The sequence below is a fragment of the Saccopteryx bilineata genome, chromosome 4 (genome assembly GCF_036850765.1).
Source record: "Saccopteryx bilineata isolate mSacBil1 chromosome 4, mSacBil1_pri_phased_curated, whole genome shotgun sequence".
In the NCBI taxonomy this organism is placed as follows: Eukaryota; Metazoa; Chordata; class Mammalia; order Chiroptera; family Emballonuridae; genus Saccopteryx; species Saccopteryx bilineata.
The window spans coordinates 49921634-49983481 of record NC_089493.1 but is presented as its reverse complement, the minus strand read 5'-3'; the positions used below and the strand labels follow the sequence as shown (position 1 = coordinate 49983481).

Here is a 61848-nt window from a genome sequence, read left to right as displayed (position 1 = left end):
CAATTTTCATTGCAACACCTTAATTGTTCATTGATTGCTTTCTCATATGTGCCTTGACCAGGAGGTTAAAGCAGACCGAGTAACCCCTTGCTCAAGCCAGCGACATTGAGCTTAAGGTGGCAAGCCTTGCTCAAACCAGATGAGCCTGTGCTCCAGCTGGCGACCTTGGGGTTTTGAACCTGGGTCCTCCGTGTTCCAGGCTGACACTCTATTCACTGTGTCACTGCCTGGTCAGGCTGGGTTAAATATTCTTAAAGTAGAAATTGGATAATTATTTTTACAATTAAAATCAAACAGAAGTTAGAAAGCTAATTAGCAAATAATTCATCAATGAGAATGGAAATATTAACTTTAACTTTGATTTGTGTGTATGTTGCAGAAAATAAGCAAATGAAGATTAAAAACAAAATATTTTACCACATGTGAAAAATGTTATGAATAGAGACATTTCGAAATGGAGCCATAACATCAGTTCTAGAGGAACTACATACTTGTCTTGGTCCTTGTGCTTTCGGACTGGACCAAATGTTTGGACTGGGCTAAACCACAATTGTTTTATTGCTTTACAAACAATTGTGTGTGTGGAATCAGAAAAAAAGTGGACATCCTGATGACAAGGACTGATGATGATCCATCTTATATATAAATACAGAATCAGTTAACAATCAGGTATAGCCAAGAGTAGTTTAATTTTTCAGCAACAAAAGGATTTTATTTTCAGGTAATAAATTATTTTCTTTTGCTCAAGACAAAAACAAACAAACAAACAACCCCTTGCTTTTACTCTGTAATCGAGATATTTAAGTTTATTCCTATATTGCAATTCTTTGATTCCAAATAAATACTTGTTGCTTCTCATTTCAGCTTTTTCATTTGAGGTTGACATACGTTTTTAAGAGGAAGATTTTCTTCTTGATTAAATTTAAACGCAAAATAGAAATGAAAGCAATAGGATTGATATAACTTTTTTCAATAAAGAAAACAATTATTTTATTATGGTTAAAATAAATATATTTCAGCTTAATCCTTGACCCATACAAAAAACTGATGGTTTTACTTGCAAATCTTTCCCTACCATAATTTGAGTTTTCTTTTGTAAATAAACTGTCTGAACACTGTGCTAACTTGGCACCAACTTGAATGGCTCTAGTCACTGTGCAGGTCCCCTAGAAACTGAACCTCCCAAGGCCTTTCCCATTTAGAGACTTTCAGACTTTCAGGAGCACTGAATCAGCAGTGACTATTTTGAAGACAGATGACTCTAATTTAAATGAAATTTGAATAATGCTGTTGCAGTAATGAATGCCTATGCTTGTCCTTGGGAGATATTCCAGGAAAAGGAGCAGGTGTCTTCAGTTTGAATTCCACTTAGTTCACGCTTTAAGAAAGGTCAACCTATTATGGATAACATCCAAAAAGGAAATCCTGTAGAGTAGCTTTTATAGTGCTTGACTTAATACATATTATCCAGTTTGAAAACCTTACATTTTAGTTTTAGATTCACTTATTTCTATCTTTTTAATGAACTTAACGGGTTTCCATGAATAAAAGCTTGATTTATAATATTGAATCTATTGTGAATAAATGTTCAATTTACTATTGCTGATTAGCTGCAGGGGTCTTTGCAGTGGTCAAGTGATCATTTTTATAATTTTATTTAATATACTTACTATTGAAATTAGAAACGTGTTTATTGTTTATGTTTTATCAAACCACCAGAGTAAAATAAGCATACTCCATGCTCAAAAATACAAAATATAAGAAAGATCCCATACACACACACATATATATATATATTTACAAATAAAATGGAAAATTAGGCAATATGTAATAAAGTATAACTGTGATAATGATGAACAGTCTAAATAAAAATATAATAATTTTGGGTTTATGTGAAATTAGCATCCAGGTGTTCCTTACTAGATAGATAGATGTCCCAAAGAAAATAATTACAACACAGACTAAAATAAGTAAAAGGACAAAAACAGGACACAGATAAAAAAAAAATATGGTCATGGCAGTGTTAACTATAAGGCAGTCTATATAAGTAATGGAAAGACAATAACATGATAAAATACATGATAAAAATAATAATTGAATTTACTATTAAGTGATCATATACAAAAATATACATAGTAAACCTTTTCATAATTTAGGATATTTTATAGAAATATAATTGTATGAGATTTTCATTTTACAACAACCTGTCTCAAATCAAACTGAAATAGAAAAAGAAGTATTTATATTTTTCTATTTAATACTTGGATTCAATTAATAATTTACAAATTGAACTAATGGCTAAATTTTCTCAAATGACAAACCAATTTTATATGTTATACAATCATAAAGAACAAAAGTAATGAAAATTTATTTCCAAAAAATTTTAAAAGATATCTTAAATAATAACTAGTTCAAAAATATAAATAGTGATGGAGGGAGACTTGACTTGGGGTGGTGGACACACGGTGCAATGCACAGATGATGTGTTGTGGAGTTGTGTACCTGAAACTGCTGTGGTTTTATTGATCAGTGTCACCCGAATGGATTCAGAAAGAAAGAGAGAGAGGGACAGATAGGGACAGACACACTGGTAGGGAGAGAGATAAAGAGCATCAACTCATAGTTGCGGCACCTTAGTTGTTCGTTGACTGCTTTCTAATATTTGCCTTGATTGGGGGGCTCTAGCTGAGTCAGTGACCTATTGCTCAAGCCAGCAACCTGGGGCTCAAGCCAGCGACCATGGGGTCATGTCTATGATTCCATGCTAAAGCTAGTGATCTTGGGGTTTGGAACCTGGATACTCAATGTCTCAGGCCAATGCTCCATCTGCTGTGCCCCACCTGGTCAGACAAGTTTTATTTTATTTTATTTATTTTTAAAAAATTTTTTTTCTGAAGCTGGAAACGGGAAGAAACAGTCAGACAGACTCCCGCATGTGCCCGACCGGGATCCACCCGGCACGCCCACCAGAGGTGACGCTCTGCCCACCAGGGGACGATGCTCTGCCCCTCCGGGGCGTCGCTCCGCCGTGACCAGAGCCACTTCAGACAAGTTTTAATAAAACTTAATAAATAGAAATTGTTATTTGTTTTTAGGCTCTTAAAAGATAAATAATATCAGAAATAGAAATGAATATCTAGTTAAGAAATACAATATAGATATGAACTATTTATAAATTATTTATATGGTGAATATATAAAAAAATAAGAACTTAATTTTGGGAAGGGAGATATAAAACAATTATAAAATAAGAGGTGATTAAATTTGGAAATTGGTGATTAAATTTCATGGTATTGAAATGAATACATGTATTTGGAAAAAATCTAAGCAATGCTTTCTTAGAATTATTGATTTAAATTTCTGATTACATATTTTAAGATGGAAATGTACTTAAACACTTAGTATCTTCAGAGTGCATTAACGGAGGAATGTTTATAAGCTTTTCTAAATATATATTTAGTTAACTATAGATAAATAAACACTAACCTGCAGTAAAAAGTGTGTCCGGATTCATCAACACAGATTCTTCCATTAAGACAGAGGTCCAAATTCAGTTCAGGCTCAGCACCACTACCAATATTTATCTCACAACATGCAGTGCTGTATTCACTTGGGCAAATGCAGGTAAAGCCATGGTCTGGCTTCTGACAGAAGCTGTCATTCAGACACAAGATCAGTGTGCAGTCCTAAATTCAAAAATAGAGAATCAAATTAGCTTACCACTAATAATTTTATTACAATCTTATTATATTTAAACATTTTTAAGAAACCAATGTGCAAGCTTATCTGATATTCCATTCTTCTATGAACTAAAATAAGTTTCTAGTAATAAATGATATTTGCCTTTATCATAAAAAATTCTGTTAAATGTTTTATTGTTAAGTTTTGAGAAGAAAAAACTTTAATAAACTTTATTTAATCATATACCATTTATAAAGTTATAATCATCTAACTTATCGTGCCATTTGCCAGCCTCTCCTTATTTTTTTCCCACTCTTCAGTACCTGACAATCATCATTTTACCTCTGTTTCTGTGAGTTTTAACTTTTTTTTTTGTCTTAACATTCCACATATGAGTGATAACCTGCAGTACTGGTCTTTGTTTTGGCTTATTTTACTTAGCATAATGCCCCTCGGGTTTATCAATGTTGTCACAAATAGCAAGATTTCCTTTTTTTAAAAAATAAAACAAACTAAATAATATTTTATTTTTCATATGGACATAAAATGTTCTTTATCTAATCATCTGTCAATAAAGATTTGAGGTGGTCTCATATGTTGGCCATTGTGAATAATGCTGTAATAAACATATACTTTTAATTTCTTTAGGAGACACACATCTGTACTCTTTTTTTTTTTTTTTGTATTTTTCTGAAGCTGGAAATGGGGAAGACAGTCAGACAGACTCCTGCATGCGCCCGACCGGGATCCACCTGGCACACCCACCAGGGGCGATGTTCTGCCCACCAGGGAGCGATGCTTTGCCCCTCCAGGGCGTCGCTCTGTTGCGACCAGAGCCACTCTAACGCCTGGGGCAGAGGCCAAGGAGCCATCCTCAGCGCCCGGGCAAACTTTGCTCCAATGGAGCCTTGGCTGCGGGAGGGGAAGAGAGAGCCAGAGAGGAAGGAAAGGGGGAAGGGTGGAGAAGCAGATGGGCGCTTCTCCTGTGTGCCCTGGCCGGAAATTGAACCCAGGACTCCTGCATGTCAGGCCGACGCTCTACCACTGAGCCAACCAGCCAGGGCCAGCACTTGTTTTTTTTTGTTTTTTTTGTTTTTGTTTTTCATTTTAGAAAGGGGGGTGGAGAGAGAGAGAGAGGAGAGAGAGAAGGGGGGTGAGGAGTAGGATGCATCAACTCCCATATGTGCCTTGACCAGGCGAGCCCGGGGTTTCGAACCGGAGACCTCAGCATTTCCAGGTCGATGCTTTATCCACTGCACCACCACAGGTCAGGCCAGGCACCTGATCTTTTAAAAGTCACTTGGATCAGAAAGGGTTGGTAATTACTATTATTATTTGTAAACCAATCAAAATTATACCCTTTTTTTTGTCAGACTGGCAAAAAAAATTTTTTTGTGTGTGCTGCAGAATTTTAGTGATTAGTTTGTGCCATGAGATAAAAAAGGTTGAAAATCGCTGCCCTAATGAGGCTCATATGGAGAGAGCATTAGAAGGTGGGGCCAGGAGGCCAAGCGCTGGCCACTAACTTTCTCAAGAACTCCTTTTCCTGATCTAAATGAGGAAATTTACCTCGATAATCCCTGAAGACCATTGTGAATCACAGTCTTTGTGGCCTCTGTCAAACTGCAAGTATCTGACTGGTATTTTAACAGGTGCCTGTGCTGAACTAGAAAGCAATGTTGGATTTCAATTTGGTGGAAACTATCTAAACAGAATTGTGTTTTATAGACTGCTAAGAAGAACTGATCTTTTCCTCTTCTGTAATTTTCCCATCAGTGCTCTGTGGCTGTAGAGATGAGAGCAGGGTCTCAGCTGGGACCTGGATATCAGCATCATGCACAACCCAAGTGAGTACTGGGTAATTGGGGCTTTTCTGTGCATGTTTTCCCTCTAGTATTTCCACCACCACCCCTCCTCCCTACCACTGGGAGGACATAAGTGGTTTTTTGTTTACCCCTTGGCATCTCTGGGCAGACTGCAGAAGGCAGCCAGAGTGCTGAGGACCTCGTCAGTCTGGCTAAGGGCAATTAGAGCTGCAAGAACCGGAGGTGATGCAGGATTGGCTCGCTCCTGTTCATCTTTTGCCACTGCTCAAAGCTTTCAGAGGCCAAACCGAGATCCCTTATAATGAGGGGAGGCTAAAGGTTTTAGTCAGGATGGCTGCTCTTCCTGTAATTCACTCTTTCCTAACTTGCCTCTTCGTCTTGTTACAGCAATAAAATGTTCACTAAAGTAAAACAGTGGTGAAAGTGACGGTTGGGGAAGGAATCACACTTTTCCCTCTTCTATTAAGCACATACCCAACAGTTTGCCAAGTCTTTTTTCATATTAGTAAAACTCCTTCTTTTCAAATATCTATTTATATAAGTCCATGTGTCCATTTCTAACACATGTATTCCTTAGGCAATTTGTAAAATTATTGAAACAGGATAAAAAGATGGGAAGTCCTGTTTTCTTTTTAATTTAATACTAGGTAAGTATACCTTGTAGCTGTTACTTGCTTACCCAGATGGACTTGAACTTTTCCCATGATAAAACCAGGAATGCTCTAAGGCTAAGCCCTTCTAGAGATCAAATTGTTCCAAATGTGTTAATTGATTGCAAAATTTAGCACTAATTGCTGGCTTTTATGTTTTAGGCGCAAGAAGCCATGAACTGACAGTCTTGATAATGAAAGAAGGTTTTCATTGTGTTAAATTTCTCTAAAACCATGTCAGAAGGAGTCATCCTGTAGGAGTTCAGCTTCGTTACTATCACAGATCTCGGACATCACACCTGGCCTAGATCAGAGATTCCCCATGCTTCCAAAGATACCTAGGATCCAACAAATGCGTCATATTACATGCCTTGCCATATTTAATATTAATAGCAGAGAAAGACTCTCTTCTCATTGCCATATGAATTTTTTAATAATGCTATTTTTGTATATTTCTTGTATACTTATAAACTAATTCATGCAAGTGTTTGTCTTGGGTGATTAAGGAAGAATATATCTAGACCACACTTCATTTTTTATTGTGACTTTTCTAGCTCTTACCTGAATATTTAAGGTTTTATAAACAAAACAAATGCTGCTACTAATTAGCTGCAAAAATGCACTTTAGACATATTTGACAGTTCAAACTTTCAAAATAAAGATGTCATGACTGGCCAATACAAAAATCATTTTAGGAAGTTGTTTTAAATTTTGTACATACTCACTTTCTGATACTTAGATATGCCAAAAGAAATGAAATAAAAAGCACTAAAAATACAGTTGTATGACAGTCCTAACACACATGCCCAGCCCCTGGCATGTGCTATAGGTTTAGCTGGCACTCATGTAGGATGAAGAAGACTAGAAGTTTTCCTCACATTGGGGCAACCTGTTTTAGCACACAAAGAAATGGCTTGTAGAGGGGGTGTTTCCCCTGCCAAGAACCAGGAATCTTAACCCCAATTCACATGCATAACCCGATGATATGCATAGCCAATGGACAATCCTTAATACAGTGTTTGACCTGGAATCTCCCCCCTTTTTCTTGTGTGTGTGTGTGTATTTTTCTGAAGTTGGAAACGGGAGGCAGTCAGACTCCCGCATGCGCCCAACCAGGATCCACCCGGCACGCCCATCCGGGGCCTCGCTCTGTCACAACCAGAGCCATTCCAGCGCCTGAGGCAGAGGCCATAGAGCCATCCTCAGCGCCCAGGCCAACTTTGCTCCAATGGAGCCTTGGCTGCAGGAGGGGAAGAGAGAGACAGGAAGGAGAGGGGGAGGGGTGGAGAAGCAGATGGACACCTCTCCTGTGTGCCCTGGCCGGGAATCGAACCCGGGACTCCTGCACACCAGGCTGACACTCTACCACCCTTTCTTAATTCAATTGACTTAACTGGGTTTCAAGAGCAGTGCTCATAAATTTCCAGGTATGAAAAATTTAATTCTTGATACTATATGTAACTTAAATCCATATAAAAGTAAAGAGTGCCTGACCTGTGGTGGTGCAGTGGATAAAGTGTTGACTGGAAATTCTGAAATCACTGGTTCGAAACCCTGGGTTTGCCTGGTCAAGGTGCATATGGGAGTTGATGCTTCCTGCTCCTCTCTCCCTGCCCTTCTATCCTCTTACTTTCTCTATCCCCTGCCCCTCCTCTCTAAAATAAATAAATTAGAAAAGTGAAAAGTGACATCAGCATCATGGTGACATGATTCCTTTTTTCTCTTCTCTTTTACTTACAACTTTCTGGTCATTCGTAATGGAACAGAAAGGTCTCAGCACATTACACCAGGACATCCAAGAGATTTCTGCCTACATGTGTTTTAAAAAAGGAGGTGGGGCCCTGGCCGGTTGGCTCAGCGGTAGAGCGTCGGCCTAGCGTGCGGAGGACCCGGGTTCGATTCCCGGCCAGGGCACACAGGAGAAGCGCCCATTTGCTTCTCCACCCCTCCGCCGCGCTTTCCTCTCTGTCTCTCTCTTCCCCTCCCGCAGCCAAGGCTCCATTGGAGCAAAGATGGCCCGGGCGCTGGGCATGGCTCTGTGGCCTCTGCCTCAGGCGCTAGAGTGGCTCTGGTCGCAATATGGCGACGCCCAGGATGGGCAGAGCATCGCCCCCTGGTGGGCAGAGCACCACCCCTGGTGGGCGTGCCGGGTGGATCCCGGTCGGGCGCATGCGGGAGTCTGTCTGTCTCTCCCTGTTTCCAGCTTCAGAAAAATGAAAAAAAAAAAAAAGGAGGTGGGTAGGACTTCAGGGGGTTTGGATCCACAGAAGTCAGTGAGCTGCCCCACTCCCACTTGTGGTGATGGGGGTGGGGGGAGTGAAACTGGAGAATGCAGAACAGGTGGCCACATATGGGAAATGGAGCATTTGTGGGGGTCCAGCCAACCGAGAGTACCAGGCATGACATCAGATGGGATGGAGACTAGTTTGGAGGCAGAGGAGTAACTTAAGAAGTCAGTCCTCGCCAGGGTGGCACTGTGACAAGCTGGGCTTTCACCAGCAGTGACAACAGCTACCTCCCTTAAAGGAAGTGGAAAAAAATAGTGACTGACCATGGGCTTCAAGGGTTGCAGCTGGAGGTACCTATTTCTCTTCAGTAGCAGTACTTTCTGAGAAAGGGACCTCATGACCAGGTGGAAGGAGAGGAAAGGGAAGGTGGCAGACAAGGATAAAGAAGGGCATTGTCCTGGCCGGATGTCTTGGTTGGTTAGAGCTGTGATCCCCAACCCCTGGGCTGTGGGCCATTTGGTACCGGTCCACAGAGAAAGAATAAATAACTTACATTATTTCCGTTTTATTTATGTTTAAGTCTGAACGATGTTTTATTATTATTATTATTATTTTTTGTATTTTTCTGAAGCTGGAAACGGGGAGAGACAGACAGACTCCCGCATGCGCCCGACTGGGATCCACCCGGCACGCCCACCAGGGGGCGGCGCTCTGTGCTCTGTTGCGACCAGAGCCACTCTAGTGCTTGGGGCAGAGGCCAAGGAGCCATCCACAGCTCCCGGGCCATCTTTGCTCCAATGGAGCCTCACTGCAGGAGGGGAAGAGAGAGACAGAGAGGAAGGAGAGGGGGAGGGGTGGGGAAGCAGATGGGCGCTTCTGTGTACCCTGGCCTGGAATCGAACCCGGGACTTCTGCACGCCAGGCCGATGCCCTACCACTGAGCCAACTGGCCAGGGCTGATGTTTTATTTTTAAAAAATGACCAGATTCCCTCTGTTACATCTGTCTAAGACTCACTCTTGACGCTTGTCTCGGTCACGTGATACATTTATCCGTCCCACCCTAAAGGCCGGTCCATGAAAATATTTTCTGACATTAAACCGGTTCGTGGCCCAAAAAAGGTTGGGGACCACTAGGTTAGAGCATTGTCCTGAATGGAGAAGTTGCTGGTTCAATCTCCGGTCAAGACACATTGAGGAACAGATTGATGTTCCTGTCTCTCTCTCTCCCTCTCCCTCCCTCTTTCACTAAAATCAATAAATTTAAGGGGGGGGGAGGGTCATTGAAAGAACCATTGGGTTTCAGCGGGAGGTCTGTGCTGAGAAGACCCCCTTTAGAAGATCGCCCTACCTGGATGTGCTGCTGAGCCCACACATCCAGTCCTGTAACTGCACTAGATTTTTCTATACCAGCTTTTTTCTTTTTTTAACTCCTTCCCTAGTGCAGCCAGTCCCAGAGCCAACTCAGGAAAAGAGAAACCAAAAACTTGAACTATTGTGCCACCTTCTGGAAAATAAAAGGAAGATTCCTAATTGCCACCATTGCCACTCTGTTGAATTGTAACAAAGTGAACAACTAAGAAAGGTGTACTATTTCAAATGTGACAGGAGAGGCACATTTTGTCAAACTCTGAAAAATCGTGGTGATATGGTATTACAAAAATAAAAATAATCCTGACTTGTGGTAGCACCATGGATAAAGCGTCAATCTGGAATGCTGAGGTTGTCAGTTCAAAACCTTGGGCCAGGGTTAGTCAACCTTTTTATACCTACTGCCCACTTTTGTAACTCTGTTACTAGTAAAATTTTCTAACCACCCACCGGTTCCACAGTAATGGTGATTTATAAAGTAGGGAAGTAACTTTATAAAATTTATAAAGCAAAGTTACAGCAAGTTAAAGCATATGATAATAATTACTTACCAAATACTTTATGTTGGATTTTTGCTAAGTTTGGCAGAATAAATCTTTATAAAACAACTTAGTATAGTTAAATCTATCTTTTTTTGTTTTTGTTTTTTGTTTTTTTTTTGTATTTTTCTGAAGCTGGAAACGGGGAGGCAGTCAGACTCCTGCATGTGCCCAACCAGGATCCACCTGGCACGCCCACCAGGGGGCGATGCTCTGCCCATCTGGGGCGTCACTCTGCTGCAACCAGAACCATTCTAGCGCCTGAGGCAGAGGCCACAGAGCCATCCACAGCGCCCGGGTCAACTTTGCTCCAATGGAGCCTTGGCTGTGGGAGGGGAAGAGAGAGACAGAGAGGAAGGAAAGGGGGAGGGGTGGAGAAGCAGATGGACGCTTCTCCTATGTGCCCTGGCCGGGAATCGAACCCGGGACTCCCGCACGCCAGGCCGACGCTCTACCACTGAGCCAACCAGCCAGGGCCTCATGTGAAGTAAATCTAACTTTTTATTTATACTTTTGTTGCTCTGCTACCGCCCACCATGAAAGCTGGAACGCCCACTAGTGGGCGGTAGGGATCAGGTTGACTACCACTACCTTGGGCTTTCCCAGTTAGGACACATATAAGAAGCAACTATGAGCCCTGGCTAGTTGGCTCAGTGATAAAGCATGGTCCTGGCATGTGGATGTCCTGGGTTTGATTCCTATCAGGAGAAGCACCTATCTGCTTCTCAACCCCTCCCCCTCTCACTGCTCTCTCTCTCCCTTTCTCTCTCTTCCCCTCCTGAAGCTATGGCTCAATTGGAGCGAGTTGGCCCAAGCTGAGGATGGCTACATGGCCTCCACCTCAGGCTTTAAGAAGAGCTAGATTGCTGAGTCCCAGATGGGCAGAGCATCACCCCCTAGTGGGCTTGCCAAGTGGATCCTGGTCAGGGCACATGCGGGAATCTGTCTCTGCCTCCCCTCCTCTCAGTGAATTAAAATCAAAATAAAAAAAAAAGCAACTATGAGTTGATGCTTCCTGTTCCTCCCTACACCTTTCTCTTCCTCATCTTTCTAAAATCAATAAATAAAATATTTTTAAAAGATAAAATTTAAATAAAAGTATTAAATAAAAATAATTCTCCAACACCTGAACCTAAAGGAACAGAATATTGTAATCTAACTGATAAAGAATTTTAAATGGCTGAAAGGATTCAACCAGCTACCAGAAAACTCAGAAAAGCATCTCAGTGAACTTAGGAATAAAGTTATTGAACAGAAGGCATTCTGTACCTAAGGTTGAAGTTTTTAAAAAGAACCAGACAAATTCTGGAGCTGAAGGAATCAATAAATGAGATGCAGAATGTATTAGAAAGTTCAGGAAAAAGGGCAAATCAGATCAAAGAAAGAATTCTGACTTGGAGGATAGGAATTTAGAAATGAATCAGGAAAGGGGAGCAAAATAAGATTTTTAGAAAATGAAACCCTACAAGCACTGATAATGATGAGAAAAACAAATATTAGAATAACAGGAGGGAAAAGGGAGCAGAGAATATATTTAGAAAAATAATAGCTGAGAACTTCCCAAATCTGGGGAAGAAATGGGACATACAAGTCCAAGAAGCTAATGGAACACCTTATTTTCTCAGTGAAAAAAAAGACCTCTAAGATATTATAATGAAACTTAAAAATTAATGACAAAGAGCCTGGCCTGTGGTAGTAGAGTAGACAGAGCGTCAACCTGGAACGCTGAGGTCGTGGGTGCAAAACCCTGGCTTGCCATACAACAGCAGCAAAATACACATTCTCCAGTGCACACAGAATACTTTCCAGGATAAATCATGTGTTAGGGCACAAAACAAATTGCAGCAAATTTAAGATTGAAATCATACTAACTATCTTTTCTGACCACAATCGTATGAAACTAAAAATCAACAAAAGGAAAGCTGGAAAAATCTAAAAATATGTAGAAACTAAACACCACACTTCTAAATAACCAATAGGTCAAGAAGAAATCAAAGGGAAATAACTATCTCAAATAAAATGAAAATGGAAATACAGCCTGACCTGTGGTGGCGCAGTGGATAAAGCGTTGACCTGGAATGCTGAGGTTGCCAGTTCGAAACCCCGGGCTTGCCTGGTCAAGGCACAAACAGGAAGCAACTACTATGAGTTGATGCTTCCTGTTCCCCTCCTTCTCTCACTCACCCTTTCTCTAAAAATCAATAAATTAAAAAAAAAAAGAAAATGGAAATACAACATATCAAATCTTATGGAATGCAGTATAAGTAGTTCTGAGAGGAAAGTTTATAGTGATAAATACATATATTAAGAAATTTAAAAGATCTTTAATAAACAACCTAACTTTATGCCTCAAGGAATTAGAAAAAGAAGAACAAGTTAAGCCCAAATTTAACAGAATGAAAGAAATAATAAAAATCAGACTGGAAACAGAAGAAACAGAAACTAGAAAAAATAAAAAAAGGTCAATAAAACTAAAAGCGGGTGCTTCAAAAAGATTAACAAAACTGACAAGCCTTTAACCAGACTAAGAAAAAAAGAACTCGCCTGACCGGGTGGTGGCGCAGTGGATAGAGTGTTGGACTGGGATGCAGAGGATCCAGTTTCGAGACCCCGAGGTCGCCAACTTGAGTGCGGGCTCATCTGGTTTGAGCAGAGCTCACAAGCTTGGACCCAAGGTCGCTGGCTCAAGCAAGGGGTTGCTCGGTCTGCTGAAGGTCCACGGTCAAGGCACATATGAGAAAGCAATCAATGAACAAATAAGGTGTCACAACGCGCAACAAAAAACTAATGGTTGATGCTTTTTGTCTCTCCGTTCCTGTCTGTCTGTCCCTGTCTATCCCTCTCTCTGACTCTGTCTCTGTAAAAAAAAAAAAAAAAAAGAACTCGCCTGACCGGGCAGTGGTGCAGTGGATAGAGCGTCGGACTGGGATGCGGAAGATCCAGGTTCGAGACCCCGAGGTCGCCAGCTTGAATGAGGGCTCATCTAGTTTGAGCCAAAGTTCACCAGCTTGAACCCAAGGTCGCTGGCTTGAGCAAGCGGTTACTCAGCTGCTGAAGGCCCGCAGTCAAGGCACATATGATAGAGCAATCAATGAACAACTAAGGTGTTGCAACGAAAAACTGATGATTGATGCTTCTCATCTCTCCGTTCCTGTCTGTCTGTCCCTGTCTATCCCTCTCTCTGACTCTCTCTCTGTCTCTGTAAAAAAAGAAAAGAAAAAAAGAACTCAAAAATAGAAATGAAAAAGTAGTCATTATTACTGATACTACAGAAATACATAGGAACATAAGGTACTACTATGAACAATTAGATGCAAACAAATTAGATAACTTAGAACAAATGGATAAATTTCTAGGAGCATACAACATACCTAGAGTGAATCAGGAAGAAAATCTTGTCAAACCAATAATGAGCAAAGAGATCAAATCAGTAATGGAAACCTGCCAACACAGAATACCCAGACCAGATGGTCTCACTGGCAAATTTTTCCAAACATTTATAGAATTAACATATCTTTCTCAAACTCCTCCAAAAAATCAGGGAGAAGGGAGTACCCCCAAACTCATCCTACAAGGCCAGCATTACTCCACACCACAGCTAGATAAGGACACCACAAGAAAACTAGATAAGGACACCATAAGAAAACTATAGATCAATATCCCTGATGAGCCTGACTAGGCGGTGGCACAGTGGATAAAGGATCGAACTGGGATGTGGAGGACCCAGGTTCGAGACCCAAGGTCGCCTGCCCCCTTAAGCACGGGCTCATCTGGTTTGAGCAAAGCTCACCAGCTTGAAACCAGGGTCACTGGATTGAGCAAGGGGTCACTCGGTCTGCTGAAGGCCCATGGTCAAGGCACATATGAGAAATCAATCAATCAATGAACAACTAAGGAGCCGCAATGAAGAATTGATGTTTCTCATCTCTCTCCCTTCCTGTCTGTCTGTCCCTATCTGTCCCTCTCTCTGACTCTCTCTGTCTCTGCCACACACACACACAAAATTTTTTTTTAATCCCTGATGAACGTAGAAACAAAAATTCTCAACAAAGTATTAGCAACCAGAATTGAAGAACACATAAAAAGGATAATACACTGTGACCAACTGAGATTTATCCCTGGGATGCAAGCATGGTTCAACATACACAAATCCATAAATGCAATATAGTACATTAATAAATGAATGATTAAAAAAATACCATGGTTCCAACCAGCTTCCCAAAACTACTTGGCACATAAAGCCTACATATGACCAGTTTCTGTACAACAAAACAGAGAGAGACTGTGTGGAGAAGGCTGCGGAGCCACAGCCTTCTGTGCTCTCTGGGGACTGCAGGAACTCTCCAAGGCTGGAGGTACCAGTGAGTGCCATTGTTTATGTCCACCTCCACCTCCATTGGGTGGGCGGGGGCTTTAACAGGTTCTCTGATCAACCTGCAAAGATATTATACTGTATTTTGGAGAACATCTCCCAAACCCATTTTGCCCCTAAACAAAAGGAGTAAGCAAGATCAACAGGAGTTACTTTCTGTACATGGCCTCCCAACCTGCAGCTGCTCCAGCTTGATAGGCAGTGCCCTGGATGCTTTAGGCACCCCCTTGACTCCTATTGGCCTGCCAAATCCACCCAGCACACACCCTACACAGAGGCTGCTTCTTTATAAGGCCACTTTTCTAAGACTTGAAGGATAGTTATTTGGTCTAATACATAGAAACAAACAGAAAGTCAAACAAAATGAAAAGACAGGAGAATATCTCTCAAATGAAGAAACAAAAAAAATCCAAGATAAATGGGCCCTAAGGAAACAGAGATAAGATAATTTGTCTGATAAAAGAATTCAAGGAAACAATCATAAGGATGCTTACCAAACCTGAGGGTGAAATAGAGGAAGTTAGGGAAAACTTCAACAGTCTAAAAGTATAGTCAAGAACCAAGCAGGCCTGAAAAATAAAACAACTGAAATAAAAAATATATTAGAAGCTAAAACTAAAATAGTATTTTATGTCAACTGTAATTGAAAAACAAATTTAAAAAAGAATAATACGTTAGAAGGAATTAACAGCAGATTATCTATTGCAGAAGAACAGATCAGGAACCTGGGAGATAGACTAGTGGAATTCAACCAATCAGAACATCAAAGAGAAACAAAGAACTTAAAAGAATGAGGATAGTGTAAAGGGCCTTTGGAATAACATCAAGAACTCAAGACCCTGCCTGACCAGGCAGTGGTGCAGAGGATAGAGCATCGGACTGGGACGTGGAGGACCCATGTTCAAAACCTGAGGTCACTGGCATGAGCATGGGCTCATCTGGCTTGAGCACAGGCTCACCAGCTTGAGTGTGGGATCGCTGGCTTGAGCATGGGATCATGGACATGATCACTGGCTTGAGCCCAAAGGTCACTGACTTGAAGCTCAAGTTCGCTGCCTTGAGCAATGGAATACTCACTCTGCTGTAGCCCCAGGTCAAGGTATATATGAGAACTGAATCAATGAACAACTAAGGAGCTGCAACGAAGAACTGAAGCTCTCATCTCTCTCCCTTCCTGTTTGTCTGTCCCTCTCTCTGTCTCTGTCAGAAAATAAAAAATTAAATTAAATTAAAAAAGGAAGGCATTGCCTGACCTGTGGTGGCGCAGTGGATAAAGCGTCGACCTGGAAATGCTGAGGTCACCGGTTCAAAACCCTGGGCTTGCCTGGTCAAGGCACATATGGGAGTTGATGCTTCCAGCTCCTCCCCCCTTCTCTTGCTCTGTCTCTCCTCTCTCTCTCTCTCTCTCTCTGTCTCTCCCTCTCCTCTCTAAAATGAATAAATTAAAAAAAAAAAAAGGAAGCCATAGAAAAAGGTATTATGGTTTTAACGGAAGCATCAGCCTGCTCCACTCAGAGCAGCACACTTTGTGAGAACCAATGGAAAGGAGCCTGAGCTGCTGGAACCCATTCCCTGTGAATTAATAGCATGATAAGTGTAAAGAAATAAGAATAAAAATTAAAAAATAACCTCTATGCAGATGATGTTAGCTAAATTTATTGTGATCATTTCACTATATATACAAATCATTATGTTGTACACATTAAACCAATGTAATGTTGTATGTCAATTATACCTCAGTTTAAAATTGTTTTAAGTACTCGCAATATGGGCCCTGGCTGGTTGACTCAGCGGTAGAGCATCAGCCTGGCGTGTGAAAGTCCCAGGTTCAATTCCCCGCCAGGGCACACAGGAGAAGCGCCCATCTGCTTCTCCACCCTTCCCCCTCTCCTTTCTCTTTATCTCTCTCTTCTCCTCCCACAGCCAAGGCTCCACTGGAGCAAAGTTAGCCCGGGTGCTGAAGATGACCCCATGGCCTCCACCTCAGGTGCTAGAATGGTTCTGGTTGCAATGGAGCAACACCCCAGATGGGCAGAGCATCACCCCCTGGTGGGCATGCCGGGTGGATCCCAGTCGGGCACATGCTGGAGTCTGTCTCTCTGCCTCCCCGATTCTCACTTTAGAAAAAAGAAAAAAAGTCCCAGGCTCGATTCCTGATCAGGGCACACAAGATAGGTGACCAACTGCTTCTTCACCCCTCCCCCCACTCTTGCTCTCTCGCGAGCGCTCTCTCCCTCTCTCTCTCTTTCCTCCTCCTGCAGCCATGGCTCCAATGGTTCGAGCAAAGTTGGCCTGCAAGGATAGCTCCATGGCCTCGCCTCGGCGCTAAAGTAGCTCGGTTGCTTGCTTTGTGGAGCAACAGAGCTGGGGCCCAGCTGGGCAGAGCATCACCCAGTAGGGGGGTTGCCGGGCGGATGGGGGGGGTGCGTGGGGGAGTCTGTCTCTGCCTCTATGCCTCTCACTTAACAAAAAAATAAAAACACTCTCAACATGAACCCAACAGTGGCTTTATTAGCGTCACGAGACAAAAAATGCAATACAGCACCTAGCCAGGCAGCAGTCGCAGCAAGAGGTCTTTGCAACATCTTTAGTGCTCTCTCAAGGCACTTTCACCCAATCATCAGGTGCCTCAATTAGAAAAACTGAAGTTGAAGTGCAGTCTGACCAGTGAATAGAGCAGGGGTCGGGAACCCTTTTGGCTGAGAGAGCCATGAATGCCACATCTTTTAAAATGTAATTCTGTAAGAGCCATACAACAACCCGTCTATGTTACGCATTATTCAATAAAAATTTGGTGTTGTCCCAGAGGACAGCTGTGATTGGCTCCAGCCACCCACAACCATGAACTTGAGCAGTAGGAAATGAATGGATTGTAATACATGAGAATGTTTTATATTTTTAACATTATTTTTTTAAAATTAAAGATTTGTCTGCGAGCCAGATGCAGCCATCAAAAGAGCCACATCTGTCTCGCGCGAGCCATAGGTTCCCGACTCCTGGAATAGAGCGATGACCTAGGACAGTCCCAGGTCAGAAACCCCCAAGGTCGCCAGCTTGAGCAAGGGGTCACTGGCTTGGATTAACCCCCACCCCTCCGCATCAAGGCAGGTATGAGAAGCAATCAATGACCAACTGAAGTGCCACAACTATGAATTGATGCTTCTCATCTCTCTCCGTTTCTTTCTCTCTTTTACTCTCTCGCACGTGCCCTTAAAGAAAAGTTCCCTTACATTTCTAATATATAGTTTATATATTGGGGGGGGGAGAGGGGAACAAAATATACTAATAATGCCCAAACCCATTCCTCTGCACACACAAGCAGGAGGCACTCAAATTAGGATTCCAGATTCCTAATCCAGGCTCCACCGAACGTGTCATCTTGGACTAGTTACTGGATCCACACCTTAGTTTAGCCATCTATAAAATGGAGATAACAGTACTTACCTCTTATGTTGTGCGAAGATTAAGTGAAACCTTGTAGCATGCGACTCAGAGCTTGGGACAATGTAGGCGCTCAAATGCTACTGCTATCCTCAGGCTGCAAGTTTAGCCATCTCCTCTTATATTCACTTATTTTATCTGAGGCGCTGTGCAAAGCACGGGGAACTAAAAGCAGTAAAGTAGCTCCTGCCTCCAGGTTTGAGGGACGGGAGAAACGACGTCATTAAATGGTTGTCTTTAAGTATCACAGGAACTACCTTGTATAGGTTGACGTCCATTTACCATGTGACTTTCTCCTAAAAATACTTTACTCTTCACCAGGGCTGAACTTTGACTCAATTAGCACTTATAAGTGCCTAACAACTGTTTTCTGTTTTATTGCATTTATTGAGGTGACACTGGTTAACAAAATTATACAGGTTTCAGTTGCACAATTCTACAACACAGCACCTGCACACTGTATTGTGGGGGTTCACCATTCTACGTAGCAACTCTTTTAACTCCAGTCACGTCTTGTGCGCAGGCGCCTCCAGTGAAGGTCGTCGCAGCGGCTGTCGCCCGCCTCTTCCGCCAGGAGCGGGTGCGGATTGGTCCTCCTGTTCCATATAAAATCCTGCGCGCAGGCGCATCAGCCCCTTTCCCCAGCTGCCGCTAAGGTGCTCGGTTCTTCCGAGGAAGCTAAGGCCGCGTTGGGGTGAGGTCTTCACTTCATCCGGCGACTAGCACCGATCCGGCAGCGCTCGCCCAGCACTCGCCCACACCATGGCCTCTGTCTCGGAGTTAGCCTGCATCTACTCGGCCCTCATCCTGCACGACGATGAGGTGACGGTGACGGTGAGTGCGGACCCTGGCTGGCAGCGGGGACGGCTTGCGGGCAGCACATTTCCCCGTCCCCCCGGGCATTTGGGTTTGGCCCTTCTGGCCTAACCGGGGCCATGGACACCACCGAAGCGGCTTCCGGCAGTTCAGGTAGGCCCACGTGTGAGTGGGCCAGGGGCCTCGGCCACGTGCCGGCTCCGGAAAGGACCGGATAACGTTTTGCTGCCCGCGTTCTGGCTTTGAGAAACACGGACATCCTAGTCCACATCTCGTTATAAAGGACACGGTCTATTTTGTGTAATTTGGTTCTCTTAGTAGGCCCTGTGTGGCCAGGCTGCATAGTGTTTAGGAGAGCACTTGAACTCTGCTCCACCTCCCAGCTTTTACTCATAACTTAAAATAGCATGGCTTGGGCAAGACCCAGCCCGTGAAATGGTACCAATGAACTCACCATCTTGCAAGGTGCCTGACACCGTGAGCAGTTGGCATTTCTCTTGCTCGTGGCAGCCGAAGAGTGTGAGAAATGGTCGTTTTAAATAAACATACAGAAGATACAGATAAAATATTGCAACTGGATAAACATGGTTTTGTACACACGTTTTGCTTGATTTACTTTAAAGTTGTGGTATTTTGAAGACGTTTAAGAAAGCCAGTTTAGTCTCTGATGGATTGTCATTTGATTTGTTTTAGGAGGACAAGATCAATGCCCTCATTAAAGCAGCTGGTGTAAATGTTGAACCTTTCTGGCCAGGCTTGTTTGCAAAGGTAAGGTGGTGGTGGCAAAGTGGTTTGGAGAAGTATATTTGGGAAGACCTACTGACTACTAAGGTGTTCACGCCCACATCCAAAAGTACCAGAAGGCCCAATAGGCCAGTGGACCAATTCTGTCTCTAGGAGCTAATTAAGGTTTTAGTTTCGTCTCTGTGTCATGCCTTTCCTGATCTCAGACTGATTCCTCTTCTGTTCTGAAACCATGGTAAAAGAATTAACCGGGTCATTCCTTTTTTAAAAGGATCACCCAGGAGATAACTCCATGTTATTCCAAGCAAATCCTTCTGGTATGATAGTATGCTTTAATGGGAATTTGGTGTGGTGGCCTTTTATTGACCATTTACTGTGTTGGGTTACAAGAAACAGGATTCCTACCCAAGGAACTTACTGAATGTCTGGCAAGTGCAGTTCATAGATGCTAACTATTCACTTTGTGCTCTCTGCAAAGAGCTTTGAAAGATTGAAAACATTGTACCTATATATCTTAAAAATTCCCTTGTGGAAAAAGTCCTAGGATTACTTAACAGTCTGAAAAATTGAACTCACTGTTAAAAGGAGATGTAGAACTGGAAAGAATCCTGGCTTAAGGAAGCTTGAGATTTTTAAAACAAGTTAAGCTGGTATTTGGGGGCCAGTTTTCTCATCTTTAAAAGGAATTCAGCTAGTTATGCCTTACTACTTAAATACAGCAATGCAAGTAGGAAATTTAAAGCCTGAGCTTTTTGTGATTGCTTACAGACTGACACTGGCAGACTCTAGCAAAGAAGGAAAAATATATGGGGAGCTCAAAAGTAAGTTTACAGTTGTGAGTACACAAAATACAGAATTCTTGGTGTTATTGATGTCTTATTTTCCATATGCACAACTGTAAACCTACATTTGCCCACCCTGTATATATAGTGATGGGGATGGATCACTGTTATTTCAAAAGGGTGGTACTTTTTCTTTTCTGGCTGAGCATTGTAACAAAAGGACAGAACTGAGTATTTGCTTGTGTTTCAGGCTCTGGCCAATGTCAACATTGGGAGCCTCATCTGCAGTGTAGGAGCTGGTGGATCTGCCCCAGCAGCTAGTGCTGCCCCAGCAGGAGGTTCCGCCCCTTCCACCACTGCTGCCCCAGGTAGGAAACTTTATTTGTATTGGAGGGAGGAGTGGAAATTAAAAATTATTATAGTCAAAATTGCCACTAATTTACTAAGTAGATGCTGTATAGAAATCCTGAAACTAGAAACAAGTTTGGGGTATTTTTGACCATGGGAGTTAAAGTGCTTACAGCTCTTTGGAGTTTTAAAATAAAGGTGTATAATTGACCTTTTTTTTTTTTTTTTTTTTTTTTTATTTTTGTTTAAGCTGAGGAAAAGAAAGTGGAAGCAAAGACGGAAGATTCTGAGGAGTCTGATGATGACATGGGCTTTGGTCTTTTTGACTAAACTTCTTTTGTAACATTCAATAAAAAGCTGAACTCTGCTTCTGATAGTCTTGCTGTTTGGGGATGTGCTATGTAGAGATGATCTCAATTCTGTAATTGCTGGCTTTTAACGTTTTCTGCTGTGACAAGCTGGACACTACTAAGAATAATACATCTACACCTACTACTGCAGCGTTGTAAATTGCATGTGGGTAGGTAGGAGAAAGAGTCAAGGCAGATACCTTGTCCAGATTGCCTCTGTTACTTTCATGATTACAGGGTTTGTCCCCTAGACATGAATAACAGTCCCAGGCAGAGGTGATGCTATTCCAGACCTCAGGTTTAGAAAGCACCTTTGCTAATTCCCAAGCACAGTCCTAGCAGTTAACAAATGAACTGGCTTTGTGGGAAGGGAAGGAGGGAGATTGTGACTAAACAATGGTGTGAAATGGAAATAGGTTCATTTCTCAAACTGCTGCAGCACCAAAGGATTCTTGGATTTATAAAACATTGTATATTCAGGGCATTTAGAACGTTCTGCTCTTAACCTGTGTCTCCATTTAAAGAACACATGAGATTCAGAAGTTGATGAAAAGCAGGACTTCTAGTCCCACTCTTTACTCCGGTGTTCAGGACCATTTGTGAAACTTCCTATAACTACTTGGATAAATGGCTATTGTATCTTGTAAAATTGAACAGCATATAACCCTGCACATAGGGACATCAAGAAATGTCATTCATCTCTGGAAATGCTCAAAGCATTTAAAGTCTCAGGCTCATTGGAAAGTGGTTCTAAATTCTCAACAGTGAAAAACTACAGATAGGAATTTTACTAATGGTTTATATTAAAAACAGGTCCCAGTAAATTATCTACAGCACATATTCTTTTCATAAAGCTCCAAAATAAGAAATGCACTGGGCATGCATATCTGATACAAAAAAGGTTTGGCAAACAATTTAGGACCTGAGTAAGGGATAGGGTAGGATGAAGAAAAGTATATTGATGCTACAAATTACTTTTTCCCAGTGAGAGGAGGGGAGGCTCCTGCACGTGCCCCCACTGGGTACTTCCCAGCAAGCCCACTAGAGGTTGATGCTCTGCCCATCTGGGGTGTTAACTTGCTCAGCAACCAAGCTCTTAGCACCTGAGATGAAGGCCATGCAGCCATCTCAGCTCCTGAGGCCAGCCCCCTCCAGTGGAGCCTTGGCTGCAGGAGAAGGAGAGAAGTATGAGGGGGTGCAAATGGATGCTTCCGTGTGCCCTGACTGGGAATTGAACCCAGGACATCCACATGTCAGTCTGACGCTCTACCACTGAGCCAAGTGGCCAGGGCTGATAATCAAATTTTGTTGGGAGTTTCCATATTAGAAAAGGGCCACTGAGAAGCAATGAGAAATGTGGCAAAGATGCCTGATCCACACATGCAATGTAAGTGCCTGCCTTTCATCAGCCAGGGACCAGCACTACTAGTTACAGATGTAATGCAGCAATTGCATGGTGAGACCACGTGTCACAGATGGGTTAGTGGAAGCTCAGGGTTAACGTACCTTAGGTTTACAAACCAGTGAGTGAGTGGAAGGGTTAAGAAGATGTTCTGCCTCCAAAGCTTGTTCTCTTAACAGCATCTCTGCCCATGCTCCTATTCCTTTGTTCCCTCCTGAATCAGTATGATTTTGATTTTGATTTTAGCAAGAAGGAAAGGGAGAGAGAGACAGGAGTGTCATTCTGTTCCTGTATGTATGTGCCCCAACTGGGGATCGAACTGGCAACCTCTGCACTTTGGACAAATGACCAATTGAACAATCTGGTTAGGCCTCACCAGTATGATTGAACCTATCTTACAGAGTTCTGGAAAGGCCTAAGATAACAGGAAACCCTTGCACGTAGTGCTCGCGTCAGGAGGCAATACTGAAACTTCCCTGAAATTTAGCTGAGGAAATACTTAAAGTGAGTTAAAAAGAAGTACAGCATCTAGAACAACTGAAATTAGTGGCAAATTAGGGTATTATAAACATCAAATACAGTTAACCAAACCAAATGATACAATTGCAGGCCCTGGCTGGGTAGCTCAGAGCATTGTCCTGGTAATGCCAAGGTTACAGATTTGATCCCAGTCAGGGCACGTAAAAGAATCAACGAATACTAAAGTGGAACAACAAATCGATGTTCCTCTTTAAAATCAGTAAAAAAAAAATTTAAGATACAATTGTAGCCTGATCAAGGTGGTAGCACAGTGGATAAGAGTGTCAACCTGGGACACTGAGGACCCAGGTTTGAAACCCCGAGGTCACCAGCTTGAGCACGGACTCATCTGGCTTGAGCGCAGGCTCACCAGCTTGAACGTGGGGTCATAGACATGACTCCATGGTCACTGGATTGAGCCTAAGGTCGCTGGCTTGAACAAGGGGTCACTGGCTCAGCTGGAGCCTCCCTGGTCAAGGCACATATGAGAAAGCAATCAGTGAACAACTAAAGTGCTACAACTATAAGTTGATGCTTCTCATCTCTCTCTTTCTCTCTCTCTTGCATGCACTAAGAAAAAATAAAAATTAAAAAGATACAATTGCAAATGTTCACTATAGCAAGACTCAAGTGTTAATATGGCTAATGGGTGGCTGGCTTTTTAAAACAATATAGTAAAAATCTAATAGAGCTTAAAACCTTTTAAAAGAGCCTGACCTGTGGTGGCCCAGTGGATAAAGCGTCAACCTGGAAATGCTGAGGTCGCCGGTTTGAAACCCTGGGCTTGCCTGGTCAAGGCACATATGGGAGTTGATGCTTCCAGTCCTCCCCCTTCTCTCTCTCTGTCTCTCCTCTCCCTCTCTCCTCTCTCTCTCTCTCCCTCTCCTCTCTAAAAAATTGAATAAATAAAAATAAAAAAAAACCTTTTAAAAGAATGATCTGATATATTAGAAGACCTCCCCCCCACACACACATATAATTGCTAATCTCTTACTCATTTCATATTGAATAAAACTGTCCAGTTCCACCCATCTTTCTCTGAACCTAGATTTGCTTTTTGCAGACCATAAATAAGATCTCTTCAGACTGAGGAATAAACAGGGTGAGTGAACATGCCCATCAATGCTTGCTTCATGTGATCCTATTTCCCTTCTGCATAGGTAGAAGGAACAGCTGGAACTCCTGGTTCCCAAATTATTCTGTGGCCACTGAAAGCCTACTTAGCTCCATTGCTGGCTGGGTAACTCACCCCTGTAATAAGCTGTTACTGTATGTGCCCTGACCGGGAATTGAATTGGCAACCTTTGCACTCAGGACAAGGCTGTAACCAACTGAGCTATCTGGTCAGGACAAAAACAACTTTTTATTTATTAATTTAAAAAAAATTAAATAAAAATTAAAAAAAAATTTCCCATTGATCTGAGAGAGTGAGAGAGAGAGGAATGGAGGGGCAGGGAAGGGAGAGAGAGAGAGGAGCATCAACTTGTTCCATTTAGTTTGTGCACTCAATGGTTGCTCCTCTATGCCTGGACGGGGGGTGGAACCCACAACCTCAATGCCTAGGACAACACTCTATGCCCCGAACCACCCACTCAGGAGCTAAGAACAACTTTTTTTTTTTTTTTTTTTTACAGAGACAGAGAGAGAGTCAGAGAGAGGGATAGATAGGGACAGACAGGAACGGAGATGAGAAGCATCAATCATCAGTTTTTCGTTGCAACACCTTAGTTGTTCATTGATTGTTTTCTCGTATGTGTCTTGACCGTGGGGCTACAGCAGATTGAGTAACTCTGCTCAAGCCAGCGACCTTGGGCTGAAGCTGGTGAGCTTTTGCTCAAACCAGATGAGCCCGCGCTCAAGCTGGTGACCTCAGGGTCTCTAACCTGGATCCTCCACATCCCAGTCCGACACTCTATCCACTGCGCCACCGCCTGGTGAGGCAAGAACAACTTTTTAAAAATCATAATTGTCACAGAATGTGTTGCTGCACAATGAGATAAGTAAAAAAATAAATAAATAAATCTGAGGTTCCTCTCATTTTAGTTTTTATTTTTCTTCTTTCTTAATTAAAAATGATAGGGAGAGAATCTCATGTAAAATTTTATTTTTTCGAATCATAAGAGAAAGTTCAGCCTGACCAGGCGGTGGCGCAGTGGATAGAGCGTCCGACTGGGATGCCGAGGACCCAGGTTCGAGACCCGAGGTTGCCAGCTTGAACGTGGGCTTATCTGGTTTGAGCAAAAGCTCACCAACTTGGACCCAAGGTTGCTGGCTCGAGCAAGGGGTTACTCGGTCTGCTGAAGGCCCACAGTCAAGGCACATATGAGAAAGCAATCAATGAACAACTAAGGTGTCGCAATGCGCAACAAAAAACTAATGATTGATGCTTCTCATCTCTCCGTTCCTGTCTGTCTGTCCCTGTCTGTCCCTCTCTCTGTCTCTGTTAAAAATAAATTAATTAATTAAAAAAAAAAAGAGAGAGAAAGTTTATTGAGAAAGTTACAGAGGTAGAAACGAGCCAGCTGGGTTATGAAGGCTCAGGAAACAAGTTACAAAGGCAGAGAAGGGCCCTTGGAGCTTAGGGAAGAGAAAGGCAAAAGTAACATCTGAAGGGAAGAAGAGGGGGGAAGGGAAAGAGTTCAAAATAATTATACAACAAAGCAACTTGGAGCATATACAGTAAAATGCTGAGGGAATAGTGTGATCCAGGTGATTATTGATTTGGCTGGGTTCACTTTATAATTTAGAAATAGCGTCACAGCCTTGATCGGTTGACTCAGTGGTAGGGTGTCAGCCCCGGAGAGTGGATGTCCCATGTTTGATTCCCAGTCAGAGCACACAGGAGAAGTGCCCAACTGCTTCTCCACCCCTCCCTCTCTTGCTTCTCTCTCTTTCTCTCTCTCCCCCTTCTGCAGCCATGGCTCAACTGGAGTGAATTGACCCCGGCACTGAGGATGGCTCTGTGGCCTCTGCTTCAGGCACTAAGAATAGCTCAGTTGCTGAGCAACAGAGCAATGCTCCAGATGGGCAGAGCATTGCTCCATAGGGGTCTTGCTGGATGGATCCCAGTCAGGGTGCTAGCAGGAGTCTGTCTCTGCCTTTCCTCCTCTCACTTAATAAAAGAAATAAAAATAAAATAGAAATAATGTTCACATGTTCTCCCATTCTGAACTTTACAGTAGAACATAATGAGCCCTGTTTATGCCTTTGTGGTGGCATACCTCAAGTATTGCACATTCAGCCCAAATTAATGCTATAAAGTGATTGGTAATCTTTGCTGGTGGAGGGTCTTGCCTTTGATTTGTAAAAAACACATCTGTGAGGTGCAATGAAACAATAAAATGCAGTATGCCTGTATCAAGAAACTTGCTCAGAGTCTGAGTGCAGGTTCACAAAGCTAGTGCAGGGCAAAGCTAGCCCTGCTACCTCTGGTGTCTCAGTCCAGCAATTCTTCTACCATGAACTTCCCTTCCATACTTGTACTTTTGTAAGGTACAGTGACTAGCCCTTGATGCTTTTCTCTGTCACTTTACAAACCACATCTCCCACCTTTGCAAACAAGCCTGGGTAATTAAGCTTGAGACAGACATGGTCTGCTTTCAAAACAGCACTAATACAGATGTCCCTCAAAGTCAAATCACAGTTACCACCCAACATGTATCATGGAACCAGAATTGTTCAAGTCAGATTCAACAATCTTCTGGTAAACTCCTGTCACATAGGGGTTGGGAGCTATCACATATTCTCACAGGACTGAAATAGTTTTATGCTTCCAAAGAATCCCCCAATTCTATTCAATTTAACTCACTGAAGCTTGCAACCCCCTTAGATACTTTGAGGGTTGTTATAACATTCAGTTAAAATAAGAAATGTGGCCTGACCTGTGGTGGCGCAGAGGATAAAGCGTCCACCTGGAACACTGAGGTCGCTGGTTCGAAACCCCAGGCTTGCTCGGTCAAGGCACATATGATAGTTGATGCTTCCTGCTCCTCCCCCCTCCCTCTAAAATGAATGAAGTCTTGGGGAAAATAAAGAAATGTGCATCTCTCACCTTCCAAATCTTTGCACTGCTATCCTCCTTTTCTCTGGCCATTGACTAGCTACCCCAGTTAAATTCCACTCCTTCCAGCCTTAAAAAGCTCATGCCAGGCTATATTAAATCTCTGCTCTAAGTTTCCAGTACACTTCTTAGAAGCAGATGTGTGTTTGTGATTGTTCATTCAATTATCTTCCTCCCTTTCCACATGGTGAGTTTGGGGATCAGGGCTGTTTTCACCCACCTGTACCTCCAGCACTTATCACAATGCCTGGCTCATTGTTGGCGCTCAATGTATACTTATTAGAGTCTAACCTCTCCTTTAACGATGAGAAAATCAGGGCCCAGCCTGGAAAAGGAATTTGCCCAGCAGCAGCGATTAGCAAAGCCAGAAATGGAACACAAGTCTCTGGCCCAGCAAATGCTCTTTGCACTGTGGTGTGCCGCACAAACCTCATTGATTCACTTAATTCGTATTTAGTATGCACCTTCCCGGTTGCCAGATACAGATGTGGGTGTTCAGGTTTTGAGATGGGAACCCAGGGACCCAGATGAGGACCGAAGAGGCCTAGAGGCTGGTACCAAGTCTGGCCTTACACATCCTTGAATCCTAAACCCAGAGGACCCGGCTCCACAGACATAACGAGAGAGCGTCGGGGGTTTTCTCAGGTGATGCCTATGCCAAGCCTTATTGATGAAGAAAAAAGTCTCAGCATGTGAGACAGTGAAACAAAGGCGTGGCATCCCTGAGCCCGTAAACTTCCTTCTGGACCCGGTGACCTGTCACCTCCCTAGTCATGTCATCACCTAGGATGAGGGAGAAGATGCAGGAGACCCAGGCCATGGCCGAATGAAGTGCTCTCAACTCGCTTCCGCCTTTCATTTTCGAAGAACCAAGGTTCTCCACTGGCGCCAGTATGAGAGGCGGGCGCCCGCGCTCAAATTCTTCTAGCCTGCCGTTTGCCAATCAACGGCCGCGCTGGCAGGAAATGGCGGGACGAGAGGCGGGGCTAGAAGCCCAGTGTGACCGAGAGAAGCCGAAGTTCTCAATTGCACTGAGGCCTATTGACCACTAGGGGCACTCGAAGATCGGACCTTTTGCGCGTGCCCATTAGCATCAGTCTCGCTAGTAGTAACTTTTGAAGGCAGTTTTTAGAGGCTGCGTCAACGTGTCGGGCGCTGGTTAGAGGCTTAATGCGACTAATCTGTTGTGAAACCTCTATGTCGGGAGGTTCCAGCACTTTCGTTAGCCAGCGGAAATAGAATGGAATATACCTGTAAATTGGGAATACTGACCCGTTCCTACGCAGGGCTGCTTTTTTGCAAGGTTAGGGAGTGACAATAGATTTCCGCGTTTGGACATTAATAGTTGAGATTGCCCTGGCCGGTTGGCTCAGCGGTAGAGCGTCGGCCTAGCGTGCGGAGGACCCGGGTTCGATTCCCGGCCAGGGCACACAGGAGAAGCGCCCATTTGCTTCTCCACCCCTCCGCCGCGCTTTCCTCTGTCTCTCTCTTCCCCTCCCGCAGCCAAGGCTCCATTGGAGCAAAGATGGCCCGGGCGCTGGGGATGGCTCTGTGGCCTCTTCCTCAGGCGCTAGAGTGGCTCTGGTCCCAACATGGCGACGCCCAGGATGGGCAGAGCGTCGCCCCTGGTGGGCGTGCCGGGTGGATCCCGGTCGGGCGCATGCGGGAGTCTGTCTGACTGTCTCTCCCTGTTTCCAGCTTCAGAAAAGTGAAAAAAAAAAATAAATAAAAAATAGTTGAGATTATGTCAATTAGTTCCCTTACCTTTTGCTTTGGAGAGGTGGATCCAGACTATTCCCAGCACCTTCATTTCCATAAACTGTTTTTGTTCATAGAAAGAAGTGAAAAGATTTGCTTTACGTTTGGCTGTTTGTCTACTGAGTCACCTGGGAATCTGTTCAAGCAAAAAAAAAAAAAAAAAAAAAAAAAAGGAATGAAACAACTAAACAGCTTCATGGGCTCCTCCACTGGCCACTGAACCAGGATTTACGGGAGGTGGCCAGGAATCTGCAGTTTAGCAAACACTCCTGAAGAGTCTGATGATTAGAGTTGGGAAGTCCTGGGCAAACACTCACTGTGCCTGCAAAGTAGAGGGAGCATACTAAACACTGCGTGACTGAATTAATAACCGTCTTCAAATACTGAAGGAAGATTTAACAGTTGGCTAATAAACCATGCTGACAACACTTGGAAAATGAACTGTTGCTTGTGTGTGTGTGTGTGTGTGCGCGCGCGGTTTGTTTGTTTTGCTTTAAGTGTAAGTTACAATTTTTTTTTTACAGGGACAGAGAGAGAGTCAGAGAGAGGGATAGATAGGGACAGACAGAAACGGAGAGAGATGAAAGCATCAATCATCAGTTTTTCATTGTAACACCTTAGTTGTTCATTGATTGCTTTCTCATATGTGCCTTGACCGTGGGGCTATAGCAGATTGAGTAACTCCTTGCTCGAGCTAGTGACTTTGGGCTCAAGCTGGTGAGCTTTTGCTCAAACCAGATGAGCCCGCGCTCAAGCTGGTGACCTCAGGGTCTCGAACCTGGTCCTCCACATCTCAGTCCGACATCTATCCACTGCGCCACCGCCTGGTCAGGCAAGTTACAAGTTTTTAAGGAAAATAATTGAGTTCTATTTCTCAGAATTCAAAGTTCCCTACCTTCCACCCAGGAATTTCCCTTACAGAAATCCATCCAAAAATACGTGTACAATTTCATGGAAGCACTATTTGTAAAAGGAAAATATGTGCATGAGAGGAGGAGGCTTCCATGTAGCCATTAACAGGAATGCTGCTACTTAAGTTATCCAGGATAACTTAAGAGAAAAAGGCAAGTTTTAGACCAGTACAGTGTATATATAATATGATCTAAAAGATCCACATGCATATATTTCTATGTGTAAAAAAAAATTCTGGAAGGATTAAAAAGTAACAATAGTGATTATCCCTAAGGAGAATAATTAGAGAAGATGGGAAGAGATATATTTTTTTCCATTTCAATTTATCCTTTTGCATACTGTTTGGATTTTTTAAAAACCACAACTCTGAATTACTTTTAATAGCTTTTAAGTTTGGCATCATGGTTTCAAGTGCTGGTTAATGGATTTGTTGTGAAACTTCTATTCCAGGAGATTCTAGCACTTTCATTAAGCAGCAAGAATGGGATGGGACATACTTGTAAATTGGGAATAATGACCCCGTTACTACCATATGGCTGGTTGAGAGGTGGGGAGCAACAATTAAGTCTACTGTTAATTTTTCAAAAGTTGGAGGAGAAACAACTTATTCCAAGAAGCTCTGGAGGGAAGAACTTTGGCCAATTTCAGGTCTTTGGGCATGCAGGGTTAAGTGCTCGGGGTGACTACTTGGGTTGACTCAAATCCCACACTGCCCACTATAAGCAGTGTGACCTTATATGATAGCATAAGATAGCACTCAAGATAGTAAGTTGCCTATTTCTTTATATGCCTGGTGGGGATACCTCACAGAGTTCTTGTAAGATTAAGTGAAATGGTACATGTAAAACAGCACCATTTTGTTTAAAAAATAAAGTTAGCATTTCTTTGCTATCTCTCATAGGACACTTGAAACATTTAAAAGAGAATCTGAGAAATAATTCCTACTATTAAAGTCAGTTTCATTTTTACACCATTTACTTATTTATTTTTGTATTTTTCTGAAATGAGAAACGGGGAGGCAGAGAGAGACTTCTGCATGTGCCTGAACAAGACCCACCTGGCATGCCCACCAGGGGCCAATGCTCTGCCCATCTGGGCCGTTTCTCCATTGCAATTGGAGCCATTCTAGCACCTGAGGCTGAGGCCATGGAGCCGTCCTCAGTGCCCGGGGCCAACTGCTCCAATGGTGAAACCTTGGCTGCAGGAGGGGAAGAGAGAGAGAAAGGAGAGGGGGGAGGGGGGAGAAGCAGATGGGCGCTTCTCCTGTGTGCCTTGTTTGGGAATTGAACCCAGGACTCCCACACACTGGGCCGATGCCAATGCTCTACCGTTGAGCCAACCAAACAGGGCCCATTTGTACACCTTTTAAAACAGCTGAATATTGAATTTTCAAAATTAATAGAATTAGTAGATTGGTGGAATTGCATACAAGCTGAATGGCTTTGCTTACAAAGATTTTTTTAAAGTTTGCTTTACAGTTACTGTCTCAATGCTGCCTAATAGTGGCTAATCATAGGAATGGCTAAAATAGCCTCTACATAGCAGACTGCCTCTAGGCCGCGGTGTGGGAGTCAGGCTGGCAAGGGTGTCTGCTGTTGGCTCAAGGGTGAAAATCAGTCCATACTGTGGAAAGGAAAGGCATATTTGTATGTCCACTAGTGACCCACCTAAGAGGAAACCAAGTGCATCTTCATATGGCCTTGCCTCCTGTGTAACACACGATCAAGTTCATTTCTTGTCTAAAAAATTAAGAAGATGGTTACTGAGCTGCTGTGCTATCTGACGTGTCCTTGGCTTTACTCCAAGGTTTTTCAAAGAAACTGCCACATGAAAACCACTTCTGCTTTTGCCATAAAACTTGTGGAGGCTATTGTCACATGTGAAAAATTCTTTTAAAATCTAGGGCCAGGGCCCTGGCCAGTTGGCTCAGCAGTAGAGCGTCGGCCTGGCGTGTGGGGGACTCGGGTTTGATTCCCGGCCAGGGCACATAGGAGAAGCGCCCATTTGCTTCTCCACTCCCCCTCCTTCCTCTCTGTCTCTCTCTTCCCTTCCCGATTGGAGCAAAGATGGCCGGGGCGCTGGGGATGGCTCCTTGGCCTCTGCCCCAGGCGCTAGAGTGGCTCTGGTCGCGGCAGAGCGACACCCCGGAGGGGCAGAGCATCGCCCCCTGGTGGGCAGAGCGTCGCCCCTGGTGGGCGTGCGGGGTGGATCCCGGTCGAGCGCATGCGGGAGTCTGTCTGACTGTCTCTCCCCGTTTCCAGCTTCAGAAAAATACAAAAAACAACAACAACAAAAAAACAACCTAGGGCCAGGAGAAAGTTTATACCCTCTGTAGAATTGGTAGCCATGCCTCCTTTGCAATAAGGGTTCCGTGACTTGCAGCACTCACTTCTCTGCCTCTGCTGCTGAGAGAGTGAGGCTTGATGCCCATCTTAGCAATTAAATTGAACCAAATGGATCATGTATTTGCTTCTTCCTCCTTTTCTGGTCTTTCCAACCCTGGATCTTCCTTGTCCCTGAAGAACCCCTGGGGGCAGCCTGCAATGCACAACTAATACCCACTTCCATTGAACTCAGTCTAATCTGTCCTACTGGCAGTGCATTAGCCTCACTGCCCCTCCTTGAGGACAGGCAGATCTTTCAGGACAAACATGGCCTGTTAGGTTTACAAGGGACTCTTGAGGGCACCCAACCCTCTCCTTTTTTACATTTGTGGAAGAGGAAGCCGAGAGTGCCAAGGTGATTTACCTGTACAATTTTGGAATCAAACCCAAGGCATTCACCATATTTGCCTCCACATCAGGTTATGACCTCCCACCTCCCTGCTTTTCAGGGGAAGGTGTGTGCTTCTAGAGGCCTCCTTGGCTGGACAGCCTCAGCCTTCCTGTGGGTCTGTCACATAGACGGTGAGGGCAGAGCCCAGGGCTTGGTTTCTGGGCACTGTCCCTAGGACTCTCTCAGACCTAAGTTACCCCTTTGTTCCGGCTCCAGAGCTGCACTGAGTCAGCAGCAGGACCTGTCTCAGAATGGCACAGGGGTCCTTACTGGCTGCTGAGGCAGTTCCCCAGGGAATGTGACCTTGGGCTGGCAGTGGCCATTTGACCAGTTCTACTCCATGTGTGGTCCCTGGACCTGTGCTGGCTCAAACTATTGTTACTTGTCCATATGAAGACAAATACAGGAAGTACTTACTGAGAACTTGAGAGTAAGCATTTAGAAACTTTTATAGCAACTTGACAGTGCCACACCATTAAAGCAGCATTTCATTAAAAATTTTTTTTTATTAAGCCCTGGCAGGTTGGCTCAGTGGTAAAGCCCCGGCCCAGTGTACGGATGTCCTGGATTCAATACCCAGTCAGTGCACACAGAAGCGACCATCTGCTTTTTCACACACACACACACGCCCTCCTGCAGCCATGGCTCAGTCGGTTACAGCAGCATTGACCCGAGCGCTGAAGATGGCTCCGTGGAACCTCTGTCTCAGGCACTAAAAAAAAAAATAGCTTGGTTGGAAGCATGGCTCCAGATGAGCAGAGAATTAGCCCCAGACAGGGGCTGCCAGGTAGATCCTGGTCAGGGTGCACGTGGGAGTCTATCTCCCCTCCTTTCACTTGAAAATTTTTTAAATTAATTTGTGTTGACAGTTTCAAGTGTCCCTCTCGATATAACAGGCTCTACACACAGCATCGTGCTGCCCCATACTCCATGCAAAATCTTTTTTTCTTTTTTGTGGCAGAGACAAAGAGAGTCAGAGAGAGGGACAGATAGGGACAGACAGGAAGGGAGACAGATGAGAAACATCAATTCTTCATTGTGGCTCCTTAGTTGTTCATTGATTGATTTCTCCCCCTTGACCGGGGGTTACAACAAACCGTGACCCCTTGCTCAAGCCAGCGACCTTGGGTTCAAGTTGGTGAGCTTTGCTCAAACCAGATGAGCCCGCGCTCAAACTGGCAACCTTAGGGTCTCAAACCTGGGTCCTCCACATCCCAGTCTGATGCTCTATCCACTGCGCCACCACCTGGTCAGGCCAAATTCTCTTTCCATCCCCATTTCCCCTCTTTTGCCCCTCTTCCTCCTTCCCCCTTTCCCTCTGGCTATTGTTACCCTGTTATCTGTATCTATGTGTTATGTTTATATAATTTGGGCTAATCCCTTCTCCTTCTTTGATCCCATTCCTTCTTCCCCCTTCCCTCTGACAGCTGTCCATTTGTTCCCTGTGACCCTGCCTCTGTTTCTATTTTGTTCCTTAGTTTGTGTTCATTAGATTCCACATATAAGTGAGATCATGCGGTATTTGTCTTTTCCTGTCTTAGTTCACTTTGCATAATAATCTCCAGGTCTATACATGCTGTCATAAAAAATAAGATTTCCTTCTTTTTTTACGGCCACGTAGTAGTATTCCAGTGCAAAAGTGTACCACAGTGGTTTTATCCACTTGTCCATTGATGGACACTTGGGCTGTTTCCAGATCTTGGGTATTGTAAACAATGCTGCAATAAACATGGGGGTGCATAGCTTCTTTTAAATGAGTGTTTTAGGACTCTTAGGATATATTCCTAGAAGTGGGACAGCTGGGTCATAAGATAGCTCCATTTTTAATTTTATGAAGAAACGCCATACAGTTTTCCACAGTGGCTGGACTAGTCTGCATGCTCAAGAGTAGCACAAGAGGATTCCCTTTTCTCCACACCCTCATCAGCACTTGTTTGTTGATTTGTTAATGAAAGCCATAAGCCATATTGGCAGGTGTGAGGTGATATCTCATTGTGGTTTTAATTTGAATACTAATTAATTTTTATTTCATTTTATAAAAAGTTAAAAGCAAGTTAAAAGAAAAACCACAGCTTGGTCCTTCATCATGGATGCTTTAGGAAGCACTGCTCCATACCCACTTTTCTAGCCTACACTGGGATTAGGATGCTCCCCAAGAGCTGTGGGGATGTGAAGTTCTTTTTTGAGACAGGAGGGGGCGACAGAGACATAGGTAATCTGTCCTTCCCCGTGCAAGGCCAGCTCATTCTCCAAACAGCCTCCATTTGACCCTTCTGGATGCTGGGACATAAAATAAAGTTAGGCTTTCTTCTCCCTTTTTTGCCTCAGCTGAGAGCAAATTCACCAGGGATAACATCCAGGAGGGCCTGCCATGTAGAGATGGCAGGAAAGTGAGGCTCTCTGCCAGGGGCTTTTTTCCCCAAGGAAGTATAATTTTGTGACTTGCGCTATTGAGCCCAACGCTCTGAATCAAGTGGTCTGGGTTTGAATCCTGACTCCTCCACTTGGTTGCTGTAGGCCTTGTGATCTCTTAGAAAGCCCAGTTTCCTCAAGTGTAAAGGGACCTTATTAATGCTACCTACTCCACAGGGCTCTTAGGGGATTAAGTACACATCAAGGCAGATGGAAAGTAAATTAGGTCATTGCCCAAATATTAATAACTTTAGTTAAGTTTATTTCAGGCATGAGGCTTATAAGGTTATTATTTCACCTTACACCATTTTCAAATTTTATTAAATTATGAAATAAAATTTTTTACCGTATGCTGTTATACCATCTTCCTATTTTTAAAAATCTGTTTTTCTTCCCCCTGGTTCAGCTAAGTTTTCACCTCATTTTTTAACTTTAAGCTTAACCTTAACGCTAACCACTTGATACAAAAAGGGTCCCTAAAGTTTTCCCTAATATTAGGTTCCCTAATATTATTTAAACCTCAAGTAGGGTGCAGAGAGCAAAGCCAGTATTACACTGTTTACACATGAGATAACAAACTTAGAAAGGTTAAATGCCTAGATCCAAGCCAGAAAAGTAATCTGATTCTAAGTCTTATGCTAAGATTACACCATCTAGGCCTCTTAAAAGTTAAGAACGGGGTGGTGGGTAAGAGGCTACTACTAATACATTAAAATTAGATATTTAAATATGTAAAGTTACCACATAAAATTGAAAATGCGGCAAGGCACAGTTAACTCCTGATAATACTGTAGTTTTTAAGAAACGTGGACTGGTCCTGGTGAGTTGTCTAGGTAACTTTTCAAACACTCAAAAAAGAAGGGCTTCAGAGCCAACCCAAGCTAGTAAAAGCACCGCAACTCACTGACTGGCAGATTCCACAGGACACAGTTGTCTCCCACGTGTCTTTCAGGAAACGCACAGAGCACAAGGAATCAAGGAAGCCGAGGAGGGGTGGGAAGGTAAAAACAACAGGCAGAGGGCTTCCCCGATAGACCGAGGGAGCTCAAAGGCTGGGGCGGTACGGAGGGAACTCGGGGAGCATCTGGCGGACGACGAGGTCTGAGGAGCGACCTGGGTGCAGCATGGAGGGAGGCGGTCAGTCATGGGAGCCGGCTACCCGCGGGCCCCACCCTATGCGGCTCCCTTGTGTTTTCGCTCCTCTAGTTCGAGCGGGATGTTGGGGAAGAGGAAAGAGAAAAAGGAGGATACGCTGGAGCGGCAACAGGTGGCCAGCGGTGGCAGTCCGAGATTCGCGGGTCTGGGAGCGGTGGGGGAATGGTCGCACTTGCAAGCCCTCCGAGCCGCCGTAACCCCGCCCCTTCTGCGCGTGGCGCCCATGACGTTTGGCGCGCGGGCCGCTCTCCTTACAGAGGTCGCTCTGGTCCGAACGGTCGGCCTGTGCTGCGCGTGCGTGGTCGGGAGGGGAAGTGAGGCGGTTTCCTCGGCGCCTTTTCCGGCGGCGGCGGCGGCAGAGCTGGGAGGAGGAGGTGGCGGCCGGCCGGAGGGAGCCCGCGCTCGGGGCGGCGGCTAGAGGTACTCTCCCAGGCTGAGCTGGGAAAGCGGGCCACCTCGGCCCTCGCTCCCCTCTGGAGCTCTGGGACTAACTCCTTTCTCCCCCTCTGTGTCTCTGCAGGCAGCGCACCGAGTTCCCGCGAGGATCAATGACCTGAAGAGCCGCCGGAGCCTCGCTGCCTCTCGGGTGGCCTGGGTCGGTGGTGAGCCTGGTGCTCGCGGGCCGGCGGGAGGACCGTAGTCTCTCTCCCGCGGCGTTGGGAGGAGAAGGCGGAGGAGCGGGAACCGCAGCGGCGCTCGCGCGGCGCCGGCGGGGGGAAGGGCAGTTCCGGGCCGGGCCGCGCCTCAGCAGGGCGGCGGCTCTCGGGGCGCAGGCTTAGGGCCCCGGCGGCAGCGGCGACCGGAGGAGTCAAGTTGTGCGGCGGGTGATGCCCGAGTGAGTGGCCGGCCCTGGCCTCTGCCCCGAGGAGGCAACTCCCACGCAGGCCGCTCGGGCGCCCTCGCGGCCGGGAGGCTTCGTTTCGGTTTCGCGGAGGAGGCGTTGTTGGCTGAGGGGACCCGGGACACCTGAATGCCCCCGGCCCCGGCTCCTCCGACGCGATGGGGAAGGTGCTATCCAAAATCTTCGGGAACAAGGAAATGCGGATCCTCATGTTGGGCCTGGACGCGGCCGGCAAGACAACGATCCTGTACAAGTTGAAGCTGGGCCAGTCAGTGACCACCATCCCCACCGTGGGGTTCAACGTGGAGACGGTGACTTACAAAAACGTCAAGTTCAACGTGTGGGATGTGGGCGGTCAGGACAAGATCCGGCCGCTCTGGCGGCATTACTACACCGGGACCCAGGGTCTGATCTTCGTGGTGGACTGCGCCGACCGCGACCGCATCGACGAGGCCCGCCAGGAGCTGCACCGCATTATCAATGACCGGGAGATGAGGGACGCCATAATCCTCATCTTCGCCAACAAGCAGGACCTGCCTGATGCCATGAAGCCCCACGAGATCCAGGAGAAACTGGGCCTGACCCGGATTCGGGACAGGAACTGGTATGTGCAGCCCTCCTGTGCCACCACAGGGGACGGACTCTACGAGGGGCTCACATGGTTAACCTCTAACTACAAATCCTAATGAGCATTCTCCACCCATCCCCCGGAAGGAGAGAAATCAAAAACCCATTCATAGGATTATCGCCACCATCACCTCTTTCAATGGCCACTTTCTTTTGAATTTGAACTCTGGAGCTACAGTTCTACGGTTTGGGATGGGGTAGGGGGTTTCCTTCTTTTTTTCTTCTTTTCTGCTTTGCGTTAGGGTGCTCTGATCTGACAATTTGACATGAACACAAAGTGCTAGATGCTCTTGTTAACTTCCAGCAAATGGGATGGGGGAAATATAGCAGTTCTCGGTCAAGTCCTTCATAATAATGGTATGATTTTTTTATTTCGAGAGAACCTTTTTTTCCAATGTATGCTTTTTTTCCTTTTTGCCCCGTTTCCTTATCACTTGCTGTAGATGGCTTATTTTGCATTTCTGCAGACTATGTTGCAAGTCTGTTTCATCTAGTAAACTGAAAATTATTGCTTAATCAAACTGCCGTTTGTCTTTTATATTTAAGGCCTTTTTCCCCCTCCCTTATGAGTTCTAATTTAGTAATTTCAAATGTGACCTTTTATATCTAAGATCAGTATAGTAAACTTAGCCCAAAGTGGCAAATAACGAGTAATACATTGTAATATGTTCCAATTGCACATCAGTATGTCAAAAAAGTAATATAAGAAGTTATTTGAAATGCCAGCTATTAAGTTCTAAAACATACATCATGCATGAGTAAGGATAAAACTCAAGTTTCCCATTACATAGTTAACTTATACTGCACAAAAATATGAAATTGTAACCTGTCAAGAACATAGGTATTTTTCCACCGCAAAGTTAGCCACTTTGCTGTGTTTTCCCTTTTTTAACTTAAAAGACTCCAGAAAATGCAGCAATAATAGTTTATCCTTACACTGTCAAAATATTTGTAGGTATTTTAAGTGACTTTTGGGTGAAACTGGAATACAAACTTACCATGTTTCAAATGTTTAAATCCAATAGTTTTAAAAATTACTAGGATGTTTACTTTGTTCATTAATAAAGCATTTAACAATTCAAATTATATGCACCTTTTACCTACTTGGAAAAATACACGTTTCTGTTTTCACATTATAGCAACTGAGGATAAGTGTCTTATAGATGAGTGAGCCACACCTCCATTAATAAGAACACTGGAAAAGATGTTTTATAAATTAATTCTGTTTGATTGTAGGTTTAACTCATGCAAAGAGTAAAGCAGATATCCTGTAGGTTCAATAATACAATATCTTTTTTAAGGAAGGAAATGTGATGAATGAATGACGTGTAGACTTGAAGAATGACAAAGAGGAAGATAAAGAGAACCTACAGATGACAATGAATGTAAACTTATTTTTCTTCAAGAGTAAGCAGTGTGCTCACTTGGTGATGCCCAGATCCTAACAAGATTACTTGCTTAGTGGGTTAGGACCAGTAACTAGATTGTTGAGACCATTATGATAATACTTTGAACCAAATGTTAATGCCTGATACAGAATTGTGAAGCAGCATCTGGTTCTTAACTAGCCTTAAGGATTAATTTTAGAGATCCTCAAGGAATTAAACTTAGGGAGTTTCAGAAATGTAGACTGCAAAGGCAGTGTACAAGAAAAGGGGTTTTATGAGGGTGTTTGAAAACTGAAATTGAACGGGATATCATGGTATATAGTTGGACAGTATTGGTCCTTTGTGCTTTGGCCATGTTTTATAATGGAGCTTTTACCAAAGATGTATGAGAAGCATAAGGCTAAAAAATTATTCAAAGTAAAACTTTTGACAAGCATTTTCTTAAAGCAGAGGAGCAAAGGTGCTCTGGAGAGTGCAGAGGGATTTTTGAATTACAAATGCAACAAGTGTCAAGTTTTGTTTCACTTTAGTGGAAGTAACTCCAGAAATGAAGCTGGCAGACACATCTAAGAACATTTTTCAGTTGCTTTTAAGATTTCCCAAGGCTCCACCATAAGTTTAGTTCTTAGTGTTTTAAATGATTGCATTAAGGTACATACATGAGTAATACAAATGTCAATGCTATAATGACGTCCTGAAACAAGCACAAAGGTATAAATGCCTAAACTGGAGGAAACTTGAAACCCTCGTTTTAATTCTTAATGTAGTATTTCTAACTTACGAGAGTTAGATGGATAGGCAGCCATTTTTTGTGTGTCTTAAAAATAACTGGGGCATAGTTAAAATTTTATACATCAAGTGATTGCTATTGAATGTTGCAGGTGAGATGTTACTTTTAGTTTATCTGAAATGTTGAATAACAAGGGGGTGGGGGGAAGCAAATATCTGAAATTTGGAAAACCCTAATTTTGGTAAGAAATTGTAATTTTCACTTTTTAAAAAAATATGAAAGGCTGATAATTGATGTAGTTAAATTGAACCATAACTATTGCTGATCATAGGGCAGGTAATTATAGCCTGCAGAGAAAGTTATAAGAATCTAAAAAATGAGATCCAGAAGTTTTTGTTTAATTGCATCAATTTCTGTATTTATGTGAATTTATAAACTGCAGTAAATTTTGGATGAGGTTAATCTTGTCTAATATAAGTAAATGAGTCTGTAGACTGCCCCAAACTAAAAAGTGCAGTACCTGGAATTGTGTTCTTAATGGTTGTAGTGTTGGTAAAACACTAATATGCAGAAAATAAAGGAATTACACAGTGCAGTTTCTCACGTTATGTTACTCCTTGAAACTAAATTAAGTGGGATATGTGGTGTGTTGGGCCATGTTATTCTCCAGGGACATTGGTATAAAATGACAAAGTGACTTAATTTGGGAATCGCCTAGCTTTTTTAAGACAAAAAAGGATCAATTTGGTTTTTGTAATACTAGCTCTATAAGGAGGTTTGGCCCTGATTTAGTTCTACCAAACTTAATCTGATTTTATGATAATTGAGGCCACAAAAACAGTTGAAAATAATTTTTGGAAAATAAAGTTCTATAGTAGCCTTTTTTTTTTTTAATTTAATTTAATTTTATTTTATTTATTCATTTTAGAGAGGAGAGAGAGGGGGAGAGACAGAGACAGAGAGAGAGGAGAGAGAGATAGGGGGGAGGAGCTGGAAGCATCAACTCCCATATGTGCCTTGACCAGGCAAGTCCAGGGTTTCGAACTGGCGACCTCAGCATTTCCAGGTCGACGCTTTATCCACTGCGCCACCACAGGTCAGGCTATAGTAGCTTTTATTCTAGTGTTTTTTTTTTTTTTTTTCTTTCAAAATCACAGCCTTTGCACTTTTAGGAGTACAGAATTGTGTCAATAAAGAATAGGTCTGAAGAGTCATCTTAACCCTTGGATCTTGGATTTTGTTTATTTATTTTTCTTCCTTGGATTTTAAAGTTGAACTTTGTTGCTTATCTGGTAAGAATGGCAGAATTAGCAGCCATTAAGAGAAAATAGTAGATGAAGAAAAACTTGTTGGATAAAAAGGTTTTTAAACACATTTCCTTTGCTATAAGCATTCATTCTTGTATCAGCAGTTAATTGTAGTTTGACTTTAGAATGTCTTAGTGTAATTTAACCCCCACATTAATGTTACTAATATACTTAGTATTGATTTACTAATGTCTATTAAGTATCAATTTGTCAGTGATAGTGGTAGAAACTTTTAAGTCATTAGTGGGTTTTTATGTTTTAATATAAGTTTAGAAATATAGTAGCCTAATTTGAATGGTGGTGGTCCTGACTAAATTCCCAAAGTTATTTCCTCAATACTTTGCCAAGTAAATATCAGAGTGATGGGAAGAAAAATCTATAGGTAAAAATTATGAAACCACATATAGCAATTAAAAATAACTTTTAAGTCTGACCTAATCACTGAGAATTCAATAGAAACAGCTTTATGCTTTCTTTATATTGAATGATAAAGACAAAGTAGGAAAGATTACAATATTAGGAAGTTTATTAAAAGGGTATATTGGGAGCTGGAGCCATGGTTGAGGTGAAGTAACTTTTCCTGGCTTTGCTCAACTTTTGAAGTTGCCAGACTGGATTAGTGAGTGGAATGGGCAGGGATAACATACAGATAAGATCAAAGAGGCAGAACAGGTCTGTGTAGGGGTTTAGGAATGACAATTGAAATTTGTTAAGTAAGCTAAAGTAATGATAAACCTCTAGGGAATTAGTATATAAAAACCTCATTTTATGGGACAATAAGAAAATGGTTTAATTTTGAACTATTTTCCCCTTTAAAATGTTTTATGACTAGAAACAATTTAAAAATGAAAGTATTTGTCAATCTTGTCCCTGAATACCTTTTCATTTGTTAAATTGTTTCATTAGGATGCTACATATTTCCTCCATGGTATTTGTTTTATAAGTGTGAGGGTAGATTTATTTATTAAGTGCCTACTAATATGCCTGACTATTCTAGGGACAGGAGACACATCAGTGAAAAAAACTATTTGCTTTCATAGAACTTCTCTTGGTGGTGGTATGCAGAGGTGGGGGTAGGGAGACAAAGTTAGGTAATATACTATGTATTATATACTATGTTATATATATATGGGGACAGGTAGGAATGTGCTCAGAGGAGGCCTCATTCAGGTGACATTTGAACAAATATTTGAAGGAAGAAGAATTAATATCTGGAATTGATATAGTAACAATATATGTAGTGTAAAGCAGGGGTGGGAAAACTATGGCCACAGGCAAATCAGGCTGCAGCCTGTTTTTATAGGAACTGAGCAAAGAATGGTTTTGACATTTTTAAAAGGATTTTGAAAGACTACAAAAAAACAAATGCAGCACAGACAGTATTTAAGCCTGAAAAGTCTAAAATATTTACTATCTGGCCCTTTATGAAAAATATTTGACCCCAGATCTAAAGCCCAATTTTTAAAAATATTTCCAAAATATGTGGGAAATCCAACAATTTAAAGTAAAATACCATTGTTAAGTCTAGAAAACTTTGGGCCTGGCCTGTAGTGGTACAGTGGATAGAGCCTTGACTGAAATGCTGGGGTCACTGGTTCAAGACCCTCGTCTTGTCCTGGCGAGGCACATACAACAAGCAAGCAAGCAGTAGCTAAAGTGAAGCAACTACGGGTTAATGCTTCTTGAAAGAGAAGAAAAAAAAAAGAACAATTTTGGGATACAGTGGCACATAATTTACTACATTTGAACATTTAGGGATCCTTGAGACTTGCTTTTGAGTAATCTAACTGGGATTTTCTTTTTCCCTAAATAAGTTTAAATGTGAAATCAATAGTTTTTCAATTTCAATCTTAACATTCTCTAAAATTTTATGAATCATTTCATTTAAAGATATTTTCCTTATTTTTATGGTAGTTTTTACTGGTCTTTGGGTATAAGTTAAATGTGCTTCTCTGTTAAAGTGCCTCCCGATAACCTAGATTAGTTTGGAATAGGTTCAGATAACATCACTGAACTGTGTGGCTTTTATTCAGTTGCTAGTACTGTAATCAGGTCCTGAGTCCAGTATTTTATATTATGAAACTTTGTAAGAGGAAGTGTTTTATTGATTTGGAAACTAATATGTCGCATGATAATTTGGTTTCTTCTAGTATTTTTCCTGTAACCAATATAAACTAGGAAAAATAATTGACTTCACACATGAATTATTTCTTGCCTAGAGTTGTATACTACTTACATAGTAGGGCATGGGAATCTGTAACTCTTAAAAGAGAAACTACAAGTAATTTAGCAGGAGTTATGGAAATATGTTTTATAGAAGCCATTTACAAATGGGCTTTAAAAAGAACACTGTGTAATTCACAGAAAGACCTATGTGAATCTGGTTATTCATAACCATAAAAGCCGTTTCCCATTACGAGTAAATGGACTGGTCTAATAAGGTCATAGCATGTGAGAGGGAAAAAACTAAATTTGTTACGGGAGTGTAGAAGCGGGATTTGGATCTTTAGAGTTTATTCTAATGTGGCAAACCAGAGTGCTTTCTCTGTCTTTTTATTTCTAAAAGTTCTTGTGATTAAGTCCTAGTTTGGCTGTAGGCCTAAAGAAATCGAATTGGAAAACATTCTAAGAATAATAGCATTTTTTTATTGTTTGCCATATGCCAGTCATTGTTCTAAGCAATTCATGCAATATTAATTCTCTTGATCCTCACAACAACCTTGGGGAAAGGGCTCCCATTTTATAGTTGATAAAACTGAGCCTAAGAGAGGTTAATAAGCAGAGCCAGACTTTGGACTCAGGTAGTCTGTACTATGCTATCAGTGTGATTGAGGTGAGCCAGTGGTTAATAATATACTTAATTTTTCCTGTGTGTGTTGCTTACTAAAAGCTTACTTGGCCCTGGCCAGATAACTCTGATGGTTAGAGCATCATCCGAATACACAGAGCTTGCTGGTTTGATCCCTGGTCAGGGCACCTACTGAAACAGACTGATATTTCTGTCTCTCTCTAAAATCAGTAAATAAATTTTAAAAAATCTAAGATCAAAAAGCTTACTAAAAAAAAAAAAAAAAAAAAAAGCTTACTTAGAGTAGTATCCCATAATTCCCTTATTTGATCATCAATAGATTTTGAGTGGTACTTATTTGAATTATATGTATGATAGAGAACATGGCATTAGATTCTGCTTGAGAAGTTTTCTGTAAAAATCACATGACTACTTCATAGATTTTGAATTTTACACATCATTGTGAAAAATAGAAAATGCTTTCACTGATATGATTATTTATATATATATTTATATATATGCTTTTGATTTAAGAAAAAAATGATAATATGAAATAGCCAAACAGAAAAAGAAAAAAAAATTTGTTTATTTTTTAGCAGGAGAGACAGAGAGAGGGACAGATAGGGACAGACAGACAGGAAGGGAGAGAGATGAGAAGCATCAATTCTTCATTATGGCATCTTAGTTGTTCATTGATTGCTTTCTCATATGTGCCTTGACTGGGAGGCTCCAGCAGAACGAGTGACCCCTTGCTCAAGCCAGCAAACTTGGGCTTCAAGCCAGTGACCTTTGGGCCCAAGCCAGCAACCATGGGGTCATGTCTATGATCCCACGCTCAAGCAGGCAACCCTGCGCTCAAGCTGGATGAGCCCGCACTCAAGCTGGTGAACTCAGGGCTTCAAACCTGGGTCCTAAGCATTCCAGGCCATCCACTCTATCCACTGCGCCACTGCCTGGTCAGGCAATAAGTGAATTTCTTGCATCAGGCTAGGGTGCCAGATTTAGCAAATAAGTATACAGGACACCCAATTAAATTTCAATTTCACATAAACAGTATTTTGAGTACAAGTATATTCTGAGTAATACTCTAAAATTACATACTAAAAATTGTTGTTTATCTGAAATTCAAATTTAAAATACAAGATGGCCTGTATATTACCTGCAATCCTGTACCTGACTTGAGTAGTAGGAGAGGAGGTAAGTTTCAAAATGGAAGTTGAAAATAAGATTTTTTGGAAGGCCTCAAGAGCTAGATCAAGTAGTTTGGATATTATTTTTTGTGTTATGGTAGCCACTGAAATTTTAAAATATTTACCTAGCTGAGAGAGTCACAACTTTTAGGGGTATTAGTCTAGTACCTTTGTATAGAATTATGGGTATCAGGTCATGGATAGAGATTGAAAGAAAGAAGTTCTTTCAAGAGAATGTTAATTTGGGTTAGAAAATGAGGACCAAGTATATCATAGAGAAAATGAGAAACCCTGGCCAGTGGTTCAGTGCATAGATCCTCCTCCAGGAACGCTGAGGTCACTGGTACAATCCCAGCATCACCGGTTCAACCTTGAGGTCCTGGTTTGAGCCCTGGTCAGGACATGTATGAGAAGCAATCAGTGGATGCACAAATAAATGGAACAATGAGTTGATACTTCTCTCCTTCTCTCTCTTCCTCTTTTTCTCTCTCTTTCTCCCTTTTTCTCTCTCAAATCATTGGGTGGGGGGAGAAATGAGAAACAAGTGAGAAAATTAATTGGTGGACATCCATTATTGTGGAAGGAGAAATAATTAAATATTTTAACCCTTAATTATTATGTAAAAGATAAGGATAGCATCATTAATAGAAACCAGGATACACAGCAGATGTGGATAGAGGCATTTTGGAAATTATGTAAAGTATCTCATTTGCAATCTTGAAAGAGGCCTATTTTCTTCTATAACTATTCTGTCCTAGAGCAGTTCTGTCCAATATAAATAAAATGTAAGCCACATACATAATTTAAAATATTTTGTTAGTCATACATATATTTTTAATTCATTTATTGACTTTAGAGAGAGAGGAAGTGGTGGGGGGAGAGACAGAAACGTCGATCTGTTCCTGTGTGTGCCGTGACTGGGGAGCAAACCTGCAACCTTTGCACATGGGGACGCTGCTCTAACCAACCAAGTTATCTGGCCAGGGCTATTGGTTATATTTTAAAAAGTAAAAAGAAAACAGGTCAAATCAATTTAATGTTTTATTTAACCCAGTATTATTTCAATGTATAAAATAAGTATTAGTGAGATATTTTACACTTTTTAAAAAAGATTTTATTTATTCATTTTAGAGAGAAGTGAGAGTGAGTGAGAGAGAGAGAGAGAGAGAGTGAGAAGGGGGGAGGAGCAGGAAGCATTAACTCCCATACGTGCCTTGACCAGGCAAGCCCAGGGTTTTAAACCAGTGACCTCATTGTTTCAGGTCTATACTCTATCCACTGTGCCACCACAGGTCAGACAGATATTTTACATTCTGTATTTCATACAAAATCTTCACAATCAAAAGTGTATATTTTATACTTAAAGCACATCTGAATCCAGACTAGCTACAGTCCACTGCTCAACAGCCAAACATGGTTAGTGGTTATCCTATTGCACAGTTCACTTTTATAGCATTGTTATTTCTTCCTAATATTGATACTATGCCTACAATTTCAGTAATTGCACTAGAGGGTATCAGTTAAGGTCACTGAGATGTGGTGAACTTTTTAGGAAAGGTAATGGCAAACTGTGAGCCCATTGCCTGCTTTTATAAATAAAGTTTTATTGGCACCTGACCATGGTCATTTATTTGTGTGTTATCTATGGCTACTGTTACATAGCAAAAGTAGAGTTGAGTAATTATGACAGAGATCATATGGCCCACAAAGCCTAAAACATTCTACACCCCAAACTAAAGTTTCAGGGATAAAACACATTCTTTATACATTTAAATGAATTTTCAGAAAGAAATAATCATGATACAGTTAAAAGATAATGTATATATTATTTCATTTATTCATCAAAAGTTTATTTAATAGGTTCCAGGCACTGTACTAGGCCCTACGAGTAAGAATAAATAAATTATTTAATCTTCAAGAAGTTCACAGTGTAGTAGAAAAATAGAGATGTGTACACAGATAATTACAAAAAATACTATAATAGATGGTGCATTGAGTACACATTAGTGAGGTACCTTTCTCTGACCAGGGATGAGAGGTAGTCAGAAGAGTGGAGGCTTCAGAAGAAGAGGTCCACCTGAGATGAATTTTAAAACATGAGCAGGATTATTCAGATAAACAAGAGGTGGATGACATTTCAGGCAGTGTGACAGTTTGTGCAAAAACCAGAAGGTATTAGCATGATACCAACAGGAATTGACAGCTAGCTTATGCCTAGAGCATAGGGTGAACCGGTTTGAGATGAAGATGGAAAGATGGTCAGGGGCTGGATCATGAAGTGCATTTGGTTTTTAAAGGAATTTGGATTTTATAATTTGGGTACTGGGAAAACTGTGGAATTTTTAAGCACAAAACTACATGAGCCTGACCAGGCAGTGGCACAGTGGACAGAGCATTGGACTGGGACGCAGACGACCCAGGTTCGAAACCCCGAGATCGCCAGTTTGAGCGTGGGTTCATCTGGTTTGAGCAAAGCTCAGCAGCTTGAGCCCAAGGTCACTGGCTTGAGCAAGGGATTACTCGGTTCACTGTAGCCCCACGGTCAAGGCACATATGAGAAAGCAATCAATGAACAACTAAGGTGCCACAACAAAGAATTGATGCTTCTCATCTCTCTCTCCCTTCCTGTCTGTCTGTCCCTATCTGTCCCTCTCTCTGACTCTCTCTCTCTCTCTCTCTGTCTCTGTAAAAAAAAATACAAACAAAAACAAAAACAGCATGAGATTTACATTTTAGGAAACTTACTGACTGAAAACGATGAGTAAAGATCCCAGGTAGGAGCCTGACCTGTGGTGGCGCAGTGGATAAAGCGTTGACCTGGAAATGCTGAGGTCGCCAGTTCGAAACCCTGGGCTTGCCTGGTCAAGGCACATATGGGAGTTGATGCTTCCAGCTCCTCCCCCCTGTCTCTCTCTCCTCTCTGTCTCTCTCTGTCTCTCCTCTCTAAAAAAAAAAAAAATGAATAAATAAAAAAAAAAAATTAAAAAAAAAAAAAAAAAGATCCCAGGTAGGGAACCTATTGTAGAACAGGCGAGAGAGAATTCCCTAATGGAAGCAATGGCTATGGTGGTAGAAAGGCGAGAGCACATTTGAGAAACACTTGAATTGGCATTTTGCAAAGTGGGCTCTGTAGAACACTGATCACAATCCTTGGAAGAAAAGTTTCCAAGCTATTTGGCAAAGGCTTCATATTTTAAAAAATTTTTCTAAAATTAATTTATTTTAGAGACAAGGAGAGAAAGAGAGAGAGAAACACTGATTTGTTGTTCCACCCATTTATGCGTTCATTGGTTGTCTCTTGAATGTGCCCTGACTGGGATGGAACCCACAACCTTAGCAACTCAGGACAATGCTCTAACCAACTAAGCTACCTGGCCAAGATCAAATGCTTCATATTTTATCTGCATTTGGAACTTACAAGGCCCTTCAGCAATATACAGGGGTGGGCAAAAGCAGGCTAAATTACCAGCCATCATTACCTGAAAGATAAGTCATAAGTAAGGATACAAAATAATAAAAATAAAAGAAGAAAACAAATAGTACACATAAATAATACAATAATTATATGTGCTGCCAAAGCAATCATGAATAATACAATAATAAATAATAATACAAGAGCAAACTCTATTTTGCATACTCATAACTATAAACCTACTTTTGTGCACTCCTGTAGTGAAGGTTCTTAGAAGTCCTGCTTTAGCTCTCAGCATTTCGCAAACTAATTTGATCAGAGGACAACTCCCCCACCCACCCCCCCGTCTTGTTTTTTAAACAAGTACCCATCTCTCTCCTATGGAACAAGTGTTCCAAGGACTATAGTTTGGGAAGCCCATTTTAGAGGCACAATCAACAAGTTTTGGCCAATGGAATGAAAGGAAACAAGGAGGAAAGTCTGAATGAGTGACTTTTAATGAGGTTACATTTATAAAGATATAAATTAGAGGGAAAAGAGCAAGTTTAATGAGAGGAGGAAGGTTATATGCCTAGTTTGACAGCAGGTTTTTTTTTTTAATTTTTTTTTTTTTTTTTACTTTTATTAATTTTTAGAGAGGAGAGAGAGTGAGAGAAAGGGGGGAGGAGCAGGAAGCATCAACTCCCATATGTACCTTGACCAGGCAAGCCCAGGGTTTTGAACCGGCGACCTCAGCATTCCAGGTAGACACTTTATCCACTGCGCCACCACAGGTCAGGCCGACAGCAGGTTTTAGGCGCCTATGGGCATGGATAGGTACGTGGAGATATGGAAAAGATGGGTCAGGAGACATTGCATTTCCAGACAGAGGTTTAGGAGTTACCTCGTAAATGAATTTTAAAGCCATAGATGCTAGTGAGGTTTCCTGGGAGTGAGAGGAATAAAGGGCGGAGGATAGAACACTTCCTTGGGGAACACATATGTTTAAGGCAGGGGTCCCCAAACTTTTTACACAGGGGGCCAGTTCACTGTCCCTCAGACCATTGGAGGGCCAGACTATAAAAAAAAACTATGAACAAATCCCTATGCACACTGCACATATCTTATTTTAAAGTAAAAAAAACAAAACGGGAACAAATACAATATTTAAAATAAAGAACAAGTAAATTTAAATCAACCAACTGACTAGTATTTCAATGGGAACTATGCTCCTCTCACTGACCACCAATGAAAGAAGTGTCCCTTCCAGAAGTGCGGCAGGGGCCGGATAAATGGCCTCAGGGGGCCGCATGTGGCCCGCGGGCGGGCCGTAGTTTGGGGACTCCTGGTTTAAGGTATGGGTAGAAGAAGAGAGTGCTAAAAGAGAAGACTGAGAAGGAATGAGAGATAATGATGTCATATCCTACATGGAAATCAAGAACGTTGAAGTTCAAAATGACCTGTAGAACTGACATGAAAAGCCATTGGAATTTTAGGTAAGTTTGAGTAAAGTGGTCAGAAACTAGTTTGCAATGAAAGAAACAGGAGGCAATAGAGAAGCTGCTAATAGACGTGTTCAAAACGTCTTCATCCTGGAGATGAAGGAACATTAATAGATGTTAAGTATGTGATAAAAGATCATTTAATTTTCAAAACATTAACTTTTGTAGGTGTTGATTGTTGAAGGTGGAGTAGGGAGTGAGTAACATGGCCTCCCTACCACCAGTTTCCTGGAGGTAAAGGAAAATTGAAAAAAGTATCCACTTGAAAAATGTTAATTCCTTTAAGTGGCTTTTTAGGGCTCTCCTCTTGGAAATGACTACAATGACCATGCCCAAGTAAATTCTAGTCTCACTAAGCCCTGGCTGGGTAGCTCAGTTGGTTGGAGCATCATTCTGACACAGCAAGGTTGTGGGTTCAATTCCCGGTCAGAGCGCATACAAGATCACCCAATAAATGCATAAATAAGTGAAACAACAAGTCAATGTTTCTCACTCTATCTCTTTTCTCCTTCCTCTCTCTATATAAAATTAATAAATTAATAAAAAGTAAAGCCTGACCAGTGGTGGTGCAGTGGATAGAATGTTGACCTGGGATGCTGATGTCCCAGGTTTGAAACCCCAAAGTCGTCAGCTTAAGCATGGGATCATCAACAAGACCCCATGGTCACTGGCTTGAGCCCAAAGGTCTCTGGCTTGAAGTCCACCATCACTGGCTTGAACCCAAGGTTGCTGGCTTGAGAAAGGGGTCACTGGCTCAGCTGGAGCCCCCAACACCACCCCATCAAGGCACATATGAGAAGCAATCAATAAATAACTAAAGCAGTGGTTCTCAAACTTTTTGAAGTCAGGGCACATTTAAAATCCTACAAGTAATTGTAGGTGCACTATATACAAATTTCTGAGAAATATGTTATAATAATTAAGTCAAATATTAAAGAAAAAAAAATAAAGTCCAAGTGTGCTTTTATGGTAATTAAATGAAATAAATACAATAAAATTAAATTTACTCTGACATTAAAAAACATTTTTGTTACATTTTTTGAGTTATGCTTTTTAAAATTTGTAAAAAAGAGGAGTTAAAAAAAACAACAAAAAAGTTATCTTTTTATATATATAGATACATTCTTAGTAAGATTTAGTAAATTCGGCAGGTCCCAGCATGAATGTGTTAAGTTTTTTCATTCTTGTGTTTATGAAAAACAGCCTGAAATCCTAGTGATTTCTTCAATGTTTGGGCACATATTTGAAAGGCAAACTCTCATTTCCTCATCAATACATTGAAGAATTCCTCTCTTTTTACTCTTAATTGTGTTGAGTGCAGAAAACCCCCACCATACATATCATCTTAACTTTACACCAAACAAAGGATAGAAGAAACTTGCCTCCAGTCTTTCCAGGGAACATGGGGGGTAGTGTAAATAATCCAGCACCACAGCTTAACAGCCTTTTGCAACCTTATCAGGCAAGTGAGGTGAGGGGTTGAGCAGACTGTCAGCTTACAGCCAATTCCCCACACCTCTGTCCCCCCAAAATCTAAACTCCAAAAACTCTGTTGTTTTTTTGGTCCCCAACAGGCACATATTTCTCTGGAATACCATAGGGCGCACCTGGAAATCTTCTAGGGCACACCAGTGCGCCCTGGTGCACACTTTGAGAAACACTGAACTAAAGTGATGAAACTATGGCTTGATGCTTCTCATTTCCCTTCATCCCTCCCTTCCTCTCTCTCTCTTGCAAAAGAAAAAAAAAAGAAAAAGTTAAAAAATTCTAGTCTCACCTTAATTACAGATATAGATGGTGGCATTCCTATCTCACAAACGCAGCTAGCCCAGTAAATCACAAGTTAGTGAGTGATACAGCTGAGAATAGACTCAAAATGTCTTTGTACTTATCATTCATATAGTTATGGAGTAACACTTAAAAAATTTTCTAATATGCAGGCATTATGCTGATTAATTTAACAGCTATGAAAATTCTTTTCAGATTTGCAAACTGAGGTTTTAATACTTTCAGCATCAGTTCTGAATTTTAGGATATGGTTTATCCTTTATTCCTTTTTTTTTTATAGAGGAGAGGGAGAGACAGAGAGAGAGAGAGAGGAGAGGAGCTGGAAGCATCAACTCCCATATGTGCCTTGACCAGGCAAGCCCAGGGTTTCGAACCGGCGACCTCAGCATTTCCAGGTCGACGCTTTATCCACTGCGCCACCACAGGTCAGGCCATGGTTTATCCTTTAATAACACAAGTGTAAGGGGTGCTGACAATCTCCTCTCCCATTACACAGTTGAAAATCCATGTATAACTTTTGACTTCCACAAAACTGTACTAATACCCTACTGTTGACCAGAAGCTTTCCTGATAACATAAACAGTTTATTAACATATATTATATATATATTATATACAATATTCTTTAAAAAAAAGATTTTCTTGATTTCAGAAAGAGAAGAGAGAGAGAAAGGGGGCAGCAGGGAGCATCAATTTATAGTAGTTGCTTCTCTTATGTGCCTTGACCCAGCAAGCCCAGGGTTTTGAACCAGTGACCTCAGCATTCCAGGTCAATGCTCTATTCACTGCGCCACCACAGGTCAGGCTATACTATATTCTTACAATAAAATAAGTTTGAGAAAAAAATTTATTAAGAAAATCATAAGGCCTGACCGACCAAGTGGTGGCGCAGTGGACAGAGTGTCAAACTGGGATGTGGAGGACTCAGGTTTGAAGCCCCGAGGTTGTTGGCTTGAGCACGGGATAATTCGGCTTGAGCACAGTCTCACCAGCTTGAGTGCGGGGTCACTGTCTTGAGCACAGGATCATAGACATGACCCCATGGTCGCTGGCTTGAAGCCCAAGGTCTCTGGCCTGAGCCCAAGGTCACTGACTTGAGCAAGGGGTCACTTGCTCTGCTGTAGACTTTCGGTCAAGGCACATATAAGAAAGCAGTCAATGAACAATAAGGTGCCACAACGAAGAACTGATGCTTCTCATCTCTCTCCCTTCTTGTCTGTCCCTATCTGTCCCTTTCTCTGTCTCTATCTGTCTCTGTCACACGCACACGAAATCGTAAGGAAAATACATTTACAGTACTGTACATAATTATCAGTACTGCAAGTTAAAAAATATCTGCAGATGAGTGGACCCGAACATTTTAAACCTGTATTGTTAACTGTTTTTTCTTCCACACTGATTTAGAGTTAGAGGGAAAAAGAGCTATAGAATGACAAAATGGAATATAGAATTAAATAATAGAAGATGCTATTTATTGTATGCTGCCTGGCCTGTGGTGGCCCAGGGGATGGAGCCTTCGACCTGGAATGCCAAGGTCTCCAGTGGGAAGCCCTGGGCTTGCTTGTCAAGGCATATACTAAAGTCATCAATCAGTGGACAACTAAAGTGAAGCAACTCTGAGTTGATACTTCTAGTTCCCTGTCCCTCTCTCTCCTCTCTCTGTAAAATCAATAAATAAAATCTTATAATAATAATAGTAAATGATTATTGTGTATGCCTGTCAATGTGCTACGTACTTTAAATGTAATCCTCACAACAGACTAGCAAAATAGGTGGTATTATCTCCCACTTTACAGATAAAAAACTTAATGCACTAAAATATCAGTATTTTGTCCATGATACCATAGCTATTAAATGGGAAAGCCTATATTTGAACCTGTCCTGTTGATTCCAAAGCAACAGCCTTTGGGAAGGGGGGAAAGTCTAACTGCAATATACTGTATATATATTTGGGGAGGGTGCAATATATTTTTTTAAACATCGAATTAAATCCAGTAAGGCATGGCGGCTGAGATTCAACAGGTCTGTGTATCATCAACCCAATTTATTAGGTCGTTTGTGTGTCTTGGAGACAGAGCGGCACTTTTGAGGGGCAGGGACTTATTTGAAGTGTATGAGGAAGGCATTTCCCTCCAATGAGTGAAAGAGTTGGCAATTTTAAGTAACTCCCAAATATTCTTCTCTATACATCCACCAGCACCTAAGGAAAAGGCTTGGGGGCAGGAGGTGGGTAATGGATGGTGAGGAGGAAGAGGCATTCCTCTCGGTTTACAAGTTGCTCTTTTCAACCACAGCGTCAGTACACATGAATTTTGATCCCTTTGTAGCTAGCTAGCTAGATCTTGTCTTGCTGGTACTTGGAGAGGAGGAGCCAGATCTGTCTGTTTCTCTTATGCATTTGAGTTCAGGGCGTGTGTAGACATGCCTTCGGTGTATTTGTGTTTAAACTCTCTTCATTTGTTTTTGTGGGCTTGAACTTTGTATTAGGTAAACTCATGGGCTTATTCATAAGGACCTCACCATTGGAGGCATATAAATATTTAAAGAATTCATGGAAAAAACAAGAGGAAGCACAGATATATTTTCCAGTGTTTGTGCAGGGTGGCAGAAAAATACACATTTTAATGAAATCATCTTTGTGCCAGTGACAATTTGATTATTCATTTCTCAGAGATGGGGGGAAAAAAAAATCCTTGAACTTTTTCAGTAAGTTCTAGAAAAATCTATGTAGCATGTTTGAGTTTGATACCCTATTAATTGAATTATATCAAAAGTGTGTAGAAGCCTGTAGAAAGACTTAGTTTACTTAAAAGATTCTGATGTGGCAGCACAGGAAAGCTTGCTCTATAGCTCAGTGGTTGATTCCCCCCTCTTCTGAATTAACACTGGGAGGGGGAGGGGAGCAAGGCAGTGTCAAAGCCAGGAGGTTGAATCATCTAAGGAAATGAGTCAGTGGCTGTGAACCAAAACTTTCCTTTTTCTGAGGCTTTGACTTTGAGAGCTTAATGTTGAATTATTTCAAAAACATTTTTGCTTGTTGTCAGTAAATTAAACGCAGGGTTTTTAAAAAGAAATATTTTAATATTAGTATTTGGGATGCATTTGTTTTTTCGACAGTTATTTAGTAGCAATATAGGTATATTAAAAATAGTAGTTGCAAAGAAAAAAAGAAAAATAAATAAAAATAGTAGTTCAAACTAAGAAAATAGGTAGTGATTTGGTAATAAGGCATTATGTCAGTCTTTGCGTATATATTGTACTTAGCTCTAGGTAAACAATAGTGATTCTTTTTTTCTTTTTTCAGATTTTTTAAATTCACTTTTAGAGAGAGAGGAGAGAGAGAGAGAAGGACAGAGAGAAGGAGGGAGGAGCAGGAAGCATCAACTCCCATATGTGCCTTGACCAGGCAAGTGCAGGTTTCAAACCAGAGACCTCAGTGTTCCAGGTCAATGTCTTATCCACTCTGCCACCACAGGTCAGGCCAATAGTGATTCTTAATCAGCTTTTAAAGCAAGATTTTTCAGGTTAATAACTGATGCCTATTTATAGACTTAGGACAAACCTGGGTACTGGTAACTATGGACACATCATATTTCTATTGATACTCTTGAGGGTTTTTTTCCTAAACATGAATTGTTTCCTAGGAACCTTGAGCATTTAACTGAAATGAATACCTTGCATTATGGCTTATTTATTTATTTAATTTTTTTTTTGTATTTTTCTGAAGCTGGAAACGGGGAGAGACAGTCAGACAGACTACCGCATGCGCCCAACCCGGCACGCCCACCAGGGGGCGAGGCTCTGCCCACCAGGGGGGGTGTCGCTCTGTTGCGACCAGAGCCACTCTAGCGCCTGGGGCAGAGGCCAAGGAGCCATCCCCAGCGCCCGGGCCATCTTTGCTCCAATGGAGCCTTGGCTGCGGGAGGGGAAGAGAGAGACAGAGGAAGGAGAGGGGGAGGGGTGGAGAAGCAGATGGGCGCTTCTCCTGTGTGCCCTGGCCAGGAATCGAACCCCGGGACTTCTGCACACCAGGCCGACACTCTACCACTGAGCCAACCAGCCAGGGCCTATGGCTTATTTTTGAAACTTTAAAAATCTGTACTGTAGCCTGCCAGGCGGTGGCACGCAAGGGTCCCCAAACTTTTTACACAGGGAGCCAGTTCACTGTCCCTCAGACCGTTGGAGGGCCGCCACATACAGTGCTCCTCTCACTGACCACCAGTGAAAGAGGTGCCCCTTCCGGAAGTGCAGCAGGGGCTGGATAAATGGCCTCAGGGGGCCGCATGTGGCCTGTGGACCGTAGTTTGGGGATGCCTGGTCGTGCATCAGACTGGGATGCAGAGGTCCCAAGTTCGAGACCCTGAGGTTGCCAGCTTGAGCGCGGGCTCATCTGGTTTGAGCAAAGCTCACCAGCTTGGACCCAAAGTCGCTGGCTTGAACAAGGGGTTACTCGGTCTGCTGAAGGCCCATGGTCAAGGCACATATGAGAAAGCAATCAATGAACAACTAAGATGTTGCAAAGAAAAACTGATGATTGATGCTTCTCATCTCTCTTCATCTCTGTCTGTCCCTGTTCCTCTCTCTGAGTCTATCTCTGTTAAAAAAAAAAAAAAATCTGGACTGTAATTATCAAGTTGAAGAGTAAAAATAGGTAGGTATCTCAAAGTAAACACTAGTACTATTTAGATAAAATTTTTTCAACTTTTTTTTTTTTTACAGAGAGAGGGATAGATAGGGACAGACAGGGATGGAGAGAAATGAGAAGTATCAATCATCAGTTTTTCGTTGTGACACCTTAGTTGTTCATTGACTACTTTCTCATATGTGCCTTGACCACGGGCCTTCAGCAGACTGAGTAACCCCTTGTTCGAGCCAACGACCTTGGGTCCAAGCTGGTGAGCCTTTGCTCAAACCAGATGAGCCTGCGCAACCTCGGGGTTTCAAACCTGGGTCCTCCACATTCCAGTCTGATGCTCTATCCAACGCGCCACCACCTGGTCAGGCAAAATTTTTCAACTTTTTGTGGCTGATTGTTTACCTTTATAATTTGAACTATTTTTATAAGATTGGATAGCAGTTTTTATTCTCACCAATTCATGAATATTAAAATAGTGAATGCATTTCACACAGAATGTAGTACTTAGAAACCGACTTGAGTAATCTTTTGTTTTATTTTGTTTTTGTCATGAGACAAACATGAATTATATAACAAAACACTTTTTTTTACTTAGTGTAATAATATGATTGTGGCATCTTGAAGAAAATATTTTAAGTAAATGCTAATAGTTACTTTTATTTGTTGGATAGCTCGTTGAAGAGAGTATAGATTTTAGACTAGCTTGACAAATTTGCTAAATTATATCCTATGTAACTAATCTTCTTTTTTTTTTTTTAATAAATTTTTATTAATGGTAATGGGATGACATTAATAAATCAGGGTACATATATTCAAAGAAAACATGTCTAGGTTATTTTGTCATCAAATTATGTTGCAAACCCCTCGCCCAAAGTCAGATTGTCCTCCATCACCCTCCATCTAGTTCTCTGTGCCCCTCCTCCTCCCCCTAACTCTCTCCCTCCCTCCCTCCCATGTCCTCCCTCCCCCCCCCCCTTGGTAACCACCACACTCTTGGCCATGTCTCTTAGTCTCATTTTTATGTTCCACCAATGTATGGAATCATGTAGTTCTTGTTTTTTTCTGATTTACTTATTTCACTCCTTATAATGTTATCAAGATCCCACCATTTTGCTGTAAATGATCTGATGTCATCATTTCTTATGGCTGAGTAGTATTCCATAGTGTATATGTGCCACATCTTCTTTATCCAGTCTTCTATTGAAGGGCTTTTTGGTTGTTTCCATGTCTTGGCCACTGTGAACAGTGCTGCAATGAACATGGGGCTACATGTGTCTTCACGTATCAATGTTTCTGAGGTTTTGGGGTATATACCCAGTAGAGGGATTGCTGGGTCATAAGGTAGTTCTATTTGCAGTTTTTTGAGGAACCACCATACTTTCCTCCATAATGGTTGTACTACTTTACAGTCCCACCAACAGTGAATGAGGGTTCCTTTTTCTCCACAGCCTCTCCAACATTTGCTATTACCCGTCTTGTTGATAATAGCTAATCTAACAGGAGTGAGGTGGTATCTCATTGTAGTTTTGATTTGCATTTCTCTAATAACTAATGAAGCTGAGCATCTTTTCATATATCTGTTGGCCATTTGTATCTCTTCCTGGGAGAAGTGTCTGTTCATGTCCTCTTCCCATTTTTTTATTGGATTGTTTGTTTGTTTGTTGTTGAGTTTTATGAGTTCTTTGTAAATTTTGGATATTAGGCCCTTATCTGAGCTGTCGTTTGAAAATATCAGTTCCCATATAGTTGGCTGTCTATTTTGATATCAGTTTCTCTTGCTGAGCAAAAACTTTTAATTCTGATGTAGTCCCATTCATTTATCTTTGCCTTCACTTCTCTTGCCATTGGAGTCAAGTTCATAAAATGTTCTTTAAAACCCAGGTCCATGATTTAGTGCCTATGTCTTCTTCTATGTACTTTATTGTTTCAGGTCTTATATTTAGGTCTTTGATCCATTTTGAATTAATTTTAGTACACGGGGACAGGCTGTAGTCGAGTTTCATTCTTTTGCATGTGGCTTTCCAGTTTTCCCAACACCATTTGTTGAAGAGGCTTTCTTTTCTCCATTGTGTGTTGTTGGCCCCTTTATCAAAGATTATTTGACCATATATATGTGGTTTTATTTCTGGGCTTTCTATTCTGTTCCATTGGTCTGAGTGTCTATTTTTTTTGCCAATACCATGCTGTTTTGATTATCGTGGCCCTATAATATAGTTTAAAGTCAGGTATTGTAATGCCCCCAGCTTCATTCTTTTTCCTTAGGATTGTTTTGGCTATTCGGGGTTTTTTATAGTTCCATATAAATCTGATGATTTTTTGTTCCATTTCTTTAAAAAATCTCATAGGGATTTTGATGGGAATTGCATTAAATTTGTATATTGCTTTGGGTAATATGGCCATTTTGATTATATTTATTCTTCCTATCCAAGAACAAGGAATATTTTTCCATCTCATTGTATCTTTTTCGATTTCCCTTAACAATGCTTTGTAATTTTCATTATATAGGTCCTTTACGTTCTTTGTTATGTTTATTCCTAGGTATTTTATTTTTTTTGTTGCAATCGTGAAGGGGATTATTTTTTTTGAGTTCGTTTTCTAATATTTCATTGTTGGCATATAGAAAGGCTATGGACTTTTGTATGTTAATTTTGTATCCTGCGACCTTACTGTATTGGTTTATTGTTTCTAATAATCTTTTTGTGGAGTCCTTCGGGTTTTCAATGTATAGGATCATATCATCAGCAAAAAGTGATAGCTTTACTTCTTCTTTTCCGATATGGATGCCTTTTATTTCTTTGTCTTGTCTGATTGCTCTGGCCAGAACTTCTAGCACCACGTTGAATAAGAGTGGAGAGAGTGGACAACCCTGTCTTGTTCCTGATTTAAGGTAGAAAGTCCTCAGTTTTATGCCGTTTAATAGGATGTTGGCTGATGGTTTATCATATATGGCCTTTATCATGTTGCGATATTTTCCTTCTATACCCATTTTGTTGAGAGTCTTAAACATAAAATTGTGTTGTATTTTATCAAAAGCCTTTTCTGCATCTATTGATAAGATCATGTGGTTTTTGTTCTTTGTTTTGTTGATATGGTGTATTACGTTAACCGTTTTGCGTATGTTGAACCATCCTTGAGATTCTGGGATGAATCCCACTTGATCATGATGTATTATTTTTTTAATATGTTGTTGTATTTGGTTTGCCAGTATTTTGTTTAGTATTTTAGCATCTGTATTCATTAGAGATATTGGTCTGTAGTTTTCTTTCTTTGTGCCATCCTTGCCAGGTTTTGGTATGAGGGTTATGTTGGCCTCATAAAATGTGTTTGGAAGTATTGCTTCTTCTTCAATTTTTTGGAAGACTTTGAGTAGAATAGGAACCAAGTCTTCTTTGAATGTTTGATAGAATTCACTAGTATAACCGTCTGGGCCTGGACTTTTATTTTTGGGGAGATTTTTAATAGTTTTTTCTATTTCCTCCCTGCTGATTGGTCTGTTTAGGCTTTCTGCTTCTTCATGACTCAGTCTAGGAAGGTTGTATTGTTCTAGGAATTTATCCATTTCTTCTAGATTGTTGTATTTGGTGGCATATAATTTTTCATAGTATTCTACAATAATTTTTTGTATATCTATGATGTCTGTGGTGATCTCTCCTCTTTCATTTTGGATTTTATTTATTTGAGTCCTGTGTCTTTTTTCCTTGGTGAGTCTTGCCAAGGGTTTGTCAATTTTGTTGATCTTTTCAAAGAACCAGCTCCTTGTTTTATTGATTTTTTCTATAGTTTTTCTGTTCTCTATTTCATTTATTTCTGCTCTGATTTTTATTATCTCCTTTCTTTGGCTGGTTTTGGGTTGTCTTTGTTCTTCTTTTTCTAGTTCCTTAAGGTGTGAAGTTAAGTGGTTTACTTCGGCTCTCTCTTGTTTGTTCATATAGGCCTGAAGTGATATGAACTTTCCTCTTATTACTGCTTTTGCTGCATCCCAGAGATTCTGATATGTCGTATTTTCATTTTCATTTGTCTGTATATATCTTTTGATTTCTGCGCTTATTTCTTCTTTGACCCATTCATTTTTTAGAAGTATGTTGTTTAGTTTCCACATTTTTGTGGGGTTTTCCCCCTCTTTTTTGCAGTTGAATTCTAGTTTCAAGGCTTTATGATCAGAAAATATGCTTGGTACAATTTCAATTTTTCTAAATTTGCTGATATTGTCTTTGTGGCCCAACATATGGTCAATTCTTGAGAATGTTCCATGTACACTAGAGAAAAATGTATACTCTGTCACTTTGGGATGAAGTGTCCTGTAGATGTCTATCATATCCAGGTGTTCTAGTATTTCGTTTAAGGCCACTATATCTTTATTGATTCTCTGTTTGGATGACCGATCTAGAGCCATCAGCGGTGTATTGAGGTCTCCAAGTATGATTGTATTTTTGTTTTAAGGTCAATAAGTAGCTGTCTTATATATTTTGGTGCTCCTTGGTTTGGTGCATATATATTAAGGATTGTTATGTCTTCTTGATTCAACTTCCCCTTAATCATTATGAAATGACCATTTTTGTCTCTGAGTACTTTTTCTGTCTTGTAGTCAGCATTATTAGATATGAGTATTGCTACGCCTGCTTTTTTTTGGGTGTTGTTTGCTTGGAGTATTGTTTTCCAGCCTTTCACTTTGAATTTGTTTTTATCCTTGTTGCTTAGATGTGTTTCTTGTAGGCAGCATATAGTTGGATTTTCTTTTTTAATCCATTCTGCTACTCTGTGTCTTTTTATTGGTAAGTTTAATCCATTTACATTTAGTGTAATTATTGACACTTGTGGGTTCCCTACTGCCATTTTATAAATTGCTTTCTGTTAGTTTTGTATCTAGTTTGATTCTTCTCTTTTGTTTTTCTATCATTTGTTTTTGTTTGTTTGTGTTCCATACTTCTTTCCTCTGTTGCTACCTTTTTTAAGTCAAGTGTTTTTGTGGTGGTTTTTTTAAGGGTGGTTACCATTAAGTAATGAAAAGGGTACCTACCTTATTCATTGTAGTACCCTATCTTATAAGTATTTCTGCACTTCATCATTCTTTGCTACTGTTAATCTCCATCCTCTCCCCCCTTTTTTTCCTTTGTTGTCACAGTTTAAGTTTGGTTTTATTGTGTTCTTGGTGGAGCTGTTACTTGTGGTGTTGTTTTCTTTTGTTCTTTGAATCTGGTTGGAAAACCCCCTTTAGTATTTCCTGGAGTGGGGGCTTTCTGTTGATAAATTCTCTCATCTTTTCTGTATTTGTGAATGTTTTTATATCTCCTTCATACTTGAAGGATAGCTTTGATGGGTATAGTATTCTTGGCTGAAAGTTCCTCTCTTTCAGGGCTTTAAATATTGGGGTCCACTCTCTTCTAGCTTGTAGAGTTTCTGCTGAGAAATCTGATGATAATCTAATAGGCCTTCCTTTATATGTTGTACTCTTCTTTTCCCTGGCTGCCTTGAGAATTTTTTCTTTGTCATTGGTTTGTGTCATCTTTATTATGATGTGCCTT

General features: G+C 41.7%; 2 protein-coding genes across 3 annotated transcripts; both read left to right on the top strand.

Moving 5' to 3' along the window:
• Positions 1 to 18724: 18724 nt before the first annotated feature.
• Positions 18725 to 21175, top strand: RPLP1 (ribosomal protein lateral stalk subunit P1). Its single transcript, XM_066276928.1, has 4 exons — positions 18725 to 18940; positions 19616 to 19690; positions 20699 to 20816; positions 21047 to 21175. The coding sequence occupies exons 1-4, from the start codon at positions 18869 to 18871 to the stop codon at positions 21124 to 21126; spliced, it is 345 nt and encodes a 114-aa protein (XP_066133025.1). The 5' UTR covers positions 18725 to 18868; the 3' UTR covers positions 21127 to 21175.
• Positions 21176 to 36109: 14934 nt separating this feature from the next.
• ARF6 (ADP ribosylation factor 6) lies at positions 36110 to 40320 on the top strand. 2 transcript variants are annotated; one of them, XM_066272444.1, is made up of 2 exons: positions 36110 to 36251; positions 36660 to 40320. In XM_066272444.1, exon 2 carries the CDS (start codon positions 37139 to 37141, stop codon positions 37664 to 37666), a length of 528 nt encoding a protein of 175 aa, XP_066128541.1. In that variant the 5' UTR covers positions 36110 to 36251; positions 36660 to 37138; the 3' UTR covers positions 37667 to 40320. The 2 variants fall into 2 exon arrangements, with proteins under 2 accessions (XP_066128541.1, XP_066128540.1); XM_066272443.1 differs by lacking the exon at positions 36110 to 36251 and adding an exon at positions 36379 to 36559.
• Positions 40321 to 61848: the final 21528 nt, after the last annotated feature.

Excerpts from the sequence above, each read along its gene's own strand:
- RPLP1 (XM_066276928.1), top strand. The coding sequence starts at position 18,869 with ATGGCCTCTGTCTCGGAGTTAGCCTGCATCTACTCGGCCCTCATCCTG. Across the intron at positions 19,691-20,698 it reads GGCCAGGCTTGTTTGCAAAG|GCTCTGGCCAATGTCAACAT; the intron begins GTAAGGTGGTGG and ends CTTGTGTTTCAG. Across the intron at positions 20,817-21,046 it reads TTCCACCACTGCTGCCCCAG|CTGAGGAAAAGAAAGTGGAA; the intron begins GTAGGAAACTTT and ends TTTTTGTTTAAG.
- ARF6 (XM_066272444.1), top strand. The coding sequence starts at position 37,139 with ATGGGGAAGGTGCTATCCAAAATCTTCGGGAACAAGGAAATGCGGATC.